Source organism: Quercus robur, chromosome 9, assembly GCF_932294415.1.
Source record: "Quercus robur chromosome 9, dhQueRobu3.1, whole genome shotgun sequence".
NCBI classification, from domain to species: Eukaryota; Viridiplantae; Streptophyta; class Magnoliopsida; order Fagales; family Fagaceae; genus Quercus; species Quercus robur.
Window position 1 is genome coordinate 44557259 of NC_065542.1, and position 72089 is coordinate 44629347.

The 72089-nt window shown below is 37.1% G+C and overlaps 3 protein-coding genes and 1 long non-coding RNA gene across 7 annotated transcripts; 1 reads left to right on the forward strand and 3 right to left on the reverse strand.

Moving 5' to 3' along the window:
* The first annotated feature begins 2699 nt into the window (after window positions 1-2699).
* Window positions 2700-4424, forward strand: LOC126701084 (uncharacterized). The gene is made up of 3 exons (XM_050399223.1): window positions 2700-3152; window positions 3264-4112; window positions 4221-4424. Exons 1-3 carry the CDS (start codon window positions 2700-2702, stop codon window positions 4422-4424), a joined length of 1506 nt encoding a protein of 501 aa, XP_050255180.1.
* Window positions 4425-11744: 7320 nt separating this feature from the next.
* Window positions 11745-30557, reverse strand: LOC126698599 (uncharacterized). 2 transcript variants are annotated; one of them, XR_007646512.1, is made up of 8 exons: window positions 30070-30557; window positions 28514-28601; window positions 28279-28386; window positions 25913-26121; window positions 23175-23387; window positions 15448-15821; window positions 14523-14814; window positions 11745-11844 (listed from the first exon to the last, which is right to left on the reverse strand). It is a non-coding gene; the product is annotated as an uncharacterized LOC126698599 (long non-coding RNA). The 2 variants fall into 2 exon arrangements; XR_007646511.1 differs by lacking the exons at window positions 11745-11844; window positions 14523-14814; window positions 15448-15821 and having other exon boundaries at window positions 23012-23387; window positions 30070-30518.
* A 3868-nt stretch (window positions 30558-34425) lies between these two features.
* Window positions 34426-37414, reverse strand: LOC126698600 (serine/threonine-protein phosphatase 7 long form homolog). Its single transcript, XM_050395944.1, has 6 exons — window positions 37304-37414; window positions 36418-37180; window positions 36231-36321; window positions 35661-36059; window positions 34638-35392; window positions 34426-34536 (listed from the first exon to the last, which is right to left on the reverse strand). The coding sequence occupies exons 2-5, from the start codon at window positions 36687-36689 to the stop codon at window positions 35327-35329; spliced, it is 828 nt and encodes a 275-aa protein (XP_050251901.1). The 5' UTR covers window positions 36690-37180; window positions 37304-37414; the 3' UTR covers window positions 34426-34536; window positions 34638-35326.
* A 10978-nt stretch (window positions 37415-48392) lies between these two features.
* LOC126698601 (ABC transporter C family member 5) lies at window positions 48393-58756 on the reverse strand. 3 transcript variants are annotated; one of them, XM_050395945.1, is made up of 12 exons: window positions 58201-58753; window positions 55659-57935; window positions 55211-55531; window positions 55006-55092; window positions 53175-53867; window positions 52853-53017; window positions 52007-52301; window positions 51202-51416; window positions 50731-51036; window positions 50173-50236; window positions 49830-50069; window positions 48393-48961 (listed from the first exon to the last, which is right to left on the reverse strand). In XM_050395945.1, the coding sequence occupies exons 2-12, from the start codon at window positions 57786-57788 to the stop codon at window positions 48849-48851; spliced, it is 4629 nt and encodes a 1542-aa protein (XP_050251902.1). In that variant the 5' UTR covers window positions 57789-57935; window positions 58201-58753; the 3' UTR covers window positions 48393-48848. The 3 variants fall into 3 exon arrangements, 1 of the variants encoding a protein (XP_050251902.1); XR_007646513.1 differs by lacking the exon at window positions 48393-48961 and adding an exon at window positions 50359-50533 and having other exon boundaries at window positions 49990-50069; window positions 58201-58756; XR_007646514.1 differs by lacking the exon at window positions 48393-48961 and adding an exon at window positions 50359-50538 and having other exon boundaries at window positions 49990-50069; window positions 58201-58756.
* Window positions 58757-72089: the final 13333 nt, after the last annotated feature.

A 72089-nucleotide genomic window follows, 5' to 3' on the forward strand; every position in this document is an offset into this window, starting at 1 on the left:
AAATGAACAAAAGCAATAAAACAGAATTGGAAAACAATCTAAGCCAAATTAAAATCACAACCCACAACAGATAATAAAAGGCAAAGATAAAAGGGAAGGAAGATGCAAACACAAGGACAACACGCGATGTGTTATCGAAGAGGAAACCGAAGCCCTCGGCGTAAAACCTCTCCGCCGCCCTCTAAGCGGTAAGTAATCCATTAGAAAATGTAGTTGGGATACATGGACAGCAATAGATCCTCCAAGCCTAATCTACCCAGTGCACCTAAGCCCTCCAAGCTTCTTGCTCCAACGAGATTGCGCCGAACCTATTTCTTTTCTAGCTTCCCGGATTCTGCTACTTGACCATAGCATCAACCAATGTAAATTAGTTCCTTCCTAACTGCTTCCCAGAACACCAAACAGCCCTCTCACAGTAATGGATATGGTGAGAAAAAGTTTTGGTAAAATGCCTCTCAAGGGTTTAACGATAGAGAGGAAGAGAGTTGAGGAATTTGAAGAGACTCTTATGTAAAGATTGTAGATGAATCAATCTTGTTTTACTCTAGGGTTTCTCTCTCAAAATTCTCTCTGGAAGCTCTACTTCTTTTGTGGGTATAAGGGGTATTTATACTGGGGTGAGAAAAGAATGTGAAACGTCAGGTTTTTCAAAACAGGGGTGGCTCGCGGCTTGACTAAGTCACGAGATCCAACCGCGTGATAACAAAACGGCCAGTTGTCCTATTTTGTCCTGTAGTGCTCCAGCTAGCATGACGCTTCAACTTCTGGCATGCTTGGCACATGTGCTGCTTCTGGCGGCTTGCAGCCATGAGTCACCCGCAAGATCAAGCTGCGAGACTCTGTTTTCTTGCACACTCTTGAGCATTCAACCACTCTATCTCACTCACTACCCTTACAACAAACCTACCTAAATATAGGGTTACTAATTGCTGAAATACAAGCAAATTTGGCACGGAATAAAGCCAACAAGATGGTTGAATAAACTCAACCTTACACACACTTAGCCTCACTAACCTCTCACCCAAAAACAGAGCATCCTCAACTCTCACCCATACACTTAGCCTCACTAACTCTCACACCTCTCACTCTCACTCACCACATTGCCTCTCTCACTGCTCTTCCCTCTCAACAATTTCATATTTCAGGTAAAGGTTTTTTGATTTGATTGTTATTGTAGTTGGGTATTAGTTGTCTATGGGTTTTGTCACTAAGAGAACTTTCCAATGGTTCTTAGTGTCTTTAAATCTTTTTATTGACTTCTTATCACAATTCATGTTCCCATTCTGTGCTGCCAAACGCTGCGTTAGTTTATTTGTTTTGAGTTTTGTTATCTAATTTATTATGAGTAGTAACAAAATTTATTTATTCTAAGGATTTTGGGCTTTTGACTTACCAACATATGTAAGATATAAGCACATATTACACTTGGTGTAACTTTTTTCAATGTTGCACTATTAAATTAATAACTTTCATTGGATTTCCATGCTTGCAAAATTCGCAGATGATTAGATATATATGTAAATTTCAAGGGTTTTTTTTTTTTTGGTGCTTTAAAAATGTTCGCAAAAATATGAGTTTATGGATTAGAATTAAATAATGTTTGAGTAAAGTGTTTGATTAAATTGAGAAAACTTTCCAATGGTTCTTAGTGTCTTTCGGTCCATGGGTATTAGTTGTAGTTTTCTACCAGATGGTTCTTTGTATTTGATTAATGGGTTAAACATGCTGCCAGCCTTAGCATATTGGAAATTCCTCTTAAGATCAACTTTAACCTACTTTCAAGCATGTAAGAAGTAAATATTTGTCCAATAGCAAGGTTAGAAATTTAAGGTAATCAAGGTTCTAGTATATTCCGTTTTGTTCAATAATAAGCTCTCTACTTCTTTTTGATAAAAGGTTAGAAAATACGCTATCTACTTCTAGTACAGGTTAATATAGATGTGTACGTGTGAAAAAAATATTATGGACTTTAATCTTGTAATGACTTTTCACGGAATCATTACCAAAGTGCTCTGTACAGAATAGCAGAGGTTCTCTTATTCTTTTTCGAAGGGGCTTTTGTTGAGAACAGTCACAATTTTGAAGCAGATTTAATTTGTAATGAGTGTGTATTATGTGTTTATTAGGCTAAAAGGTCCACTCTGATGTGGTTATTAAAGGTAGTCTTGGAATCTAATAAAATGGTTGACTGAGATTTCAGTTGATACTAATGTCTTAAGCATGAAATATGTTGGAAATACTAAAAAGGTCTCAATTCTTTTTTTTTGGGGGGGGGGGGGGGTTGTATGTATTACAAAAAAATTTGGCTGTGTTTGTGTTACAAAATTATATGATATATCTTTTACAATTATTTAGTCCCCCATTATCTTTTGCAATTTTGTATGTGTTACAAAAAATTGCGTTTGCAATTATCTTTTGCTTTACATGTGTTTGCCTCTCATACCATCCTGCTGTAATTAGCCTCTTGTATATAGGAAGGACAGATGGATTTGTATATGTCCAATTGTTAAATATAGTCATACTACAGCCAAAATTTTAGGAAAAAATGTTCAGTTTGTATCATGAAAAGCAAATTAAAAAAATTTCTCGGCCGCTTCTTTTTATTAGAAAGTTAAAGACCTGCTTCAAGTTTCTTTTAGATCAGGGAACTTGAAAATGTTTGTTAACTAGCATAGTAACTTGACTTTAACAGGTTCACAATGCCTGAAATTGATATAATCATATACCACGGTGGTCCGTTGAAGAATGCCAATGCGAACAAGGGATTGCCATTTGAAGGGCCGGGTATAAAGACCTATTATACCCAAATTGATCGTAGGTTAAAGACCCTTGACGAATTGAAGATGATGGTTATGGAAGAGTTGTGTGAGAATCCTGCTGTGCATAACATACAAATTACTTATCGTATGCCAAGTGAAATCCTGAAGCACCGGATTAATTACAAGTATATGGTGATAGAAGCAGACAAACATGTGAAGATCATGTTTGACAAGTTGGAGAGAATACTTGAAGTAATTAACATTGAGTTGTACATACAGTTGGAGCCACGTGCAGAAGTTGGTATCGAGGAAATCCAACAAACACAAACAAGTTTACAAGTTACAGTTCCGAATGCTCAATATGAGTATTTTCCACATGTAGAGCATGATGATGTTCATGCTGATGATGATGAGGATGAGAATGAGGATGAGGATGATGATGATTATGACGATGAGGATGAGGATGAGGATGATGATGATTATGATGATGAGGATGAGGATGAGGATGATGATGATGACGACGACTATGTTGATGAGAGTATTGCCATTGACGGTGAAGATTTTGGTGATAGAGATGAGATTGAAGACAAGATTGAACAAGGGGACTTTAGGGACTTTGAGAGGGACATTGATGACAATGAGACATTGGTCGGTAGTGAACCTAATGCAGACAATGTTCTTAGTGTCCAAAACATTACAAACACAATCCCTGCCTACTCACCACCTGCCTTGTCATTTTCTGAAAATACTTGGGAAAATATGGTTGATTCTTCACATATTGAGACACCATTTGTGTCTACTTGGAGAGAGGGGATGAATTTGTGCAAAGGCTTGACTTTTGCCAATAAAGTGGAGGTGCAGCGCGTATTAACAAAGTGTGCCCTTAAGGAAAACAAACACTTTATGATCAGTAGGTCGATCACGACAAAACATTGTGCGAAATGCGTGGATGAGTCATGTAAGTGGTATGTCTGCGCAGTCATGAAACCCAAGTTCCACAGACTATGGATGGTCATCGTGTACAAGGGTCCTCACACGTGTATACGGATTGGGGTGCGAAATGATGGTAGAATGATGAGTTGTAATTTTATTGCAGATGTCATCCTTAAGAAGTTATGTGAGGATCACACTACCCCAATTAAGCATCTCAAATCTGTGATAGAGTTGAAATATGAGGGACAGAAGCCTTCTTACTACAAGGTATGGGATGCGAAACAAAAGGCAATTGGGAAGATGTTTGGGAATTGGGAAGAGTCTTACCAAAGGTTGCAAAAGTTGCTAATGACATATATTGATCAGGATCCGACTATCCAGGTGTTCAATCGTACCACATCCACCGGTGAAGATGACACAGTATTTTTGAATTAAGTGTTTTGGTCTTTCGGTCCAAGCATTGATGGATTCAAATATTGTAAGCCGATTATCAGTATAGATGGGACCCATCTGTATGGTAAATATTAGGGAAAGTTGTTGGTTGCAATGGCAACCGACGCTAACAACAAGGTATTCCCTTTTGCCTTTGCTATTGTGGATTCTGAGTCAAGGTCCAGTTGGAGGTGGTTTTTACAATGCCTCAGAGATGCGATTGGCCACGTGATACCTAACGAAGGCATTTGCATAATTTCTAACCGACATCTCGGTATCAAAAACACCATTGCAAACTAGCCTAGAAGGGATGATGGAAGACCACTGGTATTTCATAGATATTGCCTTCGACATGTTGCTAGCAACTTCAACACACATTTTCAAAACTCAACTCTAAAGTCAGCGGCATTGAAAGTGGGATATGCTAGTCAGGTAGTGAAATTTTATACCATAATGGAGACCATTAAGCAGGTGGAAATTGAGACCATTAGAAATAAGAAGAAGGTGACGGGGAAGGATGGCAAGGAAAAGAATCAAGATTATCTTCCATACACATACCTAATGGGCGAGTCTGTGGATATGTGGACCCAGTCACATGATGGTGGGAGACGTTTTGGAGCAATGACAACCAATATATCAGAGTACTTCAATGGTGTACTGAAAGGTGCACGGGGCCTTTCTATTGCCGCGTTGGTTGAGTTCACTTGGAACAAACTTGTTCAATATTTCCACGACCGTCACAAAGAATACCATTTTGAGTTCTCAGAGGGTAAGAAATGGAGTGAATATGCCTTCTCCATGTGGGATGGAAATAAGTGTAAATCTGAGAAACACTATCTTAAGCCATTTAGCAATGAAGAGCTGATATTTCAAGTAGTTACCCAACTCAACACGTGTAGCGCAGGAGGGGGAAACCACAGTTATGAAGTTCTGTTACAGGAAAGAACATGTAGTTGTGGGAAATGGCAAAACATAGGGATCCCATGTTCACATGCAATTAGAGTATGTGACTATTTACATATTGATTCGATCACATATATTCACCCATGTTATGGTTTGAACAATGCCATTAACACTTATGAGCATGCATTTGTGGTTCCTAAGTCGCAGTCATTGTGGAGGGATCCCATAGGGCCAAAGTGGTTGTCTAATCCAGAATTGTTGCGGGCTAAAGGCCGACCAGTGAAGTCAAGAATAAGGAATGAGATGGATGGAGTAAGGAATAAGGACCGAGGACCGGGATGGCAGAGGGAGGACGCAGATTTGATAGAGAGTCAACCCAAGTAGACATGTGCACTGTGTCATGCTTCCGGGCATAATCGCAAAAAATGTCCGTAGTCCCGTGGTGCTTCCACAAGCGGTCATGTTCCACACTAGGTAGGTAGGCAGATGGCAAATACTTATGCATCGGTTAAATATTTGTTGTTCATTCCATGTTTACCTAATGTTTACTATCTTCTCTCCTAACGTGATTACTCTACGTTTTTCAGGCATGCTTCCATGGACGATGTTTTTATCGTGCGGACCACCGATCTTAGGAAAAGTGACTATGTTGTATTGGCTCTATGTGAACTTTTTGGATTTTGTTGAAAGTACTTGTAATTCTCTATTCAATGTACCTCTATGAAGATTGTGATTTGAGTAGTATGGTTAGAACTGCAAATTAAGCGTGGTTGGGCATGTTTAGAATGTTGATATTGAGAATGCCTTTTGCTGCGATGTAAGTGCAATTGTATTGTAAAACCATGTTTATGCAGAGAGCGTAAAAGTTTCTATAGTTTCGTGCGTACTGAGAACGCGTTTTGATGTAATTTAAGTGCATTTACATTCTCAGCTTCTCTGCCTCTCAATGAGTGTTTATGGATTACATTCTCAGTTTCTTTATCTCTGTTTCTCAACAAGTGCATGCACACGTTTCAGTTTCTGGTTTGTCTGCGTGACCAGGAAAAAAATAAATAAAGAAATTCCTAGTGAATGATTTCAGGAATGAGCAGAGGAAAACAAAAATAAAAACAAAAAAATTCCCAGTGGAACTCAAGTTTCAGGAATGAACAGAGGAAACAGAGCAACCTCTCAGACTAAACAGAGCATTGATGCTCTTTTGTTCTCGAGAATTAAATACTCGAGTTCCACTGGGAATCTCGAGTTTTAAACACTCGAGTTATTTTATTTTATTTTTTTTTTTTAAAGCTCACAGTTTTTGTTCTTTTCTACAAATGAGCTTTTTAGAACTTTTTAAGGGAAAAAGTTGTGTTTATGTTTTTGTAATTTTTTTTTTTTTTTAACTACTTGGCCTCCTTTTATGTGGGGTAGATGTGAACATTGGGTTTTTTTTTTTTTTTTTTTTTTTTTTTTTTTAACTTTAATTGATTGAGCTCTTGTGTTACCCCAATGCCAATACTAAAACCTATACTATTAGCTCTAAATTATAATAAATACATGTTCATAAATGGTCCTCCTCATGGAAGTAGCTTTTGCCGCATTCAGTCTTAAATTAATTGGAATCACCAGCTCCTATATTGTTATGCCTTCTAGCTAGCATTATTGCTAAGTTATATAAATGACATGCATATGAATGATCATTTTAAATTCACATATACACTATTTTCGAATATGAAATTTTAAAATTTTTATGCTCATTGTAATTCATAGAAATTGACTCTCGCCTCACATTTACCCTTGTTTTTTCTTTGTTGGCAATAATAGGGAGAGGGATTGGATTACCTCAAGATTTTCACCTGTGACTATTTTTAGGAAAACTATAAGCAACATAAACATGTTAAGCAAAAAGAAAAAAAAAAAAAAAATCACAACAATAACTCAAGAAGAAAGCAAAGCATCAGTTAATGCGATTACTCACATCTATCCCAAGGATTTTATTGACACCATACATGTGATGCTACATCCATTTCAAAATTCCTATAAACTTTACATTCAGAACAGCAACGTAACCTATAGATGCATTGCATTCAATAAATTATTCCTCTCCATAACACCAAATGAGTGCTTTTGACAATATAGTGAAATGATCTTAACTCCAAATAATATGAGACACATAAGCTTTTGATATAAAAAAATATGTCAAGTACCATTCTTTTCTGGGAGTCACCTAACAAAACATAAAATTTCTGCCAATCAAGGCTTAAATATCCACAGCTCAATACATAGTTCTCTCTATTAAAAATTTGCAATCACACTAAGAAATGGCACGGAAAAGAAAGTTATCCACCCTTTTAAGACGGTAACCAAAGCAAGATATGTGGCAATGACAGTGTTGGTCTCAAATATTTCATTCAACTTCCAACTGTCAGGCATTGGAGATGGCTTTACCCGGTCCTTTGAAATCGTCATGATGGTCCCTAATACAAATCACAAACAGAATTTGATCACATTTCCCATATAATGCAAAAAACAAAAATCTATCATTCAAATCTTTATCAAACTAATTTATTATATATTTTTTACAAACTCTTTAGTTTCTTTAGAAAGAAAGCGAGGCCAAGAATACCAGCTAAGTAATAGAAAAAAGAAAGAAATATTTGCAAGAGGCTCTTTGAAATAATACCATCATTCAGTATTACGATTATCAGAAGCATGAAAGGTGGGAAGTTATATTCCCATATCAAAGCTAGAAGCACGAAACCAAGCTGCAAAAAGGTTGCATTAACGAATTATACGAAAGTTGAAACAAAAAAGCAAGAATTAAACCTTTAGCACTTAAGCTAGTGAAAATGAACTAAACAAAAAGTACTTAAATGCAAAATACTCCTAGCTTACCAATGTCCTTATGGTTATGGAGACAGCATATATCTGTATATTCATGCAAGCTAATTAGTTTTACCATTAAAACAAAAATATATAGAAACAAAACTAAGAAGAAAACACATGACAAGTTATGTGTAACAATCATGTTTGGTACTACAAAAGTTTCTGATATATTTTGCATGCTTATTGCGTAGACATAAAAATGACAAGTAGCAACTTCAAGTCTAGGATTCAACCTTCCAGGGTGATGTTAAGAAGCAAGTTCTTGTTAGAGATTATGAAATGGGAAAAGCAGTTGCTTTTCAGCAAAGGATCCTGAATTTGAAGGAGGTTCACACTTTAGATGGATATCAAATGTAAGTCCAACTTACATTATTTATCTCTTTATCAATTTTTCCCTGGTCGATGCATCTTCTGGCTCTCATGCATATGGTGTTGAAGCAAATGCATCTTCTGCATCGAATGTTGACGAGCTTCATCAAGAAATCTCAGTTTGCTTACTAATAGTCATAATTCCATTGATTATTGTGTGGACACACACACATATTCCTTGGAGTATTTTCTAGAAAATCCATAGAGGAGGTACAAGAGAAGAAGATGTTGTTGGAAAAGCTACAAGTCAGAATGAATGAAGCAGAAGCAAAGGCCAACAAGCTTAAAGTGTCATTCGAGAATCTATGTGGTATACTAACAAGGTTTTTACATTTCATATTTTGTTTTTATTATAAATAATTCTGTAAGGTTGAATTTAATCAACCATCTTATTGGCTTTATTCCGTGCCAAATTTGCTTGTATTTCAGCATTTAGTAACCTTGTATTTAGGTGGGTTTGTTGTAAGGGTAGTGAGTGAGATAAAGTGTTGAATGCTCAAGAGTGTGCAAGAAAACAGAGACTCGCGGCTTGATCTCACGGGTGACTCGCGGCTGCAAGCCGCCAGATGTAGCACACGTGCCAAGCATGCCAGAAGGTGAACAGTCATGCTAGCTGGAGCACTACAGGACAAAATAGGACAACTGGCCATACAGTTATCTCGTGACTGGATCTCGCGACTTACTCAAGTCGCGAGGCCAAGCCGCGAGCCACCCCTGTTTTGTAAAACCTGACGTTTCACATTCTCTTCTCACCCCAGTATAAATACCCCTCATACCCACAAATGAAAGAGAGGTTCCAGAGAGAATTTTGAGAGAGAAACCTTAGAGTAAAACAAGATTGATTCATCTACAATCTTTACATAAGAGTCTCTTCAAATTCCTCAACTCTCTTCCTCTCCATTGTCAAACCCTTGAGAGGCATTTTACCAAAACCTTGTTCTCACCATATTCATTACTGTGAGAGGGCTGTTTGGTGTTCTGGGAAGCAGTTAGGAAGGAATCAATTTACATTGGTTGATGCTATGGTCAAGTAGCGAAATCCGGGAAGCTAGAAAAGAAAAAGGTTCGGCGTAACCTCGTTGGAGCAAGAAGCTTGGAGGGCTTAGGTGCACTGGGTAGATTAGGCTTAGAGGGTCTATTGATGTCCATGTATCCCAACTACATTTTCTAGTGGATTGTTTACCGCTTGGAGGGCGGCGGAGAGGTTTTACACCAAGGGCTTCGATTTCCTCTTCAGTAACACATCGCGTGTTATCTTTGTGTTTGCATCTTCCTTCCCTCTTATCTTCGTCTTTTATTATCTGCTGTGGGTTGTGATTTTAATTTGGCTTAGATTGTTTTCCAATTCTGTTTTATAGCTTTTGTTCATTTTCCGCACACTAGTTGTTTGACATAAAGCTTGAATTGGTTAATTTGTAAATTGGGGGTCTAATCGTTCAAGGGTATTTTTACACTATTTGAACTATCAAATTCCAATTATACATTATTTTTTCTTCCATAATAATATGTTAGAGCTCAATCACACAATGGGAAATTGAAAGTAGGAAAAAGCAGAAAATGAGCTGATAAAGCTTGAACAAGCCCTGCATGATGAAGAAGCGGTCTACCTTCTTTTCCTGGAATCTTCACCTTCCAATGCTTCAAGAGGTTTGATATAACAATGATATCTATGTGTCTACAAATAGAGCAATAATTATAATCAAAACCCAATGCAATTGAAAATTTGAAAATGTATCTGATAATAACTTTTTTTTTTCAAAACATTGAATCTAATACTTGCCTAAAACGAGTATGTTTCTCAATGAAGGAATACAACTGGCTGCAAGGTCGTAGTACTAAGTGCACAAAACTTTCACTATTTGTGGGGTTTCGGAGTGGTTAAGGTTGAACCCACAACAACTTTTGGTGAAAGGCACTTGTCATTGCAACAAGGCTTGACCACTAGTGCAACTGCTAATTCTGACCACTAGTGCAAGGCTTGATTGAAGGCACAATTTATATGTGCAACTGCTAATTCTCACTCTTAACATTTTCAAAACTCATTATTAAAATAAATTAATTTTAAAAGTCAATCGACCATACCATAACCCTTTTCAAAAGATCTTTTGCATTATTGTCATTCTTGAAGTGTTCTCTTACACGCTACAAACAGATAGAACAAAGAAGTTAGACCACAGAATTAACGAATTTGATGTTTTATAGGCTCCCTTGAGCATACTTTGCAATAGCCCCACCCTTCCAAAAAATTCACCCTATGTTTGGATGGGGCAGTTCCAAACATACCCTAAAGGATGTGGGCCAATCAAATTAAGGTCCTAGCAATTTAATCATAGCTTCAACATGGTAATGGGTTGCAAAAGTCCAACATCATTTATCCAAAATGTGTAAAGTAGTGGCATCACTCCCCAAAGTGATGGGGAATCAATCTACCTAAGAAGCATTAATTAGAGCTAAATGGATAAATGGAAACAACATACCTCTAGTATCTTATTGAAAGCCTTTGCCAAGGCTGGTTTAAGATCAGCTCGATGTAGCTTTCCACTTTCATAGTAAGCAACCAATTCTTCAAAGCTTTCGAAGCTCTTGGATTGTAGAGAAAACTTACATTGGAAGAAAACAATTTGAGTTACTATTCCCAATGAAAAATGATTTTGGAAAAATAGCTCAAGCAACTATAGAAATTACTTAAGGAGCACGCACTTTGAACAAGATGCAAGGGTTGACCATCATGTGAAAAGGTAGATGTCGTAGCATTAACTAAATAAAATAAGTAAAGCTTTCATAATAAAATCCTTATGATTTACTTATCACCACCATTCTCTGCACTGCGCTCTATTACAAACTTTTTAAACCAAGATAAAATGAGGTACTTCACATACTCCAAGCATGGATTCCCTTCCACAATATCTGGAGGACAGTATGCTCTCTTTATCTTCAAATTTACTTTGGCCTACAACATGGAGGCAGACTAAATCTAAGGTTAACCTCGTTTTATAATCCACTATCCTTATGCTATGCGCAACTAATAAAGAAAACACAATGTAACCCCTAAATGGCAATTTGATACCCCTATACATGCACCCTACCTCGTCATCTTCCATAAAAATTGAAGATAGTGGATCACTTTTTGACATCTTCTCCTGACCTTGTTGTAAACTGGGTAAAATGTTTGTAAATTACCAGTAAGTAAAACAAATAAAGACCACACAACTATACACAAAATGTTACAGGATACAAAAATAATTAGACAAATAGTCAGTATAAAGAATTAGGAACATATGGTGTGACAAAATAATAGGCTTGTTTTTCCTCTTCATGTCAGCAGAGTACTCTCTTGCAAGTACATTCACCTTTCGATGATCCATTCCCAGTTGGCAAATGTCGGCCTATTTATTTTATAAAAAATTCAGACAGTTGAAAAAAAAATTGTTTTTCCACAAAATCAAATGGTTCATTCACAAACTAGAAGTGAAGAAGGAAGCACCTTCAAGAAAAAAACACATAAGCACATTGCATGCATGGGTAGAAAATTTGTGCTGCAGTGAACTCTTCCTCATCACTTCGACCCATAATGTGACCACACCTACAGCAAAATATAATAGAAGTAAAAATAACGACCACATCACCAACATATCAATATATTACTAAAAGTTGAAACGTAGTATTTAATGTTGCTACGCTTCCATTGAGCCACGTCAGCAGTTATGTCATTATCAATTTTTTTTCAATTTTTTTATTATTAAATTTTCAATTCCATTTTAACTTTTTATATCCCCACTACTCTTTACCTTAACTTTCTTCAACCTTTCTCATTCCATTTCCACTTTTCATATCCCCACTACTCTCAATATTAATATTATTCTATCTTTTTATCTTCCTTTATTTTTTACTCTTCTTATTCTTATCCTCATGCTATAAAATTGTCATTCTCCCTCTTATTCCATGCATAATTTCTATTTTTCCACACACAAAAGCCCCCCCCCCCTCTCTCTCTCTCTCTCTATAAATATATATATATATATATATATATATATATTCCTTCAATTTTTGGTATATATATATATATATATATATTTTTTTAATTTTAGTGTAACAGGTTGACCATCAAAACATACTGATGTAGTATTGAAAGCTCCACCAAATGCATCGCAGAAATCAGTTTTAGACTACTAGAAGTCAGTTAGTTTGCTAAAATTGGAATTGACAGGTAATCCAGCTTGATACGATTTAGTTTTATATTTTATGTTGTTATCTTTTTTATTCACATTGATTGTTAAATGTTATATTATTGCATTATAAAGATAGTATATAAAAATATAATATTATTTTATTACATAGCATAACTAAAATAATATGGTGTTTATTGCTATACATTTCATTTTTATTATTTTTTTTCTCATCTTATTTTACTCAACATTTAAATTTAGCAACATCCTCCATATCATAATTATTTATATTTTCTCTCATTTTTTTAAAAATTAAACGTATAATATTTTATTCAATAAATAAAAATTGGTCTTATAAAGTCTTCCCATGAAATGTTACAATGCATCAATGGAAAAATGAAATACAAAACAAATATCAATTTAGAAACACTCAATTTTATAATATAAATAAAAAAATAAATAAACAATTTTCTTATAAAGTATTCCCATAAAAAGTTACAATGCATTAATAGAAAAAGAGAATACAAAAAACATGCTATTTTAGAAACACTAAATTTATAATAATAATAATATCAAACCAAACATATCATAAAATAATAAACTAATAGTTATGGATGTACTAACTTAATGGTAGCAAAAGGGAGTAAAATAAAAATAAAAATAAACGTTACAATATGCATATTCAGTACATTAGAATTATCATCAAATTTGGGAAAACGATAGGATGTTAACAAAGAGGGAGAGAAAGAGATTAGTAAAAGAAATCAAATGTCAATTAAATAAATTAATTAGTAACCGTTAATTGGAAAACAAAGAGACCGACGGCTAAAGGAGTAAAAATTAATTAAAGATGACCCTATGAATGTTATTATAAACTTTACAATGCAAATAAATAAATCATTAAATTCACTTAATTAAATCATATAATCAACAATTAAATAAAATCATACAAAATTTAAACTTAAAACTAATCAAACTCTAATCTAGAAAATCATATTTATTATCAAAACTAAAAGGAAAACGTTCTTCAGTAATAATAGAAATATATAAGAAATAAAGATGAAAATTTTCAAAATCTTTTTTTTGACATTTTATTTAACATTATTTATAAATAATAAAATATATAAAAAAGTCCTTAAATGCTTATATTCTTCACACACCATGACTTTTAAAATCTAATGAAAGGTTTGAAGAATTTAACTCTCATTTAATGCCTCTATTATGAAAATCAACAGCCAGTAAAATATGATAATAGTAAGAAACATTATAAATGAGAACATGAAAAAACTAATTAGCCACTATTATTATGGAATAGATGTCTTTTTTTTATGCATCTAAGAAAATGAACTATATAGGGTTTACTTATTAAGGTATATATAAAGATTCACGTTAAAAAAATATGTAAAGGTTTTTTGAAAAAAAAAAAGTAGATGTAAGGTTTTTATTAACTTAAAAGACAATGAAAAACCAATTTTTAATTACTACCACCGTCGCTACTCTAGATCTATAAATCACACACAACACTATATTAAATATCCTAAATAATATAATTAGGCCCTTTTGGATATACACCACCATATTCAACTTATAAATTACAACCCAAATCAATCATACAATTACACAATCAAAGCATGAACATGTAACATGTATTACCTTCTGAATTATTGCTTGGAATTTTCACAATTATTTAAAGAGAATCTCCAAATTTAATTTTTAGAAAACATCAAGACAAGGTGAATTTTATTCTTTTTAACTTCCATAGAAAAAATATATATTACGCACATTATTTCAACCCTTATGGAAAAGAAGGTTTACATGTAGTATGCAAAACGTGTTTAATTGACTTAGAGATGTAAAAATTAGTCAACCAACTATGGTAGAATTAAGGTTTCAAATTTTAAATAAAACAATTCTAAAATAATAAAAAATTATTTTGTGATAAATATGATTATGAAATGCATTACTTTTCATTAAATTAGTTCAAATTACAAAATAATAATAATAATAATGAGATCACCATAAAAAATAATCACGCGCAACGTGCGGGTCTGTGACTAGTTAAAGTAATAATAATAATCATCATACAATAATTCACCTTTTTATCCTTGAAACCGTATTCCTTTGTGCTATATCCACCACAAGAGGCTAGTACTCATGAGCTTGATTCAGTTTATCTCCTTCGAGGACCATAGAAACTCCACCTTCCCTCCATCAATATCCATCCCAACGGCCTTCCAAATCTCAATGAGGTAGCGGCCAACAACATCAATTTTCTTCAACTCACCTCCCATCTTATTGGTTAGCTGGGCAAACCAATCTACAATCCATATTTTCACTCTACACCCAGCAGATGTCATCTTGTTCACATTTATTGCCTTCATAACTCCCTGCAGAACAAAAAAAAAAAAAAAAAAAAAAAAAAAAAAAAAAAAAAACCGTCTCCAACCTCAGAACATAAATCATACCAAAACCCAATAAAGCAACACAATTCTAAAGCCAGTATGACAGTATCAACAAATACACAAATATAACGTCTACGGACTCTAATCGAGTGTTATCCCAAATACACAAACGTGTCCCATTATTATGGATTGCAAGTTCTTTGAGTTAACTTTACGATAAACGCCGCTTGCTATAATGTCCAGCATAATCAGATTTAATAGTTTTATCCATGAGAAATTATCATAGTATTTTGAGTTCAAATCATGCAGCCACTATCACGGGTAATGATTAAATTGAACATTAAACCTTTAATACAAGTGCTGATTTTATGACTAAACCATTAGAGCATACTTATCAAGACTGCTCAATATTTGAGCATTTACAATTTCAGTTCAATTCCTGCTTTATCAATTTTAACATACCAATTTACAATCCACCAAATATCAAAACTTCTATTATTTTACCATTTCATTTAAATATTCTTTTTTTATTCGTTCTTTATGTTTTCTTTATTCTTTCTTTTTATGTTTTCAAATAACTACCATTAAACAGATATTAAGTTTTTTCAAATAATAAACCTCGGGTTTCTTTTTGAGAAGATTCTCGAATGACATTATAAGCTTCTTGGCCTTTGCTTCTGATTCATTCATTCTGACTTGTAGCTTTTCCAGCAACATCTTCTTCTCTTGTACCTCCTCTTTGGATTTTCTTGAAAATACTCCAACGAATATGTGTGTGTGTCCACACAATAATCAATGGAATTATGACTATTAGTGAACGAACTGAGATTTCTTGATGAAGCTTGTCAACATTTGATGTAGAAGATGCATTTGCTTCAGCACCGTATGCATGAGAGCCAGAAGATGCATCGACCAGGAAAAAATTGATAAAATTTAAAGGACCTGCATATTCCAGCCCATAAAAGACCTGCATATTCTAGCCCATAAAAGACCTGCATTTGGGAAGTTAAACAAATAAATTTTAAAACAAATTTATGCAATAGGTCTTCCATAAAATAAGAAAAATCAAAATAATTTAGTTATTACATAATAATGCAATAAGTATGGGATAAAAATTATGTTACCAAGAAAGTAATAAGCAATAGCCACTCTAGCACATACACAAATTATGTTAGTGATCTTGTACAAATATCAAGATTACAAAATTAAAAACATCCTCTAATCTAATCAATTGACAAGTCGCTCATCTAGGAAGTTGTACTGCACATAAGCCCCATAGAGAGGAATATCCATTTACAATATTCTCTACGCAGAGATGAAAGGGGATAAAAAGATTCTAACTTAAATAAGAGTACAGCATAAATTTTAAAACTTCAATAATTTATTTTAGAAATTTTTTTTAAATTCAGTAAGAAGAAGATAAATTTTATTTTTCTCATAAAAGATTACATTATAGATGTTGCATGCTATCAGTGATTTTACATTCTTAACAAAATGAAATTAATCACCACTAATGAACTGTGATATAATTAAAACTAGCCTCTGAGCACGCGCGTGAGCTCTTCTATTTTTTTGGGTAAAAGTTAATAATATGCATAAACTATAATTTGTCTTTAATATATTTTCCAATCAAGAAAAAAAACCTAAGGGTGTGATGAAAAAATTATTTTACCACAAACACTTAACACTCATCACACCCCTAGGTTTTTTTTGTGATTCAGAAATACATTAATCCCAAATTATAATTTATGCATATTATTAATGTAAGGACTCAATTTGTAACGACCACAAAATGATATTGGGTTCGCACGTAAAAGAGGCCCAAACAATATAATTTGTAGAGCATGGGTTTGAAAGGCTAGGCCTTGGTCACCGAATGGTGGTTAGACATGGTGTTCATACAAACTTAAACCGTGTTCGCTCGAGGAGTCTTTCTTCTCGATACGGTCTGGGAGGCTCTGGTTCTTGGCCTTTTTTCCCAGCCCCTGATCTCTGGGATCTCTACTCTTATTTATACTACATATTTTCTTTCATCTCTACCCTACACGTGGATAATTGATGGTTTATGCTGATACTTGTCCCATCAACCCCCTTTAGAAGTCTTCTGGGGTGGTTGTAGGGCTGCATTAATACTGTGCAGAGGTCACTTCCTCATTAATGCGGCGAGGGAGTTAGCTGGGGTGCATTCAATGCGGTGACAGTAGCTTTTCCCAAGATATTTTGGGATTCTTCTCTGTCTCTTATTCTTGCAAGGCTTATCCATATTTCCAGAACTTCATGGATCGCACCCCTAGATGGCAGGCATCCTTTACGGACCTCAGCCTTGGCTAGCCGAGGACAAATTCATCCTCGACACAAACTCCTAGGCCATTATGTTCAATATTGTCTTCCTTATCCACTAGTATGGGTTTCCTTGGCTATACTTACCCATCCTCGGACAACCCCTTATCCTTGGCTTAGGCCTTAAGCCCAAAACCCAATTGTATGATCTGGGCCCATGACCCCACAATAGCCCCTCAAAACTCCGGTTTTTCCTCTCATCTGAGGAAAAAGGTGGGGTTTTGAATTCTTAAGAGTTAATTCTGCTTTGATCCTTTGATTTACACCCGGGGGAGTGCCGTTTCACGCGCCCCATATTTGTACTGTAAATTGCTCCTTTCAAAGCTACCAATCTGAGGAGTTGGTTATAATTTTGGGTCTGTCTTGAAACTTATACAAAGATGTTATGTGTGTTAATTTTCCCAAAGCCTGTGGTCCGAGGACTCATGCATGGCTAAGGTTCTGTTTAGCGTAGGTTTTGTTTAGCGTAGGTTTGAATCCGAGGACCATATAATATCTTGATTCTGTCCAAAACTTAGATATTTTCATTAAGTAGTTGGTTTCCCCATAAGTTTGAGTCCGAGGACCATACAATACCTTGGTTCTGTCCAAAACTTATATATTTCTTTAAGTAGTTCGTTTCCCCATAGGTTTGAGTCCGAGGACCATGCAATACCTTGGTTCTGTCCAAAACTTAGATATTTCTTTAAGTAGTTGGTTTCCCCATAGATTTGAGTCCGAGAACCATGCAATACCTTGGTTCTGTCCAAAACTTGGATATTTCTTTAAGTAGTTGGTTTCCCCATATGTTTGAGTCCGAAGACCATGCAATACCTTGGTTCTGTCCAAAACTTAGCTTTTAAGTAGTTGGTTTCCCCATAGGTTTGAGTCCGAGGACCATGCAATATCTTAGTTCTGTCCAAAACTTAGCTTTTAAGCAGTTGGTTTCCCCATAGGTTTGAGTCCGAGGACCATGCAATACCTTGGTTCTGTCCAAAACTTAGCTTTTAAGTAGTTGGTTTCCCCATAGGCTTGAGTCCGAGGACCATACAATACCTTGATTCTGTCCAAAACTTAGTTTTTAAGTAGTTGGTTTCCCCATAGGTTTGAGTCCGAGGACCATGTAATACCTTGGTTCTGTCCAAAACTTAGCTTTTAAGTAGTTGGTTTCCCCATAGGCTTGAGTCCGAGGACTATACAATACCTTGGTTCTGTCCAAAACTTAGATATTTTCATTAAGTGGGGGAAGGGGGGGGGGGGGAATTAGCCCCTCGGCCAAGCCATGGGACATTGGTTTGGAAAGATTAACCCCTCGGCCAAGCCCCTAGAACCATCCGCGTTACTGACGCTTCGAAGTATAGCCCCTAATGAAAAAGCGTAGCCCCTAATGGGACTTTACTTTAGAGCACTACAACGAGCTGTTGGAGGTGATAGGGGGACTTTCTCGACCCACCGCCTGTGCCAACACACAAGCCTTCCCACAGACAGCGCCAATTGTAAGGACTCAATTTGTAACGACCACAAAATGATATTGGGTTCGCACGTAAAAGAGGCCCAAACAATATAATTTGTAGAGCGTGGATTTGAAAGGCTAGGCCTTGGTCACCGAACGGTGGTTAGACATGGTGTTCATACAAACTTAAACCGTGTTCGCTCGAGGAGTCTTTCTCCTTGATACGGTCTGGGAGGCTCTGGTTCTTGGCATTTTTTCCCAGCCCCTGATCTCTGAGGTCTCTACTCTTATTTATACTACATATTTTCTTTCATCTCTACCCTACACGTGGATAATTGATGGTTTATGCTGATACTTGTCCCATCAACCCCCTCTAGAAGTCTTCTGGGGTGGTTGTAGGGTTGCATTAATACAGTGCAGAGGTCACTTCCTCATTAATGCGGCCAGGGAGTTAGCTGAGGTGCATTCAATGCGGTGACAGTAGCTTTTCCCAAGATATTTTGGGATTCTTCTCTGTCTTTTGTTCTTGCAAGGCTTATCCATATTTCCAGAACTTCATGGATCGCACCCTTAGATGGCAGGCATCCTTTACGGACCTCAGCCTTGGCTAGCAGAGGACAAATTCATCCTCGACACAAACTCCTAGGCCATTATGTTCAATATTGTCTTCCTTATCCACTAGTATGGGTTTCCTTGGCTATACTTACCCATCCTCGGACAACCCCTTATCCTCAGCTTAGGCCTTAAGCCCAAAACCCAATTGTATGATCTGGGCCCATGACCCCACAATAGCCCCTCAAAACTCCGGTTTTTTCCTCTCTTCCGAGGAAAAAGGTGGGGTTTCGAATTCTTAAGAGTTAATTCTGCTTTGATCCTTTGATTTACACCGGGGGGAGTGCCGTTTCACGCGCCCCATATTTGTACTGTAAATTGCTCCTTTCAAAGCTACCAATCTGAGGAGTTGGTTATAATTTTGGGTCTGTCTTGAAACTTATACAAAGATGTTATGTGTGTTAATTTTCCCAAAGCCTGTGGTCCGAGGACTCATGCATGGCTAAGGTTCTGTTTAGCGTAGGTTTTGTTTAGCGTAGGTTTGAATCCGAGGACCATATAATATCTTGATTCTGTCCAAAACTTAGATATTTTCATTAAGTAGTTGGTTTCCCCATAAGTTTGAATCCGAGGACCATACAATACCTTGGTTCTGTCCAAAACTTATATATTTCTTTAAGTAGTTCGTTTCCCCATAGGTTTGAGTCCGAGGACCATGCAATACCTTGGTTCTGTCCAAAACTTAGATATTTCTTTAAGTAGTTGGTTTCCCCATAAGTTTGAGTCCGAGGACCATGCAATACCTTGGTTCTGTCCAAAACTTAGATATTTCTTTAAGTAGTTGGTTTCCCCATATGTTTGAGTCCGAAGACCATGCAATACCTTGGTTCTGTCCAAAACTTAGCTTTTAAGTAGTTGGTTTCCCTATAGGTTTGAGTCCGAGGACCATGCAATACCTTAGTTCTGTCTAAAACTTAGCTTTTAAGCAGGTGGTTTCCCCATAGGTTTGAGTCCGAGGACCATGCAATACCTTGGTTCTGTCCAAAACTTAGCTTTTAAGTAGTTGGTTTCCCCATAGGCTTGAGTCCGAGGACCATACAGTACCTTGGTTCTGTCCAAAACTTAGTTTTTAAGTAGTTGGTTTCCCCATAGGTTTGAGTCCGAGGACCATGTAATACCTTGGTTCTGTCCAAAACTTAGCTTTTAAGTAGTTGGTTTCCCCATAGGCTTGAGTCCGAGGACTATACAATACCTTGGTTCTGTCCAAAACTTAGATATTTTCATTAAGTGGAGGGGGGGGGGGAATTAGCCCCTCGGCCAAGCCGTGGGACATTGGTTTAGGAAGATTAACCCCTTGGCCAAGCCCCTAGAACCATCCGCGTTACTGACGCTTCGAAGTATAGCCCCTAATGAAAAAGCGTAGCCCCTAATGGAACTTTACTTTAGAGCACTACAACGGGCTGTTGGAGGTGATAGGGGGACTTTCTCGACCCACTGCCTGTGCCAACACACAAGCCTTCCCACAGACAGCGCCAATTGTAAGGACTCAATTTGTAACGACCACAAAATGATATTGGGTTCGCACGTAAAAGAGGCCCAAACAATATAATTTGTAGAGCATGGATCTGAAAGGCTAGGCCTTGGTCACCGAACGGTGGTTAGACATGGTGTTCATACAAACTTAAACCGTGTTCGCTCGAGGAGTCTTTCTCCTTGATACGGTCTGGGAGGCTCTGGTTCTTGGCATTTTTTCCCAGCCCCTGATCTCTGGGGTCTCTACTCTTATTTATACTACATATTTTCTTTCATCTCTACCCTACACGTGGATAATTGATGGTTTATGCTGATACTTGTCCCATCAACCCACTCTAGAAGTCTTCTGGGGTGGTTGTAGGGTTGCATTAATACTGTGCAGAGGTCATTTCCTCATTAATGCGGCCAGGGAGTTGGCTAGGGTGCATTCAATGCGGTGACAGTAGCTTTTCCCAAGATATTTTGGGATTCTTCTCTATCTTTTGTTCTTGCAAGGCTTATCCATATTTTCAGAACTTCATGGATCGCACCCCTAGATGGCAGGCATCCTTTACGGACCTCGGTCTTGGCTAGCCGAGGACAAATTCATCCTCGGCACAAACTCCTAGGCCATTATGTTCAATATTGTCTTCCTTATCCACTAGTATGGGTTTCCTTGGCTATACTTACCCATCCTTGGACAACCCCTTATCCTTGGCTTGGTCCTTAAGCCCAAAACCCAATTGTATGATCTGGGCCCATGACCCCACAATTAACTTTTACCGAAAAAAATAGAAGAGCCTCTGACGCGCATGCTCAGAGGCTAGTATTTTTTATTTAAGTAACCACATGACTAAATTTTAAGAAAATAACTTAAGGAATAACACCTAAGGTACTATACTTAAGACTAAAATTTTGTAGTATTTTTTTTTTTTTTTTTTACAATTCAAGTCCAAAAAAAAAAAAAAAAATCCTAAATTTTAGGATTTCAGATTCTCTACTAATGGCCTACTAACCAGCACAGTTTCCCATTATAAAAAATTTTTAAAAAAAATCATGTTTTAGGATTTTAGAATCCTAAATTATCTTTTTGTTTTACATTTTATTTTTTTTACTTTCCTTATTATGTTTGACGGTTGAGATTCAGGATTTTGGATTGTGCAATATTGTTAAGGATAAATTGCTATGTTTAAGGATAACAATATCCAATAGAGTTTTGGTGAAAAATAAATCCATTACTTTTATTGTTTCAGTTAATAAATTGTGATCCTTGAACGTTGCTTTGATAATTTTTTTTACAATTTCAAGCAAAAAAATAAAATTTTAAAAACCCATGTTTAGGTATTTTTATTCCTAAAAGTTTGCCTATTATTTAGAAGCCATTTTTTCTATGATTTTATAATTATATCTTTAAAGAAAAGAGGAAAAAAAAAAACGTTTTTAGGTTTTTACCCGGTATTTTTATTCCTAAAATTTTGCCTGTTATTTAGAAGCAATTTTCTCCATGATTTTACAATTTTATCTTTAAAGAAAAAATAAATAAATAAATAAAACCGCCACATTTTAGGTTTTTACCCGTAAAAGTTAGTCTATTATTTAGTAATAATTGTTCCATTTTTCTCAGTCTATGGCATTTTATTTTTATTTATTTATTTTTTTTACAAATATATTAGTAATATGTATATAATGGTCAATCACTCTCCTTTGCCTATATATTTTATGCTTCGAAATAGAGGTAAGTGCAATATAATTAATTAATACGTGATACTTATCCAAATTGCACAATTTGTATTTCTTTTATACAATTTGATACTTATCCAAATTGCACAATTTGTATTTCTTTTATACAATTTGATACTCATCCAAATTCCACAGTTGTTGTATTATAATATTGTAATCAAAGAAATTCACAGTAATATTGCAATAAAAAAGAAGAAGAAAAGCAATGACTAAGCTTTAACCTACAAATGCATAGAAAAAAGAAAAATAGAAAAGAAGAAAGAGGATAATCATAAGGAAATAAGAAATTAAAGAAAGAGCCAGAGTAAAAATAATTAGACTGCCATTAATTTCTTTATAAAAACAAAATAGAAAAGTGCAATGTACATTGACATACCTACAGAATCGAAACAATTAGAATTGAACTTTTGTTTTTGTAAGTAAATTTTTTATTTCTTTTTTGGATTTTGAATTTAGGAAAAATGATTATTAACAATACCACAATCAAACAAACCATTAACCAACATAAGTAACCATTTACAGTAATTATTTATTCAATATATATTGCCTGAGATAGTGAACGTCGAAGTTGATGAATTTGATTTTCTAATTATCATTGCAAAACACAAATAGAATCACGAAGGATCAAATAAGTTCAGATCTAAGATGTAATGCTTAACATATATAGAAGATCAGAATAAGAACGAGAAATTACAAAATACGAACAGAGACAGTAAAATCGGAATCAAACAAATAGTTTGAATTTATAGCGAAAATAAAGAGGAAGTACTTGATTTGGAGGGAACAATACAGCCTTACACCTTGGCCCAGGCTCTTCCTCACAAAATTCTTCACGAAATTCCCTAAACAACTTGTCTTGAATTCTTTCCAGCTTTCACACTTGGAACCATCACCCATCATGCGGTAGTCGATGAATTTTGACTGCGCAACTGGTAAATACGTGGTAGAATTCGTCCAGATTGGGTTTCTCCATTCTCGTGTTCTGTGCAAGAGAAAACCATTAGCCAAGAAAAGTTAACTACCTTAAAATGTCAAATGCTTATAAACATAACTAACACAAACTTATTAGCACATTCTACAAAATTGCATGATACGGCTAATTAGATGTCTAAAACACATAAGGTAAGAAAAGTTAACAATTGTTTTTTCTTTCCCAAATCATAACTGCTTTCAATTTTTGTTTGCCGGAAAAGCACAAGTATATTCATCTGAGTCAAACTGTTAGTTCTGAGCTTAAAGAAAAACCAAAAAAAGAAAAAATAAATAAATAAATAATAAATAAATAAAAAATAAAAAACCCAAATTTGTAAATATAAATTTACTCACTTTTTTTACACAACAAAATACATACAATCAGTCGATCACGGTGTTACTCTTATCCCTAGACCACTAATCCCTTTCGCGAAGCAAAATCAAACATATACAAACAATGTTCAAAAAAAAGATAGAAAAAGATCCATAGATACCTAGAATGAAAAAACAAGTTCTTGCACAAAAATTAAACAATCATACTGCAACCAAGGTTTTGAAACCCGGACCGTTCAATGAAACCTAAAAGAGAGAGGTTCAAGGTTTTGAAGGTTGAACCGAGGTCGAACCGGGATCGAACCGTGATGACGTCATAATTAATTTAATAATTATTTAAATATAAATAATTATATTAAATTAGTATAAATATAAAAATTAACTAAAATAATTTAATTAAATATAAAAATCTATCTTTCAAATATATTTTTTATATCATAACTTTCCCAAAACAAATAAGAAATACTAAATACTAAGTAAAGGTAGATATGGTATTCTTTATTTATTTATATGTTGATTAGTTAAACTTGTGATAGCAATAATAATATACTAATTAGAAGGACACTTATATTATATTAAATAAAATAAAATTTTTAAATTATTTAATAGTCTTAAATTAAAATAATTTTAGAATCACACAATTTTATATTTTTTTGGGCACAATTGTAAATTTGAATACCTATCAAATATATATAAACCCATTATTTTTCCTCTACTACCTACTCTCTATCCCATCAGAATTACAACCAAAAAAAATAGCTAACAACCAAAAAAAGCTAAGACAAATTTCGGTATTAGATTTTTTCTTTAAAAAAAAAATTGTAAATATTAATTAAAAGTACTTAACAATTAAGAGAGTTGTCACATCATGTTGGGAAGGTGAAAAAAATGGATGGCTGAAACTCTTCTTACCTTTCCAATGTAATCACGTGGAGGGCTTTGGAAAAACACAAATAAAAAAAATAATACAAAAACTAATGAGTGGAGTTAAAAGAGAGAAAGTGCAGACGGACAAAAGAAAGAGAAGGAGAAAAAGAAGAAAGAAGAAGAAGAAGAAGAAGAAGGAGGAGAAACAGCACCAGAGGATGAAGCGTTCACTAGCACTACCTCGTCTGCCACTCCACCGCCGTTCGTCCTCCTCCCCACCACCAGATTGGGTCAGATTGGCATGTTCTTTTTTTTTTTTTTTTCTTGTTCTAATTCAACTTCATTGTAAGAATTGGATTTTGTTTTGTGTTTTGTGTTTTGTGTTTGGATTATTTGAGATGTTTTTTGAGATTGAAGCAAAGTTAGATAGGCTTGTTCTTCCTAGCAATTGTGTTTCTTTTTCTTTTGTTTTTTTGTGTTTTTTTTTTTTTTTTTAAGGTTCAGATTCAAAGAGAACCGTGAGAAGCGGTCTGATCACGATTCTTAGAACTGTGCGGTTGAACCGCGGATCGAACGGTTCCCTGCTTTTTTGACATAGACAGGTTTTTAAGCTTAAAGAACCGTGATGGTGGGAGGTTCACGGTTTTTCCGGTCGGACCGTATGGTCCGGTCCGGATTTCAAAACCATGACTGCAACTAGCAAAAGTGCTATTTAATGCTTGCAATCCTGATAAAATATACCTAATTGAAACACAAATTAAGAACTGCTATTACCTCAATAAATAAATAAAAAAGAAAAATGTAATGACTGACTATCTCAAAAAAAATCTAAGGCCACAACAACTATTAAAACCAATACAACCATGATATATGATATCTTTTATATATATAAGACATTTTATGGTGACCCAATTAATCATTGACATTATTTATAAATGTGAAATACAACCATGTACAAGAAGAGAGAATGGTCATGAACTAATGAACTAACAACTGACAAATCCTTAGAAAATATTATCATTTGTTAGGGGGACTTTTTAAATAAAACTTGTATTAGGCTTGCACCATTTGCACTTTTTCAATGAAATTATCAGTTTAAAAAAAAAAATGAAAGAGATAGACCATATGCGCAATGAAACATGTGCATCAAAAACTGTTCTTGTTCGTTAAATAATCTTAGATTTGGCGAATACAAAGATGCAATCCATCACAATACAAATATTTTTCATATTCTTAGAAAATGAGATTAGGAATAAATAATAGATAATTATAAAGTACAAGTAGAATAAAAAATGGCTTTGGATTGGATTGGATTGGATGGAAAGGGAAGCTGACCTGAACGATCCAAAGAGCAGTGGTGGTGGCGGCGACACCCCACAAGGCAGCAGACTGAACATCGATAGGCTGAAGTCTAGGCCAAAGAAATTTCATGAGTCCTCCCGATCTAGATGCGATCCCAGCAGACATTTTCAGATATATTCGTCTCAAATCCGAATATGTTAAGAGTAAAAGCAAATATAATGAACAAACAGGTACATATGACCCTGCAACCAATACACATCCAAGGAAATTAGACCAAAAAAAATACAGAAAGTTAAGCATTAAAGCCTACAATGAAGAAGTTAAAATGGATGCGTAAAAAAAGAATTGGTAGCAGATAACCAATGTGCCACTACTACTACAACAACAACAACAAAGCCTTAGTCCCAAAAGACTACAGAAACAAATCTTGACAATTTGTTCCCTTGCATTAATAGACATTCCTGTGTCATTTGGTGTTTTTTTAATTTATATTTCTTTGAAATGATAACATTTCAGAATTTATGTGAAAAAAATACAACCAGTTACAAAAGTAGCTATGCCCTGTAGTAGGGGATTCTACACAAGCAAGGAACAAAACGCTAATAGAGTAAACACAACCAAAATGAGGATGCCAGTGAATAAGATAGGGGGAAAAGAAAAATATGAATTGAAGAAAAATTCATGTCGGCCAATGGCCTTTGGGCTTGATGGCACTTCCATGTTGGGTGGTGGGTAAGATCATAGGTTGATGTCCTATTGGGTGCATTAATAAAAAATAAATAAAAAATAAAAAAATATGGGAGAGACTAGAGCAGCAATGCCTTCTAAAGAGGAGGAGGTGAGAGTGCAGAGAATAAAAGCAATGGAGCTTATCTATAGGTTGTAGAATTTTTTTTGCAGCAAGCAAAACTTCACAAAACAATCAAACCTGTAAAGAAATTTATAGGACTCAATTTTCCTAATATAGAAAGAGTCCAAATAACTAATTGAATTCAAAGAAGGAAGCAAGAAAAAAATATGAACCAATAATGATAGGAAGTCCAACATAATAGAAACATCTTAACAGGAAGAAAAACAGCACCGTTTATAGGCATGTTAGAAAAGAAATAGAATCTTCTTACCATAGAAACTCTCAAGTAATACTTCATAAATGTGTGAATCCACTAATTTCCTAGAATACACCTAGGCTAATATAATAATAATAATAATAATAATAACTATTCGCTAACCCGTGCGATGCACGGGATAGTTGGTTAAATAACAATTACAAATAATCACACAAAGGGCGCAAAATATGTTCTTTGATTATAAATTTAGGGTGTTTCACATAACACATAAAGATCACACCTTGGTTTCTCTATGTCGATGAAAAAATTATAGCCAACATTCCAATAGCTCATACACAAATTTGGGCATAATATGAATTCACATAATGCTCAATTGCAAATCAATTTATAGTCTACCACCAATATAAATCATATAAAAAAATTTATTGATAAAATGAATATTTAAATGTATAAATAATCTCATGACAACATTAGCAAGACCATGCATTTGTTGCCAGGGAATAATATGCCACATAAACACATGGGGCCCTATCCCACTATCTCTTATAAGAAGCAACTCATAAACACAATATTCAAAACTTTGAAAAGAAACAGCTAACAAATAGTCTAAGTATCTTTGCTTATCTACTCTTTATGACCCCCAATTTTGATTATGCTGGCTTCTTGGAAACTGTTGAGGAGATCATTTGCAGCAACATATATTTGTGTCAGATGCATCTAATTTCCTTTAGATACATCTTAAGTACATGCAAATGCCTATATATTTGAAAGAGTGTCTATTTGAAAGGAATCAAACGAAATGCCTATATATTTCAGTTTCAACTCTCTATAAACAATTAAAACCAAATTTCATAAACTCTTTGGATACATCTTAAGTAAGACATACAATCAATTTCAAAAACACCAAATGTTGGGTTGAAAGTAATACACAATTATTTGAAGTAGTGCTATTAGGCTCAACCAAGCCACTCTCTATGGAAAAAATTCAAAATATTGCATTTAAATAGAGACAATGCAATAATGTATTAATAGCTATTTCTATGAGCAAGAAAATAAAAAATATTTGAAGCAATTGCTTGAAATCATTTAAGTACATGCCATCAATGAAGTTGCTTGAAATCATTTTAAGTACATACCATCAATGAAGCTACAACATTAACATTGTTCATAACATTATTTTATTATTTGTAGCACACAATGTGGGCATGTAAGATATACATTGGTGCATGGAAATCTACAAAATCACCCACACAAAAACAAAAAAGGAGAGAGTTAAATCAATGATTGTGTAATAATCATAGTGCAGTTTAGGTAATAATCAAAGATACTTACCCAAGAGAATGAACTTTTGATACCTCCTACTGTGTGAAGGAATTCTCCACTATGGTTGAAGATAAGTTTCCCATCTTGAACCACAACTTCATAAGCCTTCCTTTTTGCCTACAATGCATGATGATTGAACTTCAAATTAAGTATGGTGTTTGTTCCATGATGCATGATTGCTTTTTATCAAAATACAAATTCTACTTCCTAGTTAGGGAGCATAAAGCAGGGACATGAGACTCACTGGACCAAGATATCTGATGCATTGCAGCTGAAGCTTCGATCTAGAACATCTCTCATGATTGACCTTTTTTCCTTCTCCTACATCAATCCTGTTATTTTTCGAAGTTCAGATGTTAAGCAAATTAAAAGTCAAAATTGTTGTAATTCTGTCAAATTTATCATTGCTCCCCATATGCAGAATCCCATTGAGACCTAGCATCAAACACCTCACAGGCACTATTATAGAGACTCTTTTTATCATTTTGTCGAATAAAAGCAACCACCATTCAAAATTTGAGAGATAAGTAGGATAATTAATCGATATAGATAATTAAACTGTCTATTTACTAATATATCTTGTAGGCATTCTATCAAACACCTGTTAGGAATCTCAAACAGCTATAGTAACCAACCCCAACCTCCAAAACAAAAATAACGACTTCTATAGAATAGAAAGTGAAACAGAGATGACATTCAAGTTGATCAAATAAATGTCAAGAGGTATTTGGATGTGCAGAGTGATAAGAGAACTAATTCTCACATTTATGGCTTTTGCAAGGTTTTTTATTTTTGGTGGTAATGTAGGAAGGGGATAAGTGGAGTGGCTTGAAGATTTGGAATTGCTACTGTGAAGTAACATAAAAAAAAGTCATGCTATGCTTTTCAATAGCTAAGATTTAGTGTTTTTGCCTTAACCCACCCAGCTGTCAGTGAAACAAAAAGAGTGTCTATTCAACACAATGTTTATTTGCAAGTAAAACCATTTCTAATTTTTGTTTCATAGAGCGTAAACATAGGAGATGGTAACAATTTCAACTGTAGCCACATGCTGCCACTATATATTTGTTGTCTCCCTTAAAAGAATAATTTCCCCCTCAATTCTCAACACAGCTTAAAAATAACTTCATCTATAATATATTTGTTCTTCATAATTAAACAATCACTCTATAGGGACATATACACAAAAAACCTCTGCTAGAAGATATGACTCGAGAGTTTAATACCACATTGCACATGGAGAAATACTGTCATTCATAGACAGAATAAGATTTGTTATTTACTCTAAAAGGAAAAACCTAAAGGGATACAGTGTGGACATTTCCAACTAAGTTTATATGTCGAAAATAGGCTGGTTCTGAAAGGTAAAAGTACAAAGCAAAAAACAGTCACCATTAAAACATTAGCCATACAAGCCAAGTAATTTGTATACAGCATGAATAAAAGAAGCCTCTTTAATGACCAATAAATTATGCATTACATATAAGTGAGTTAATTCAATCCATTTAGTAACAAAACAGAAAAACCAAATTTTCATGAGATATTTTTATTTATTAAATTAAATAACAATGATATATGTGCACCAAACGAAAATAGAAATAAAAAATAAAGACAAACCCAAAACAAATATTTCAGTCATATAGCAATATTCAACAATACCCACAAAAAGAAATTTTGATTTTTTGGGTTATACCATCCTCCTTTCCTCTCATCCTAATAATTCCAATTCTCCAACACTACCAATCATGAACGGTTAAATAAATTTTAAAAAAAATAATAATCTCAAGAAAATTCCAAAACCTGCTTCAGAGGCTGCGTTAGATTGCTCATAGCTTCCTCGATGACATCGGCGACATCTGAGTTTTGGGTTTTTGGGTTTTGATTTTGGGGAAGGAGAGGGTTTTTGCTCATAGCTTCCTTGATGACACCGGCGGCATCTGAGTTTTGGGTTTTTGGGTTTTGATTTTGGGGAAGGAGAGGGTTTTGATTTTCGGGGAAGGAGAGGCTTGCATGACAGAATCTGGGCAGTCGGGTGTTTTCATTTTTTTTTTTTTTTTGTTTTATTATTGGTTATGGTTTTCTTTTTTTTTTGAGGCAGAGAATCGGGCTAAGGAAAAGGCAGAGAAGAGGAAGGTCTGGTGGGAGGAAGGTCCGGTATTCGTGAGAGGGAAAGGTATTCGTGAAAGGGAAAGAGAAGGCAGTCGGGTAGTGAAAGAGAAGGCAGGGTGTTTTCGTTTTTTTCTTTTGTTTTATCATTGGTTATGGTTTTCATTTTTTCTTTTGTTTTATTATTTGTTATTATTATTATTTTTTTTTTTTTTTAATGATGTGCTGACGTGGAAAATTGTGGAAGTTTCAAAAGTTTCGGTTTTATATATATATATATATATATATATATATAGATTTGTTATTATTATTATTATTATTATTATTTTAATGATGTGCTGACGTGGAAAATTGTGAAAGCTTCAAAATTTTCGGTTTTATATATATATATATATATATATAATCAAATCAAATCAAATCAAATAAAAAAACAGCTCTAACAAGTAACAACTACAATAAAGGGAAAATTACGAAATTCCCAAACAAAGTTTCTAAGATGCAACCCCACATCAGAATTTTCACATCAAACATCATAAACTACGGACACCTTAGCATCCACAACCGGTTTTGCTATCCCATCTTATTTTACCATTCCAAAAAGCTACTTTATTAATTATGCCATACCATTTTACAATACTCCCAACATCCCAAAACTCTATTTTCCTCTTCTACTCATTAAAATAATATATCTTTGTAATAAAATATATTTTTTCCTTTTTTGTTTTTTCTCAATTTTCTCCCCCGCGTCCCTTCCAGAATCCTCCATTACTTTACTTTTCACCTTCTTCCAGCCTCCTCCTCCAATCCATCATCCATATCAACCCAACTCCTTCACACAACTCCTCCATCATCCATATCAACCCAGATCGACGAAACAGAAAAGGAAAAAAAAAAAAAAACCATCACGCCTATAACAACGCCACAGCCACCACAACGCTGATCACATATACCAGCAAACCCAGAAAAAAAAAAAAAAAAACAAAACAAAAAACCATTAACACCCACGCCGATCACAACGCCACAGCCACCACAACGCCATAGCCACCACAGCTCCACCGATCTCGCCACCCACCAATCTCTGCCACGCCACAGCCACCACAATGCCGATCACATACCAGCAAACCCAGAAAAAAAAAAAAAAAAAAAAAAAAAAAAAAAAAAAAAAAAAAAAAAAAAAAGCCCATTAACACCCACGCCGATCACGCCACAGCCACCACAACGCCATAGCCACCACAGCTCCACCGATCTCGCCACCCACCAATCTCCGCCATGCCACAACCACCACAACGTCGATCACATATACTAGCAAACCCAGAAGAAAAAAAAAAAAAAAAAAAAAAAAAAAAAAAAAAAAAAAAAAAACCATTAACACCCACGCCCACTGAACCACCGTCATCAAAACCCACGATCTCCACCGTTGTCAAAACCCACACCTCCAAAGAAACCCACCAGCCTAGCCTCGTCGAAATCACTATCGGAGCCATAGGAGCTCCAATTCAAACCCATCGGAGCCACGCCGACCCATCCGATTTCACCATTGAGGAAGCCACGGGGTCTTGGGTCTGAAGAGAGCAGAGAGTAGATGAGAAAGAGAGAAGGAAGAGAGAGAAAAGAATAGAAATAATGAGAGAGGAGAGAGAAATTCCCGGTTAAAAATAAGGAGAGAGGATTAAAAAATTAATTTTTTTTATACCATTCAGCTACAGTACCATCTTACATTTAAGATGGTACTGTAGCTGTATGCCAAAAAAAATTTAACATTTCCCATATGGCTTTCCAATTGCTGAGCACATTTTGGGTTTAAATGCCAAATGTACCTTACATTTGGCATTTGGCCCTCCAGCTGCGGATGCTCTACAAGCTAAAGAGAATATCACCTACAAAACACTGAAAGAGTCCATATATATATATATATATATATATATATATATATTGCAAGAATCTAAACTCCAAATAGATATTACAAAACCCTTAAGTCACTCACTTCATCTGGTGGAAGCGGAAACAACTGATGATACTCTTCACTCTTCAATGACGTTGGAGACTGTAATAGAAAAGTAGAAGAGCTAAATAATGTTAGAAAATAACATTCAAAACATATCTCCTTATCAACAAAACTGAACTGTGTCCCTCATTTGTTACATATTTCATATTCCCATCTATGAGCTATGTTCTGTATCTGTGACATGTTAAGCATTGCAAAGTGTGTTTGGGTTAATCAATTTACCCTAACACATGCTTCGCATTTATACTAACAACTTTAGTACATTATTACACATTTACCTCTTAACCTAAGAAGCATGGACACAAACACAGCACAAGACATAGTGACATAACAATTCTGAAAAAAATAGCACAAGACACAACAGTAACATAGCAATTAATTAATTAATATTTTGTGTATTTTACATTTTTAAACAAGTTTAATGTTAGGCTTTTGTTAATGAGTGTTGTAAGAGCAAAACCTTTTTTTTTAGGAAGGGCTTGAAACTTCGACGTTGTGGTTAATAGCCACATACTCTAAGCTCTAAGAGCAAAAGTTAAGGTGCATTCAGCTTGTTTTACTACAAAAAGCCTTATTCCCAAATTTTGGGATTGGCTAAAAATCCTCAACAGATTAGTTAGCATCAGCCACATGTATTTTTTTTGTTCACAGCTTGTTTGACAGAGAGAAAATTTGATAAGCCCGGTCTTCAAAAAGAAAATAATTCAAAGCCTCTTCCGGAAGCCACTGACTCTCAAACCATCCAAAGCAACCAAAAAGAAAATGAAAGAAGAAGAAGAAGGCAGAACATATGAAGGCAACTAATGGCAAGAATGCTGATGCGATGAGAGCAGCAGTGAAGGTCTAAGACCACTGCCAATGGGCTGAGACCAGTGCTGGCCACGTCAAAAATCCCACTCTCTTTTCCTTTTTCTTTTTCTTTTTTAAAAAATTGATTTCATCTCTGTGTTGCAATTATGTCTGAAACATGTCTTGATTGTGTCCAAAAAGAATCTTTGGACACCACATCAACACATAAGCAACCGTCTCTAAGGCATGTCTATATCAAACATGGACACGCTAAGCTTTTTAAATTGTTCGTGCTTCCTTACTCTTAACATGTAAATACTACTCATAACACAATCACTCAAACTAGGACATACATATCATATAATCCCAGCTGGCCATATAGTAAATCCAATCAAATCTTGCATAAGGGTTTAGTAAACGTATCTGCATATTGAGCTCCTATAGAAACATATGGCATGACAATCACTCTATTTTCCACTTTTTCCTAACAACATGGATTGTTTTGTAATTTACAAATATAAAGCAACACCAAAACAGCAGTATAACAAGTTATAAAAAGTCACCTTTTTATCGTTGAAGAAGTTGGCATCAAATAACTCAAATGTACATCTAAGGGATGCAACGTCATTACTTTTTTCCGGACACTCACCATTCTTCTTACTGTCCTGATCAAACAACACAAGATTAATCTATAACAGAATGTGGTAGACAAGCAGCTTACCTGTACTTTGCCTTATAGTTTAATAGGCGTTTCTTGAATGTGAAACTATCCAAATGTACCTCAACTTTCTGATGGAACATTTTCCAGATTTTTTTTATAGGTTCTCACCTCTTTTATTTAAGTTAGGGTGCAAAAACAAATGGAGTTTAGCACCACAGTAAGTACTTAAAGCATTGGTGATTTCCAGTTTAGCATAGACTGACATAGAGTGACTACAAAGCATTGACATAGAGTGACACCACTAAACAAGATAGTTAACAAACCTCTTTTTCAAGGTTCACGAATTTTGCGATTTTTAACCCTCGTGTAATGTTTGGGCGGGGGAGGAGGCTGCGGTGCACCATCCTTAGGCTCATCATCGTGTTGCAAAAAGGATGAATTTATAAAAGAGCCACTACTAAAGGATGAATTTATAAAAGAGCCATTACTGAAGCATAAAGATTGATTAATCTCTAATCTTACAAAGGGCAGCTCCATCCATCAATTAAAAGAATGCAGTAATGCATATTGAGAAGTCGATATTATGGTCCAATTCCATGACTTTAGCACTTACTCAAGGTTCACCAATTTTGTGTTTTTTAGCCCTCGTGTAATGTTTGCGCGAGGGAGGAGGCTGCGGGGCATTATCCTTGGGCTCATCATCGTGCTGCTAATTCCATTAGATACATGCAATCAATATTCGGTATAATGATAAGAATAAAGTGAACTAGAAAATATATTATTACGTTCTAATTAATGTTATCATACCATAGAGCTGCCTCGGTGTCTTATTTTGTGTCCACCTGTCCCACAAGTGGGTGCTCTTCTAGTGCGTTGCGGTCTACCTCGTGGGGGTGAGGGCTGATGGGGGGATGCTCGTCCGGTACATCAATATGTGGCTGTAGAGTGTCAATCCCAACCGGAGGTCCTAGAGGGTCAGATAAGGATGCAGTAGGTGGGTAATGATGCTCTATGTAGAGGCCAGGAGTGGGTGCAGTAGAGCTGGTGGGTGGGTATGAGGGTGTCTTGGGGAGTATAGGAGGGGTCAAATTTTGATCAATACTGACATCAAAATTGGGCTGCAAAGGTGGGCTGGGTGAAGGGACCTCGGGTTAAGGAGATGCATCTGGGATGGGTGGAGGGACCTCAGGCTGAGGAGATGCGTGTGGGATGGGTGGAGGCATCTCAGGACTAGTTATAACCCAAGGGGTTGTTGCACGCCGACCACGGCCCCTGACTACACTTGTGCTTGGGCTTGCTGTAGCAGGCCGACCACGACCCCTAGCTGCGCTTCTGCTTGGGCTTGCAGTAGCACGCTGACTACGGGTCGGTGTACTTACGGGTGCTGCGCTTGTGCTTGGGGTTGCAGTAGCTGCTAGTTCAATCTCATGCCTATTGTTTGCCTGCCCATTTGCTGCAGGACCACCACCAAGGCCAGCCACAATATTTAGGACACGTCAGACATGGTTGTGAGCTTGGCTGCCTTTAGGAAGCATCTCCAACAGCACTAAATGGCTTTGAATCTGAAACGGAGAAAGAACCAGTACAATCAGATTTGAGACATTTATGTATCAATTAATGAATGGATAATATAATACTTATTAATCTACTCAAATACTCAACTCAAAACTAACAGTTCTATTAGAATACTATATGTATCAGAAACTCTTAAATTAGATGTCAGTCAAATCAAACCAGATTTGCTGAAAAATTCATAGAAATTGATTCTACGTTCATACATGTACTCAAGTAAAATGAAGTAGGCAATAAAATGTAATTAGAACACATTACCATTATATCTAATTTAGCGCTTTTGCGGTCGACATACTTTCGAGTGACCGGACGGTACCATAGGTAATAAGCATGATTACGGGGCATCTCACCAATCTGAGGAGGTGCATGACAAACTTGTTGTCGTCTCATTTCCCATGAAATGATATACGGTCCATGCTCCTCCCTCCAATTCTTTTCCACCTTCCCATGTAAGTCTATTTTATGCAATCTATCATCGTAGACAACATCGTCAGGCCGCTCTTGCGCCCAGCCAAACTGTCGAAGGACACGGTCCGGGTGGTGTCTCTCTACTATGCAAAAACACACAAGTGGCACCCTTGCTGTCCACGTATCCCTCCCTGCAACGCAGAACTCAGGAAGGTGGCCGAAGTCTGCCTCGTATGGCTGCCACACAATCTACAATAGAAACAAAAAACAATTATCATAACATCTTAAAATGTGAAACAAGGGAGAATACATAGATAAAGGGAAAAACAAAAATTATAACAAAAGATATGTTAAAGGATGAAGCAATCATATTCTTAAGGAAAATTATCATAACCAAACAAAAATTTTGAATATTATTACTTGGTCTGGTTGCATTGTAACTAATTGCTCACGATAATGGATCAAGGCCGTGTTGGATGGCCTACTCTTCGAGCTTGGCACCCGCACCCATCTACAATTACGAGCGAATAACATAAGAACGATTATACAATTTAGTTACTAAGAAGAGTACATTGCATAACACACTAAATATTAGGAAAAGACTTACTTAAATGCAAGTGGAGCATATGGCCATGGGCCATAATCACATCCAGGTGGGGGCTCTATCCTCAGGCACAAGAATGGCAACCTTGCCCTTGCCCAATATTGGACCAAGGTGCACGCCCCACCAATCTGTGATGCCCCTTTCTCGCTTGCCCGACACAACTCTCTGTACAACCAGGCCAGGCAACCACTACCCCAACTATACTGTGGCGTATCACAAAGGTTGCGCATGAAGTCCAAGAACATTAGATGCACCCGATCTCCTGACTTGTCCATGAAAAGTTTATCCCCTACTAGCGCAAAATATAGCACCGGGCATACTGGTGTATCTACATCTCCATTGCGTCATGAGGCAGTGGTGCTGCAATGGCCTCAACAAGTCAGCTGATGAGAATTCTTTGCCCCACCAAAGTTTTATTGTCATTCGGCGGAGTAAAACCAAGCAAGTCCCTACACAGTTGACTCCAATCCCCATCCACCACAACAGTCGGCCCAACCAAAACCTCACCGTCTATAGGAAGTCCGAAAATTACCACCACATCTTGTAGGGTGATTGACATCTCACCATGTGGAAGATGAAACGTATGAGTCTCCGGCCGCCATCGCTCAACTAGGGCCGATATTAGGCAATGATCTATCTCTCTAGAAGGGGCTCTAAACAATCCTTCCATCCTTAGCAATTTGATAATGTCAATCACTCGATCATCTTGCATCTGAACGTTTGCCATCTCCTTAGTGTGACCACGACACGTAAGTGGGCCCGAGTCCTACAAAATTGATAAAAATTATAGCGGTTGTTAGAACTAGAAATACAACTTTGAAAGAACTTGCTAACTAAAAGTCAAAGACAACGTAAAAATTAAAGCGGTTGTTAGAACTAGAAATTTCACCTCGCCATTCCAAATGGCCTCTGATCGATGATATGGTTGTCGCATCAACAATGACCTCTGAAGCGGACCGAGGTGTAAGATCTCTAGCTCCTCATCGATCCGAGGCTCCATACTACAAAGAGTGCTACTGTGAGATATTAATAGTGTAGGGGCAAAGGAGTGCTATTCTACATGCAAGGAAAATCTATACTGAAGAGTAGCTTATTGGCATTATTTAAAAAAGGATGCTAAAACAATGATGAGTTAATAAGACAACTTTGTTTACAGAAAACTCAAAAACAATGATGAGTAATTATGTAAAAATGCTTGAGAAGCATTAATAAACACAATGTGCTTCTTCATATAGTAGTTCATTTTGTTGTTCTAAAAACACATGGAAAGATTGTCAAATTAAGTAGAATGTAATAGAAGGTTTAACTTCTTCACTATAAAGATCACTACTAGAAACACCTGTCCATAGAATCTTCAGCCATAATGTTGAGTGGGATTAGCTACAGTAGAGATGTTTTCTAGTAATGGCGGAAGAATTGAGCACATTTGACAAATCAAACTGCTTCAGACTAGTAAAAACTGTTAAAGGATCCTTTAATTTTTCTAGTTTCATAGGATGGCAGAGGATAGCACCAAAATGCAGTACCAAATTGATAGAAAGAATGAGTTTACGACTTGGAAAGATGGGCAAGGCTAAGTCTCTTAGAGCAGGCTGGGGTTGTTTCAACTCTTCAAGAGACAAAATCTTGGAAAATGCCTCTTAGTTATGCTTTCTTGTTGATTATAAAAGATGACTATACTATTTTATTGATAAGTAATTATAACAGATGACTACAATATGCACTACCTTGTCTATTTATAGTTACACAAGGATGCATGCCATTGGCTAACTGCAATGCTTTAAATAAATATATATATATATATATATAAGTAATAAAGATTTATGTACTGTATGTGGGACCTACACAATGTGAGTGTGATAGTGAATGGTCTTACTAGAGTACCAATGTAGAACAAGGCAATTGATTCTTCAATTTTTCATTTTATTTAATTAAACACAAGCTTGACCAAGTTGAGATTTAATTGGTTTGGTCAAAGTAAACCTGGAGTGGGAATATGGATTATATTTTAGTAGTAGGAGGCTACTGGTTAATAAGGGCTAAGGAATGGCATCATTAATATTGCAGTGATATCGTACTGATAATTGCTATTTGATAAAACCTATATCACTACGTTTTAATACTAATTAGTTGCTAACAAATACTATTAGATTTTCTTTTGAGTAATCTCATTAATTCATTGGATATTTTATATTTCACATATCAAATGATTCATCCAGTCAAACAAATGTGGTTTCAGTCAATGTGCCCATTAATTTAAAATAAAAAGCAAGTCCACCTTTTAAGGATTCAATTCATACATAAATGACCTGCTACTGTAAAATAGAATTTTCTTCAAAAAATGTAAGCTTGCAACCTACCCCAATTAAGCAAACTACTATAGCTTCTATTTCTAGAAGTTATCACGGTATGTTTTATTCCTAATCATTGTTAGTACTATTAAAAGAAAATTACTATTTGAGAGAGGTTTGTGTTCTTATATTGAATTATTTTTAGTAATAAATTATAAATTAGGACAATATTTATCTAATCACCCATGTAAAACCCTTTTTTTTTTTTTTCATATTTGCTTCCCATGTTGGGAAGATTAAAAGTATGAACCCAGATGGAAAATAATAATTTGACCACTTTTTTTTTTTTCTTAATTTCAACTACTCCATTCTACCAAACATGGGGAAAAAATCAATCTTTCATTTTTTGTTTACTGAGCTTGAGCCATCTCATTGGAGACCATTTGTCAACATTTGAGACTTCATAGCAGAACTATCATCATATGATTCCAGAATTACTATTTTATTAGCACCAAGTAGGGTTAAGTGGTTAACCAGATTTAGTTTGTTGCAAGTCTTTTTGTTCTTGGTTCTTAGCCCCCATAAAAAAGAGTGGGGTTATAAGTGCTTAACCAGCATAGCTATAGTGAGTTGAAAATCTCTTTGTGTGAATTATGATAAGAAAGACATAATTGTTAATCTATGCCAAACTATAAGAAACTCAAAGCGTAAAAGCTAAAGCGAGACACAAGAACAAAGTCATCCCCACAAAATCAAAAGGTTAGTGGAAGATTCATAGTCCACCCCCAAAAGCTTTAGTATTCTTCAATCTTTAATCTTCACACCATTCACTACCTAGTTTATTTATTAAATAAACTATAGTGAGATAATTGTAATAAAATAATTATATATATATATTTGGATGGATGATTGGATCAGATGGTTTCAAAAAACTATTAACCTCAAACTCAACGCAACCCAAAATTTTTTTTTTTTTTTTTTTCAAACCCAATCTATCAATCTATGGAAACCAAACAATGACTCATTCCTTATTCCCATGGCTGAACCAAATGTGGCACAACCCCAAAACCATGTCCACACTCAAATACAGATGTTCTGGTGTAAGTTTTCATTTTTTTCAAATGAATATTCTCTCAATTATTACTTCACAACTCATACACTGTTCATAGAAGCATTTCATCAAACCCATAATTTGAATTACAAACCCACAAACGAAAATACATACAGAAAATTAAAACAAACCCAAAACAAATCAGTGAAAATACCATGAAACAAGATACACAAACAAATCAAACAAAACCCACAAACAAATCAAATGAAACCCAAACAAACTAGATTAAATATCAATGTAATCCAGATATTAACAATTTTTACACTATCCAACAATTCGAATGCTCAATTAGTTAAAAAAAATTAATTTTCCAAACAACCAAACAGAATAATATACATGCATTCACTGAAATGACATGAACCACCAAAACCCAGAAAGATCCGAAATTGAAAAACGAAATAGGTAACATCATGAAATTCCAAAACCTAAGATTGGAGTTGGAGAAAGAGAGAGTACCTTCGGCGGATGGTGGGTCAATGGGAGCAGTACTGAGTTTGAGTGGCTGACTGTCAATGGGAGCAGCACTGAGTTTGAGTGGCTAAGTGTCAATGGGAGCAACACCTTCGGCACGGTGAGTTTGAGAGAGCGAAGTGTCTGAGAGTGAGTTGATTTTGAAATTTTCACAGTAAGGGGATGAGTTTGAGAGAGCGGAGTGTCTGAGATTGAGAGATGTTGAAAGGGTCTGAGAATATAGATTGTTTTAAGTGGTAACTGAAACTCGGTTTTAGAAGAAAAAAACGTTAAACAGAAACCGAGTTTATAAAACTCGATTTTGGAAAGCGAGTTTTATAAACTCGCTATCCAAGTGGAAAACTTTGGCCACGTCATCATATGAAAAACCACAAAAACGAGTCTTAAAAGCTCGATTTTTAATTGGATCTCGAGTTTTAGAAACTCGAGATGCTAGTATTATATATTCTTTCGTAACCGGGCAACTAACGAAATTCTTAGCATATTACAGTTATTTAGAAAGGGTGTTCTTGAATAAGGTGGCCAATATGCTCCCCGTAGCTTTATCATTAACTGTTTGAATAACTACCAGAGCATCAGATTCAACAATAATCCGAGGCAGCTGAAGCTCTTGAGCAAAAAGGACACCTTGCTCCAAAGCAAAAACTTCTGAAAGCTCTACAGAAAAATAAGACTGAAGCAGCAAGCACAGAGCAGCCACTACTTGACCATTGAAGTCTCTAATAACAACACCCACACAAGAAGAACCTTCTTGTTCTGAAAAAGCACCATCAACATTTACTTTAAAAACTCCAGGAGGGGGTGGGCTCCATCTAGAAGAGGTAGGCCTTACTAAGCCAAAATCCCAACTAGTAGAGCATGTAAATTCTTCCACAGCATTTCTTGCTCTATGCCAAACTTGGAGAGGAGAAAGACCACCCTCCTTATGCACTATACTATTTCTGTTAGACCATATGGCCCAAGCCGTGGCAAAGAAGAGCTCCAAATCTTGAAGAGTTAAGTGAGAGAGGATAGATAGAGTCGAGTCTAGGAAGGAATTTTTAAATCCTTGGGTGTGAAGAGGATTTTCAAGCCAAAAGTCCCAAACCAAGGATGAGAAATCACATGTAAAAAGAGCATGATCAACAAATTCAGCATCATTTCCACAAACAGGGCAGGCCATATTTTGAGAAATCCCTCTTCTAAAAATGGCTTCCATCGTAGGGAGACCATTGACACAAGCTCTCCAAGCAAACACCATTTTTGTTGGCAAGTGGAGATGCCAAAGCCGCTTCCACAAGGGCTTACAAGGATCCCCATTAGAACTTTCACCATGATCATTTGCCCTTACCATGATCATTTGCCCCCATTAGACCGTGAGCTACATGATAGGCATTTTTTACTGAGAATTCTCCATGCTTATTTCCAATCTAGATTATTTTGTCTTCTGGAAGGGTGCAGCTTAGAGGAATCTTCAAGATTGTTTTTGCTTCGAATGGGAGAAAGGTTGCCCTAACCAAATCCACATTCTACCATTTTGTCATTGGGTTTATGAGAGATGAGACCATTGGGAATTGGGGAATAACATTTGGGGGGGAGGGGGGGGGGGGAAATGACCTTGTAGGTGGACGGGGTTGGCAGCCATTTGTCATCCCATATGTGAATTAGTTTCCCGTTGCCCACTCTCCAACGAGTTCTCTCTCTAATAATGTCAAGGCTGCTATGTATGCTTCTCTAGGAGTATGATGGGGAGTTACCAAGCTTAGCATTTAAAATATCTCCAGAAGGGAAATATCTTGATTTAAGAATCCTAGCCACAAGAGAGCTTGGGTTTTGCAGAATTCGCCATAACTACTTAGCAAGCATTGCTTTGTTAAAAGCTTGTAGATTCTTGAACCCCATTCCACCGCTTACTTTCTGTTTACACATTGTTTTCCAGCTCACCCAACACATCTTTGCTTCTTGTTGCCTTTGGCCCCGTCAGAAACTTCTCATCATACTCTCAATTTCTTCACATAGGCTTTGGGGAAGAAGGAAGCACCCCATAGTGTATGTGGGAATTGCTTGAGCAACTGCTTTTATAAGGATTTCTTTACCCCCCATAGAGAGAAGTTTATCCTTCCACCTGGCTAACTTTTGTCCAATCCTCTCTTTGAGAATAGAGAAGATTTGTTTCTTCGATCTACCAATGAAGGATGGGAGGCCTAAGTATCTCGTGTGTCTAGAATCCTGCATAGGGCCAAGAGTAGCAAAATTCTCATCCTTGACTTCTTGAGATGTATTGGGGCTAAAGAAAATGGAGGATTTCTCGATATTAATTTTCTGACCCGAGGCTTCCTCATAGTTCTGGAGGATTTGCTTCAATACTCGACATTCCTCAGCACTAGCTTTGCAGAAGAGAATGCTATCATCCGCAAATAACGAGTGACTCTTGGGCAGCCCCTACATATAGAAATGCCTGTCCAACTATGGTTTCGGGCTGCCTCGTGATAAGAGCAGAAAGCCCTTTAGTACAAATAAGGAAGAGAGTTGGGGAGAGAGGATCCCCTTGCCTAAGCCCACGGGAAGGAGTAATGTTCCCACAAGTAGCACCATTTATTAAAACAGAAAAAGATACCGAGGTGATACACCTCATAACAAGATCCACCCACTTGGAACTGAAGCCTAATTTCTCCATAACTGCCTTAATAAAGCACCACTCAACTCTGTCAAACGCCTTACTCATATCAAGTTTGGCGGCCATGTAGCCTTCCTTGCCTGCATTTTTGTGGTTTAGAAAGTGCATTAACTCAAACGCCACAAGCACATTGTCAGTAATAAGCCTGTCAGAGGTGAAAGCATTTTGATTTTCAAAAATAATATGAGGAAGTAGGGCCTTAAATCTATTTGCAATGGTTTTTGATATGAGCTTGTAAACAACATTGCACAAGCTTATGGGCCGAAAATCAGCCATCTTTTTGGGATTATTAATCTTTGGGATGAGAGCAATATTGGTTCTATTAAGGCTAGCCATAGACATATTACCATTAAGAACATTCAAAACCATATTAGTAATGCTACAACCCACTATATTCCAGTATTTTTGATAAAAGATGGCAGACATACCGTCCAGGCCAGGTGCTTTTGTGGGATGCATCTGTTTGAGGACAGTGGCAACCTCTTCCCTGGTGAAGTTCTTGTTTAGACTTTCATTCATCTCTTCAGTCACCCTTGTAAAGTCTTAACTCCGTTTGATAGAATTGTTAAATAATTTAGGCGTAAATGTTCTTTTCATCTCTATATTTTGGGGTCATTTTTATTTTGGTCCTTACATTTTTATTTTATCACTTTTAGTTCCTAAATCAATTAGCGCATGTCATATCAGTTCTTGCCATCAGCCAACTAACAGAAAAAGCTGACGTAGCTGACGGCACTATTAAAATAATAATGAAAAAAATTATTTTGGCATTAAAAAATGCCACATCAGCATTTAAGTTAAAAATTAATTTTAACTAAATTAAAAAAAATTAAAAACAGAATTAAAAACAAAAAATAACATGAATTGAGATTTAAGAGTGCCTTGAACAAGAACAATAAGAACACAAATCCAGATTTAAGAACAATAAGAAAATTTTCCTTTATTTGACTTTTTTTTTTCCTTAGAAAACAAACACAAGATTAAGAAAGAACAAATTTAGATCTAAGAACACAAACCCATAAATTAAAATCCAAAAATTAAAAAATCTCAAAATTACCATTTTCTCAAACCTAGCAAAATCATCAAATCCCAAAGCACCAAAGTACCAAATCAATCCAAAAAATACAACACAACCAAACAAAAAAATCTCAAACTCAGGAAAACCCATCTCTGAACCCAACAAACCCACCTCACTCTCAAAAACCCAAACTAAAAACAACAAAAACAAAACATAAAAATCAAAATCAAAACGCTGACTCTAAAACACTATGAAGATTTTTCTGATTCTCTCATTAGCTTCAATCTTCTACTTTTCTCTAAGCAATTCCATTGAAGACGATGTGATGTGCTTGCAAGGCGTGAAGAACTCTCTCTCTGACCCGGCCAACAAATTGAGTTCATGGACCTTCACGAACTCGTCTGTCGCTTCAATCTACAAGCTCCAAGGAGTTATGTGCTGGAACGAGAAGAACCAGCTCATCAGCCTTCAGCTTCCAACGATGCAACTTTCCGGCGAGGTTCCGAAGAGTCTGAAGTATTGCCGAAGCCTTCAAACCCTATATCTGTCCAACAACTCCATCTCTGGTCCAATCCCTTCTCAAATCTGTAACTGGTTGCCATAGTCCAATCCCTTCGTGATCCCCTAGATCTAGGATTTGTTGACCCATTTTTGCTCTTTGATTTTCTGTAGTTCAGTTTCATAGATCTGGGGTTTGTGGACTCATTTTTGCTATTTGATTTTCTATAGGTTTGGATTGTGGTTTCTGTACTTTGGGTTTTTGATTTTCTCTAAGTTGACTTCTCGTTTTTGCTATGTTCTTCTCGGGTTTGTGTCAATCTTCATTTTCCTATGTTTGCTTTTGTTCATGCTCTTTGATTTGGTGATGTTCATGTTTTTTTTTTTTTCTCCTGTAGGTTTGATGTTCATGTTCTTTGATGTTCATGTTCTTTTATTCTGAGTTTGTTCTTTGATTCTGGATTTGATGTCATTGCTGGGTTTATTTCTTGATTTAAGAAGAACATTGAAGAACAAGTTCTTATGTTCTCATGTTCTTAGATCTCACTTCATGTAATTTTTTGTTTTTAATTTTTTTATTTAATTAAAATTAATTTAAATGTTGATGTGGTATTTTTTTATGCCAAAATAATTTTTCTTATTATTATTTTAATAGTGCCATCAGCTACGTCAGTTTTTTCTGTTAGTTAGCTGACGGCAAGGACTGATATGACACGTGTTAATTGGTTTAGGGACTAAAAGTGGTAAAATGAAAATGTAGGGACCAAAATAGAAATGACCCCAAAATGTAGGGACGAAAAGAGCATTTACGCCAATAATTTATTTTTAATTTTTAAATAATATTACATAAAAATGATAAAAATTTACACCAAATAACAACTTTATATATATATATATATATAGGTGTGTGTGTTAAACAAGAAGCATGGCCTCTTTCTCTTTCTCTAGAAATATCTAAAGTATATCTCAATTTCTCTCTCTCTCTCGAATTCTCTAGAGCTCAGTTTAAGTTCAGCCACACTTTTTCAAATTGTCTGGAAGATTTGAGAAAGTCATTATTTTATTGTCAATAAAAGAAAGAAGCTAAAAGCTAGTATAAATAGATGTAGTGATGGTTGAAGTGAAAAAAAAAAAAGTAATGTAGCAGGTGTGAGAGACTTGTGAAGTGAGTGTGTGTCATAGAAACATCAAGTGAGACGTTTGAAGTAGCGTGGGCAAAAATTGCCAAATAGTCTATTTCTGAGAAAAAATTAGGCGCGTGGCATGCGTTCAAAGTTATTTAGTAAGTTGGACTCTTTTTGAAAGTCGAGTTTGGCAAACTCGACTTTGAGCTGGAAAACGAACACTATAGTGGCATTTTTTTAGTGCCTATAGCAGCGTTTATATAAAATGCCACTATAGGGAACCTCTAGCGGCGTTTTTGACAAACGCCACTAAAAAAAATGTCACTATAGTGTTTGTTTTCTAGTCCAAAGTCAAGTTTGTCAAACTCGACTTTCAAAAAGAGTCCAACTTACTAAATAACTTTGAACGCATGTCACGCGCCTAATTTTTTCCCAAAAATAGCCATCAACCCCTTACTTTCTTTGCTTGCATTACTTCGGGCTTGTTGTGACCCATTCTCACTTTTCTACCTCACATACTGCTCATGGGTTTGCTACTTCTCTCTCTCTCTGGGCTCATTTAGGCCCGTTTGCTTCCTCAAGACCCATTTGTTTATTTTATGGGCCTATGATCCATTACTTATTCCTGCCACTTGGGCTTAATAGTTTTTTCTATCCACTTACTAACTCTTTTCTACCCATGTTGCTGGGCTTCTTCCTTCTACTAGGCTTCCCGAAATGAGCATCAACAATTCTTGACTATTCTTTTAAGATCTTAGCCAAAAAAAAAAAAAAAAAAGAGACTATTCTTTAAGAAATTATATCCAATCATAAAATTTTGGAATTAAAATTATGTTTGATTTGACTGAAATTAATTTCTGAAAAATATTTTTAGCGTTTACGAGTGTTTGGGGGCAATTGAAATTGTATAATTTCTAGTTGATTGTAAAACAAAGCCATTTCTAGTAGAAAATGATTCACACTTTCATTTATCGTAAAACATTTTTCGTCTCATCAAAAATTCAAAAATTCATCAACCAAACCTCCTTCCTCCACTAATGTCCCGTCTCTATTCGCAAACCACCTCAGCTGGCAGCCAATCATGCTTTTTTTTCTTTTTTTCTTTTTTTTTTTAAATCTAAAATTCTCCTTTTATATATATATATATATATAGGAGATGAGAAAATGCTGGAAAATAGTAGAAAAAATGTTTTCCATAGCTTTTTTAGAAACACAACTAAACACTTAAAAATATTTTTTGGCAGTATTTTTTGGAATGAAACTAAACACAAACCAAGTTTAATTGTTGTTATATTATATATACATGAGTTGTCGACTGCCGATTGTGCTGATACCAGTAGCGACGGTGGTTTGTGTTCAGAAAATTACCGACAACTTTCACATATTAAGCCAACATGAAAGTGAATGTATATCAATTAAAATTTGGATTAGAGAAAGAAACGTGTTTATTTTTTCCTGTCTCTCTCTCTCTCTTAAACGTCATGAGTTTGAAGAAGACAATGACTTTTCGGTCATGAAATATTTGGAGGGTAGGTTGGATATGTGTGTGCCAATCGTTGCTATCCATATTTCTTGTTAGTAAGAAGAGTAGGCTCCGCTCTACAAATGGCATAGTCTTGTCCATCCCAACCCAAAACATTCGTCTCCCATTCCCCATATTTTGAATTTTAAACCAAGTACGGTTTGAATGAAAGGTAAAACAACCAAGTTATTAATCAGATATGCATGCATCTCCATCCAAACAAGCTTCCTTATCAGCCACTATTTTTTTTTTTTTTCCAATTTCATATCCAAAGAAAAGTAGACGTTGAAAATTGAAATTCTAGTACCAGGCCCTTATAAGATGGTAGTGGTAGATACAACTAGAACCTCTCCCTCTCTCTCAATGTGAATGTAAAAAAAGATTTGCTAGTGTGGTCATTGTTCTCGCACCACTTATAATTGTGTTATGACATAGGCTGTGGGGTACCTGGGCATGCTTGTCACTGCTCAAATCTACAACTCGCTGATTTTTACAACTAGAACCTCAAGTTCTTCTATGCATTTATAGTAATTGTCCCCAAAAAACATCAAGCTGGAAAATATTCGCTTCATAGCTCACACATATGTACCCATAAACTGGGCCTTTTGGGTGTGTGTGCGCGTGTGAGTTGGAAAATATACATATTCCAAATGCAAATTTAAAATTTTTACATACTTTCCATATTATGAGAAAAGAAAAAGATAAGAAAGAAACCAGGAAAATATAAATAAGATTAAACAAAAAAAAAAAAAAAAATTTGAAAAAAGAGGGGCATCCGGAGGTACAATCCTTTATTAAAAGGAAGCTGCAAACGCTTTTGGGAATCAGTTCAGCAATGAGATTCAAAGATAGCACGTAAACATTGTTCAAAGCTGTTCCTTGTGGGATGGGATTGGAAGTTAGAAGGAACATCCAAGAAAAATAGTCAACCTATTGCAGATGCATATTTAAAAATATTCTCTATTTTTCCATACATTTGAGAAAATATAAAGAGAATACAAGAAGTAATGGGGAAGAGTTAGAGTATGCTCCACCACAAGAACAATAAAGGGATCACTCTATTTAACGTAAACACAATGAATATCATCCCTCTCGTACTATGAAGGCAATTCGTAGTTGGATTAAGGGGGATTCAGTGTAACCAAGTTATTACATTTTCTTTTTTTCTTTTCTGCGAAAAAAAAAAAAAAAAAAAAAAAAAGGCTTCTACATTTACTGGACTTGGAAATGAAAACAAGAGACAATGAACATGATAGAAAAAATGAATTGAATTCTGAGTCTAACATCTTGATCTAAATTGCATTTTCACTAGAAATTGTGGGATTGACATTGACTAGTTCAGCTCTACAAATTCCGTAACTAAATAACAACCTCCTGCTTCAGTCTAAACACTACATTATTGAACACTAATTTCTTGCCCATTTTCTCTTCCGTGTAATTATTATTACCTCTACCAACCCCACTTATTTTTTGTGTTACAAAGCATGCCAACCATGCATGAATTCCCCAGTTATGCTTAAGGGGATGAATTAACTCAAAATCACTTTGAACTAATAACTTATTTTTTTCCTTTGGGGTCCTGGTGGTTTGATAACACACAACACGCACCTTCGTTCCACATGTTTGTGTATCAATGTGCTGGATGGAGCAGCAATAAGTGGAGCAGACTCAGCTGGTTCAGTTTTGGGTAGTCCTCTGTCCTTGCTGCTTTGACTTGGTTCTCAGGTATGCATGGCATCCATTTTAAAAATCTGGTATGCCACTTGACCGTGATGAATACTCAGTTACCAATTTGAAAAACATTGATGATTTATCCTCTAATAGTCGCATTGGAGTATCAAACTCTGCAACTCGGCCTGCAAAATTATCAAAACAAGTTTCATGAGCAAAGAACATGTGTGCATTCCCCCCAACCTTAAATCCCAACCAGAAACAGAAAACAGAAGCCACAAAAAAATCAGGTAGTGGAAATTAATATTAAGATAATTCAGAATCATGCCCTGTCAGACCCAATTCCAAAGAGTTTCAAGGAGTTCAGATTTACTTTTAGTTTCCTGTGTCAATTTGGGAAATAAACAATAGATCATGAATCTACAGTAATAGGAGCAATAATAGCTGCATCCAGTGCAAAAAAGGAGAGTCAAATCATTGAAAGGCCATAAGCACATGGACAACTTTCTGAAATTAATCTACCATCAAAACTCATATTATTGAAGTTACTTTCAGTTATCTGAATAAAATCTCACATACATGGATTATGATTGAATAAAGTGAACCAGACCACCAATAAGGCTATCACAATCTGGGCGTGGTGGACTTGGTGGGGGCATAATCTACAGCAATATGCCTAAAATTTGCTTTACATTCATATGTATGGATAGTTCAAAAAAATTTCTTTAGGAAAACCCTCTTACAACCAAATTGGAAGATCGTAGAATAAAATGAAGCAAATGTAATGGATACAGTTTTTAATGATCTTGAAACACTTCCAAGTATGCTCCCTTTTCCAGCCACATTTTCCATATAACATTCTTAACCCTTCCTTAACAGATACATCCACCAATTGAATGTATAAAAAGCATGATGAAAACTGAACATTTAGATATATAACCTAACCTATATGAAATACCACTTGAGTTCATTAGTACTAATCACAAATGTCACACTGAGGCCAGACCTATATGTCGCAATGAAATAATGAGTTCAGAGTTAAACTTTACATACCATCACTGAGTACCAGAACTAGATCGCTGTCGATAACAGTTGGAATACGATGTGCAATTGTGCATACAGTACAATTCTTAAACTCAGTTCGAAGAATCTTCTGGATGAGATTGTCAGTGGCTGAATCAACTGATGCTGTTGCTTCATCAAGCACCAGTATCCTTGCCTGCTTAAGCAAAGCCCGACCCAAGGACACAAGTTGCCGCTGACCCACGCTCCAGTTATCTCCATTTTCAAGCACTGCAAAACAAAGTACAGCTGATCAATCACACATAACTCCAAAGGCTTAGTGAAAGAGAGAAATTTACAACATAATTATAGTAGGTGATATCTTGCCACATACCCGGTGCATCAAGCTTTTGCTCCTTAGCCCGGATTATCTCTCCAAGTTGAGACTTATCAAGTGCCTGTGCCAAATCAAAATAAACCAATTAGTCAGGGGCATATTATCACACATAATCACTATTTATTTTAAACTATTTTATAATCTATTATAATTTTTGGTTTTCTTATATAAACTTGGTCTTACGCGATGTGCATTCACGGGTTTGAGTCCAGGAATCAGCCTCTCCCAAAATAAAATTGGGGGTAAGGCTGCTTATCAATCACCTCTCCCAGACCCTGCAAAAATGGGAGCTTTGTGCACTGGATACGACCTTTATATTGAAATATTTTCTTTTGTTTACATATGATTCTTGATTAAGCTGTGCTTCACAGATGAATGAAACAATAAAAACTTCAACAACAACAACAACAACCAAAAAAAAAAAAAAAAAAAAAAAACACAATTGAATTTTCTTGATTACCAAACTTCTTAGAACCTTTCTGAAATTCAGAGGGTGAAAAAAAAAAAAAAAGAAGAAGAAGAAAAAAAGGAATGTGAATTAAAGTTGATACTAACCTGCCAAATTTCATGATCTGAATGCTCTTCAAGGGGATCAAGATTGTTCCTAATGGTACCTTCAAATAAGGTAGGATCCTGAGGTATGATACTCAGACGGCTACGAAGATCATGAAGGCCAATTTTTGAAATATCAATGTTGTCTATAATGATCCTCCCACCTTCTGGTTCAATTAATCGAAACAAAGCCTGGATCAAAGTAGATTTACCACTTCCAGTACGCCCAACAATTCCAATCTTCTTTCCACCTGGAAATTTACAGGTTACGTCACGAAGAACCACAGGCAGATTCTCCTTATAACGAACCTACATAGGGAAAAGGGGGTGGGGGGGAGAGAGGGAGAGAGAGAAAGAGAGAGAGGAAAGAATAGAAAAGGGAAAAATGTCAGCAACAAAGTTCAAATGCCAAGAAACCTTTATCGTCAATTTTAAAAAAGCACAAGCATGTCAAGGTCAAACTGAACTGCATACCTTTAAGTCATTCATTTCAATTGTTCCATTCTCAGGCCATGAGGATGGAGGTCGAGAGTCCTCAATAATCGCTGGGGCTTCTCCTGGAATTTGGCTGTACTGATAAATCCTTTCTATGGAAATAATTTTGTTTTCAAGCTTGCAAAAGCTAAGTATCCATCGCGATAGGCGTGCATTCAAATTAAGGCCATATGTCACAGCAAGGCCTGCCATGCCTACAGAGAAGAAGCAACCGTGCTTAGCAAAAGTATATTATCAAAAATTAAGGCATTTGATCAGGTGCCTACTTTGGAACTTCCAACTCACATTTTACTCTTCCATTATTATTTTCAAAATCAAGTAATTTTTCATCACTTGCCTCCCCAAGACCAAAGTTAAATATGACAAACACAAATCAGTAATCTTAAGATACCATACATGTGCACAAAGAACATTTTGTGACTTAAAAAGTGTTGAAGTGGCATGCCGAAAACACAAGTCAACACAAACTGAATAAATTAGAAAAGGAAAAGGAAAAGGAAATATCATGTGCAAAGTTAGTTTTTGACAATTGAGGGCTCTCAATAGGTTGGCAGTGTAAAGTCCGAATGGTAAAAAATAGCACATCGCAGAAATTAATAGTCCCATTACACCAACTACCAAGCAGGTTTTTTCTGTCTGGAGTGTATGCTTTAAATGCAGGAAATGGCACATCAAAACATTTTCACCTTATTATTTCACTGGACATGTCACTCCACACTCATACAGAATTTTTCTCATAAGAATAGGCAGAGAAATTTGAGGATGGGAGAGGCAATATACTTACTTGGATCAATACTCCCATGTGGAAAGCTCACAAGTAAAACCATGCAGAAAGCAAATACAAAAGTTGAGAGTAACTCCATCCGTAGGCAAAGCCATTCAATAGCTGAGAGACTGCAGAAGAATGGGCGAGCAAAACTATCAAGAAGGAAGAGGTTCCTCTTCATGAACCTTTTTTCTTGTCCAAAGCCTCTTATTGTTGCTGCTCCAGCAATAGATTCACCAAAAAGATTGATAATTGGAGATTTCTGGATACTGACAATGCGAACCAATTCCCTTGATGAAGCCATGTAGTATTTCTGCCATGCCAGAGATATACGAATATAAGTTACATAGTCCTTTTGGTAAATGGCATTAAATAAGATTCAGAATTTTCAAATCACCACTTCCAAGTCCGAAGTAATTAGTGAGAGGGTTCATATTTGCTTCAAATTAAATCAAAGAAGTGCTTCCCTAATAATTAAGTGGAATATTAACTTTCACAAGATTGACGGAATGGACCATTAACACAGTAAGTATTGTGTATACAAGCAGAAAAAGGAAAAGGAGAAAAAAGAAGAAATAAGGTGTAAGGTGAATTGATTAAAAGATGCATAATATTTGAGAATTGAGATTTCTTAATAGCATAAGATGTTCAATGCACATTGATGCAGACCATCTTTGGACATAAATTATGTGTTTAAAAATTTGAAAGCTGAACTATATACACACCGGTTATTGGAAATAACGAGAATGGAAAAGTGCCTGAGAAGGAAGCTAAAAATTTAGCAATTTCTTTCCCTTTCATTTGAAACAAAAAGAAAAATGAGCCTGATATTACAAAAATGGGAGCAAAAAGAGAAAAATTCACCTGCATCCACAAGCAGGCAATGGCCATAGGAACAACAAGAAGCAAAATTTGCCAGGTAACCGTTGTCATAACACCAACAATGCCAATAAGCTGAATTGTCGTTGAAGCAAACCCACCAAGTCTAAAAGGAATATCAAGATCCACGACACTTTGATCAACTGACACCTGCAATGTCATGAATAATCTGTGACATCAGATAATGTGAACAAAGGGAAGATCAAAGAAAAATAGAAATAAATATTACATAGAGAGATAGACAGATACATAAGAGAAAATAAATTTCAAGTTGCATATGTTTTTCCAGTGAAATCAAGCAACTTACACGATTCAAGATCCGTCCAGCTGGAGTAGAGTCAAAGAAAGACATTGGTGCTCGAAACACACTTCTAAGCATATTCAGAAACAATTTCTGTGCAGCCGCCAGACCAAACGTAGCTACCAGAACAGCTCTAACAAATACAAACCAAGAGCTTCCAAAAGCAAAGGCCATATAAACAACTAATAGGACCATAGGACTAACTTTAGGTTGATCTCCTTCTGTTTGGGGATTAGCCCAAGCCATCCACCAATTACTAGCAATTTGAAGGAACTGAAACAGTGCTTGTGCAACAATTATGAGTGGAATCAATAAGCCCTTATATGCTGCAGCCATATATGAGAAGTACACACTCATGTTGACCCTTCCCCTTACCCGCTCCTCTTCCTGAACAAGCTGCTTTTTCCTTAAGCGTTTTGCTTTCTTTTTCTCTTTTATTGCTATCTGGTCCAAGGGCGACACAACTTCTTGCACTTCCTTCGACAAACTGTCAATACCATTTTCAGCTGTAACACATGTTTTACCAAGTACAAGGGACCCAGACAGAGATGGGCTTTCATCTGAATCTTCTGAGTGACAAGGAATATCCATCGCTTCGATTGCTTCATGGTGAGCTGAGACCAAAGTATTAAAATCAGTTCCAGCTTGTAAAAGTTCATCATATTTTCCTGCTTGTATAATGCGGCCTGCTTTAAGAACCTACAAATATAGAGAATTGTTTGTTAGCTTTTTTCAGGACCGTACCATCATATCACAGTCTCTGGTGGATATTTAAGCTAAAGCATACAAAACCTCATTCGTGTTAATTTATAAACCCACAATAGAAAAATATAAAAAATTAAAAAAAAAACTTTCAGTAATAAAGTCAAGCAACCACAAAGGCTTAGTGACTCAAAAGATAAAATGCCAATAATTATTTAACTCTTGGATTTTGACCATGCTCTAATATTTTTACCAAAATACTAAAATATCAAAAGTTATTTGAGGGCTAGAGCTTTTAGTCAAAGAATCAAAATAAGCTGAGAACACCTGAATTTCTATTGAATAATTGTTGGAATAGCCATTTTTTTTAACATGATAAACTAACTTCCGTTTTAGTAAAATCATTATAAAAAAAAAAAAAAAAAAAAAAAAAAAAAATCGCACTAATAGAATTATATGCTCATTCACATAATCATTCAACTCCAACTTCACATTGGATCAATACATAAGCAGAAACAGTCCCATTTTTATTAAAAAAAATAATGTTAAAAACAATATATAGATGCAAGTTTATCACATATATCTAGTCAGTCATCTTCTGGCAACTTTGTGCCAGCTTTGCAATATGGTCCTGTCATTATTTTCTTCTATACTTTAGTTCAAAGTGTATTATTATTCTCTGCCAAGTCTCCTTCACTTGACCTTTCTTTGAACAATAATATATTTGATCAGACAACCAATAACATCAGCTAAAGAAAACTTGAGCTAATTACTTTAATGAATTTCTTAGGTTTTTTTTTTTTTTTTTTTTTAATAAACTATAGGTTAAAAATTAAATAAATCTCATAAACCTCAAAACATAGGGTTTTGCAAAATAGAAACAAGAAAACTAAAACAAGGGGGAAGAGATTAAATAAACTGAGGATTTTGCAATTAGCAACAGAAGCTACATGGACATGCAGCCTCAAAACTAACAAATTGATGTACTACCAGTCTGGGTAGACACTCATGAGGAGCTTCCAAGATTAATTTCACAAGATGCCACCTCGCATGCTTGGACACAAAACAGATGCCAGCACAGAACTCTATATGCATAAGGAACATATAAAAATGAAGTGTGAAGACAATTTCATACCAGTATAAGATCTGCTGCAGGTAGAAATTCAACTTGATGGGTCACAAAAATCACAGTTTTAGTTGCTAGAGCTGTCAATATGTATTCCTGCAGTTCCATATCATATATTTAGCCACAGTTCAATTATTATTATTATTTTTATTCTAGGCATTGTTCATTCATATGAACTGCAATACTAATGACAATGACAAAATTTATGTCTAACCTTAAATAATTCAGAACCAGTATGTGCATCAACCGCACTAAAAGGATCATCAAGTAAATAAATGTCAGCATCTTGATACAGTGCTCTAGCAAGCTGCACTCGTTGCTTCTGGCCACCACTTAAATTTATACCTCTATCACCAATAATGGTCTGATCTCCATGTGAAAAAAGTTCCAAATCCTTTTTCAGTGAACAAGCATGTAAAACACGCTTGTACTTTGCTTTATCCATTGGGCTTCCAAAAAGAATGTTTTCTTCTATATTTCCAGACTGTATCCATGCTGACTGGGATACATAGGCAGCAGTACCACATACTCTTACCTGAAAAGAACATCAAAGTAACAAGTAATATGAATATTCAACTGCTATTAATAACAGGATTTACAAAACAGCAGCCAAGAAAAACTGAGACAGAAAACAGAATTAGAAATTTGATAAACAAACGTACTTCACCAGAGATTTTTGGTATCTCCCCAAGGATGCAAGAGAGAAAGCTTGATTTCCCAGAACCAACCATACCACAAACAGCAACTCGCATTCCTCTCTCAACTTTCATTTGTATTCCTGATAATGTTGAGGTAGGAGATGAAGGGTCCCAGCAGAACACACCATCTTTAATTTCTATGGACACATTAGTACTGCCTCGCGGCATGACGATGGTGGCGTCTTCCTGCAACTCTTCCTCCAGCAGGAAACTGGAAATTCGATCAAGAGAAACTTTTGTCTGAGCCATCATAGACACCAAATCAGGAAAATTCCTGAGTGGTTCTTGGAGGATCCTGAAAGTGGCCAGAGCAGAAAGAACACTACCTGCAGTAAGCTGACCACCCAACAATATGCAAGTACCAAAAGTGACAGCTGAAACAAATATGGGGGAGCTCCAGAAAATAAATGTAATAAAAGCTTGAGAATATAGGGCTTTCCGTAGCCACTTGAACTCTACATCCCGCATTTCCTCCAACATAACCCGATACCTGTCCTCCCAAGCTTGCAACTTCAGAATCCTCATGTTCCTTAGACACTCAGAGGTTTTCCTCATTCTTTCATCCTTAGCAGTCATTAACTTTTCTTGATAATCCTCCTGTATCTTTGCCACAGGAACAGTAACAACAATGGAGATGATGGTGGCAATCAATGTTGCGACAGAAGCAATTCCAACATTCTTATACAAAATTGCAAGGGCAAGAATGATCTGCAAAGGAAGCATCCATATATCATGGAGATACCAAGAGTAGTCCCCCACTCTCTGGACATCAACTGCCATGTAGTTTACAATTTCTCCACTGGTGTGACTTTGTTTTGCCAAGCTTGAGAGCCTGAGCCCCTTTCGATACACCATCGCTGTTAAAGCTGATCTCACATGCATACCCAAAATGTCTACCCCAAGGTACCACTGCCGGGTTGTTAACGTCTCCACAAGCTTTGCTGAAAAGAATATTCCGGCAAGAATATACCCCTCATGGGGGAAGGTATTTTTCCCCCCTAAGTAATCAACAAAGTAGCTAATCAAGTACGGCCCCACATATGAAACGAGAGTATTTAGACCGGCAAAAACAGCATTACAAGCCGCCTCTTTCCAAAATGACTTGAGAATTGCCCAAGCCAAAGAAGGCTGCTTGGAAGAGTTTTCAGCCTTCAATTTCTCCCAATTTGACTTCAAAATCTTATAATTGGTCTTGGATCTATCTTTTGGTGCAAGAAGGGGAATGTCCTTAAGCTCAAGCGGTCTCTTTGCACCAATTGAAAGAAGTGGGTTCAACCAAGAAAGTGTGGCCAAGGAAAAAATTCCGGCATCAGTATAAGGGGTAACCTTAAGACACCCCTGTTCTTCTTCAAGAAGCAAAGGTTCTTGAAGATCAGAGTTCCTAGAAACTTGAATACCAGTAACACCCCTAATTGCAACAACACAAAGGAAAGCAAGAACTGGAGTCACAGCAAAATTTGCCACAACATGAGAACACAGGTGCTTTGAACCTTCTACTGAGAATTGTCTTCCATCAATATATAGAGTGCACAGACAAATCAAAAAGGAAAGAAACCACCACACCCTCAACAACAATGGGAATTTCTCAGACGCCTTGAATTTACAATGCAGAGCTGAAAAGCTCAACACAAACCAAGCTAAGCTTTGTGCAGCTGGCAACAACAGACCAAACCAATTCACAACCTTCCCATTAACACTCTCTCTTACTAAAGCAACCCCATCAAACCCCAAAACGAAAACTTGAACCAACAACACGTAGAAACAACAAAGCACTGTAGCTTTAAACCCAGTACCAATACTAACATCGCGGATTTCTCCGTCTACACTGCGCCTAATTGGGCTGGCATTTGCAGCAGCCGAATCATCCTTAACAAATTGAATCCTACCGACACACACAAATATCTGCCTAGCGGAGACAATGAAGAGGAACACAAGAAAGAGCGTCAAATTGATACATATTGAAGAAAGTTCCAATAGTGGAACACCTTGAAAATCACTCAAAAGGGCATTCGGTGATTGTGCTTCTGGTGATGAATAAGATAGAGCTGGGATTTTATCAAGCAAAAGAGAGATACCCATTATTGAAAATGGCATATAGGTGAAGGAGGCGATTGAGAACAGTGAGTCGGTGTTGCTTTTGTGGTTGAGCTAAGCGAGAGAGATCAAATCCTATTGTGAAGAAGGGCATTTCACCATCTGGGCTGTGAGAGACAGCAGCAAACGCGTATTTGGAGACAGAATCTGCGGACACATTGCACATCAAAACAAACAGATTTTTATTTTTTACCAGCACGGAAAACAAAGTAAGAGAAAATGAGAAATGCTTCAACTTTGCTTCTCTCTCTCTCTCTCTGTGTCTCTCTGTGAACGTGTGTGTGTGTGTGTGTGTGTGTGTTTTGTGTGTATTATATGATATCTGGAGGTGAATAGAAATGGACAAAGACAAGAAGGAGAAATCAAAATCTAAACGAAACCCATTAGAGGAAATAACAAAAAAAGGACTAACCTTGTTGCGTCTTGTATATTCGTTTGGTGAGCCGGTGCAGATTGCCGAGGCAAGTCTGTGAATGTTGTTGTTGTCAAACAGAGAGAGAGAGAGAACAAGTTTTACACAGCAAGCTCCTCTGACTCTTTTCAAGAGAGAGTTAAGCAATCCCAAAAAAACGATAACGATGAATGAAGTAAGCTATATAAACGTCGAGAAATTGAGAGAGAGAGAGAGTGTGTGCGTGTCCTCTTTCACCTCTTCTTTCTCTAAAATATTAAAAGGGTTTTTCTCTGTTTCTTTTTTTGGTTTTTGTATAAACTATATATCTCTATCTATCTGCTGCTACCTTTGTAATTGTTGTTTGCTGTCAACGCGCACTGGGACTGCCGTGTGAGAGAGGAAGAGGAAGAGAAAGAGAAAGAGAAAGGAGTGTTGAATGCTGATGACAAAGCAAAAACCCAAAAAAAAATAAAAAAAAACAAACAAAAGGGGTTAGATTTTGAGAAGGGAAGGTAAAAACAAACACTGAATGGGAGGTGGTGTCCTTTTGTGGCTTTTAATATATTTCCCCAGATTTTGGTCTTTGTTTTGATCAATTGCTTCATTTACTATTATATATAGACAACTGTATAAGAGAGAGACAAAGGAATGTGTACGTTTTTTTTTTAATTTTTTTTTAGAAGAATATGAATATTAGTATTTTAAAGATAGAATATTATTCAGTCAAAAAAAAGAAAAAAAAAAAAAAAAAGATAGAATATTATTTACATGGTGTGCCTATTGATGAGACCATGATGATAGGGATCTCAGAATGTTTTTTTTATAAAGAAATATCTGATTATGAATGAACTTTCCATTATTCATGTTTTGAGAGAGAGAGAGAGAGAGAGAGAGAGAGATGGGATTTTGTTTTTTTACACTTTACAGTGTGTAAACAAAGTAATGGGGGGTGGCGGTGGAGTTGAAATGAAAGTATGAGTGAGATGCCATAATAATAAGCTTTTTGGGGTTGAATATTATAGTAGCTGATGATTCATGATTTGAGCACTCACTTGTAAAATTGCACCAACCATAGGTTAAACAAGAATGTGTGGAAAAAATAAAACCCAGTACTGCCCATTTTTTTGATACAGAAAAGAGAAAACTGGCAGTATATAGTGTTACTGTCATCTGTTCAAACAAACTAATAGGGACCCAAGCCGTAAAAAGTCATGGACTGCCTATGTCATTTGAATTTGTTGTTTAGTTGAGAATGTATCAGCTAACCCACTTATCAAACTCGTTTTTGGCTGCTACCGAAAAAGTAAAAATGATGACCAAATCACCTAACTTTACAGCGTATGGAGGACCGATGGTGATCCAAATAGAATAATTTTAAGACCCTACTCTTTTCCACACCAAATTTTTTTTATAACTATCATACGATAGATAGGGGCAGCAACTTGATGCATTTGAGGATTTTAGGTGAAAACTGATTTAAGACTTTTTATATATTTAAATATAACTTTTTTGAGAAATAAAAAAATTTTATTTTACTTGAATTCTATTAATTTGTTTTAGATGAAAACTTACTAATTAACGACGTATAATATTTTTTTTTTTTTAGAAAATCTATAGATAAAAAAAAAAAAAATTTGACAAAACTTTTCGCAGTTGTTTATGTGACAAATCAGTAGTAGTAAGTAAAAATATAATGTTAGTGGTAGACCTAGATGAAAATTAGTAAAAGTTTATCAACTCAACTGTTATGAAATTCTTTGTGCATTGCTTTCTTTCTTTTTTTTGTGAAAAGTGATATATTCACAATATTTTCACAACAATTCATAAGTATTAAGTTGTTACTGGTTTTAATTTAAACCCACCACTAAAATTACTTTTTCTCCCACCAATAATAGTTAGTACCAACGTACCACTTAGGAATTATTGTGAAAAATATTGTGGACACAAAATTTTTCTCTTTTTTGTCTTGTTTGTCATTTGATAAAAATATATTATTTTATTTATTGGCTAATACTTGGGCTTAATGAATACTTCTATAATAAAAAAAATCACTCTATTGGATAAAATTTTGGGGCATTTTTCTACTTGGGGGCCTTAGGTGAGAGCCTTACTTGCTTTTATACTAGAGCCAGCCCAAGTGGCAAATTATGATTAATTACCTAACAATTCCACATAGGCTCACCCATTTTTCTCTGCCACTCATTAGTTTGCCACATCCAATGGCAGCTCAACCATTAAGTATTTAGGTTATTCCAATGGCCTAAAGCCTCTAAAATATAATATATTATATCTATTTGTCTAATAATATTATATAAAATAATTATTAAAAAAGTAATGACTCCCACCAAGAAAGAAAAAAAGAAAAAAGTCATCTTCTATTGGTCCATAGAATGTCTTATCTATTTCTCTTACGATATAAAATAAATTAATTAAAGCCCAAAAATTTAATAAAAAATTATTTTTTAAATATTATACTTTTTTCGAATGTTCAACATTTTATTAATATGTTTTACTATGTTTGTAGTAGTTTAAGATTGTAAAAATTTTACTCTTCCTTTCTCTCTCTATCAAAATTAAAATTAGAATTAATAGTTTTTTATACAAATTCATTATTTAATAGCTGAAATTCAACGTTGCCAAGGGAGATAGTGACAATCTAAAAATTGATCTTTGTTTGTTTCTAAAAAAATGATATTTATTCTGATACTAATTGTTTCAATATTTTTAGAATTTCAAAATTTTAAAAATATTTTCTAAATTAATGTATTAAATTATATAAAAATGTTATATTATTTTTTTTCTAATTCATGTATAACTTATAAAATATACATTTTACATTTACGTTTGACCCTAAAATGTGTTGAGTCAACTCTAAACTAGGTCTTATTTTTGTGAATCATGAATTTGAGTGACGTTTGACAAGAATGTATTTGAAACTTGTTGAGGTCTAAAAAATCACAGCAAAAAAATAAGCCCAAGAAAGAATAAGCTAAGCCCAAGAAAGAGTGAGTTAAGCCCAGAAGAAAAAAAGACCAAGTCCAAAGGTATTATACAAAAGGCCCTGAGGATCCCGAAGCCCAGAAAAGGAAAAGCAACCAAAAAAGAAAAAGAAAGAACATCACAGCAAAGTATAAGGCGCAAGGATCCTCGGGCACCATCAATGAGCGCGAAGAAAAAAGAAGACCAGGACAGATCGATAGAAAGAAAAACAAGAAAAAAACAAAAGGACGCAAGCGACCCTTCATGGCACAGACAGAAAAGGCGTCGGGGAACCAAAACAAGGAAGAAGAATGTTAACAAAACGATTTCAAAAGAGCAGAACAGGATTCCGCCCAAATAGGAAAGAAACGGAGAAGTAAAAGACACCAGAAGTAAGGATGCCGAGAAGGGCATACCTCAGCACACCCCAAAGAGGATGGCCAACCAGAAACTTTCGAAGGAATCAGAACCAAGAAAAGGAAAGAATGAGAGAAAACGGAAAAGGGGACTTACCGAGATGATGAGGACAGAACATACTCTGTTCACGAAAGACCAAAACAGGGGAACCAACGGTTCCCCAAGACGCCCAGAAAACTCCACTATAAAAGGAGAGGATGGGTTGTGAAGAAAAGGGGCGAGAAAAAAAGAAAGGAACAATAGAAAGAAGAGATTCACTAGAAAAATCATCAGAAAGTTTAGGCAGAAAGAAAATACTAAAGGGAAAGACAAATACTGCTTCCCGATATCCTGTAAAAGCAACTATGGCACATACTCGGATCCAACAAGAATCAAACTTCGCAAGTTTTGAAGGCTGAAATAGCCATTTAAGGCTGCAATTTTTGAGCTTGATTGGACCTTGTATCACGTCCTAGTAAGCTTGCTGTAATCAAACAGATAATGCTTTAATGAAATATTGTCCCCAGGATCCCCACAGTATTTACTTCTTTTTTATTGTCTTGCTAATCTTGCTTAATTTTTCCTTCTGAACTTGCGTTGTTAATTCTGGCACTCCTCGATATCCTTGTTTGTCATCCTTTTGTATGATGTCAGGAACATTCTCTGCATTCACTTGATTCTTAAACAGCCATTTAGCTGCGGTGAGTCAAGGCCCAGTCCACCAAATCCCCTTTTTCTTTTTCACTCAGGCTCGGGATCCTTGGGCCTGAGTATCCCGAAAAAGACACTCTCACATTTTGGCGACTCCACTGGGGACTGGGCAAAGAAGAAGGAAGAAACAATCCCTTCACAGAGAATGCCTCCAAGACAAAGAAACAGCAAAGGAACCAATGTGCCACCTACGGCCTCTGAATCTGTAGGAGAAAACGAGGAAGTCTCCAGGCAAGGAGGTGGGATACCCTTGGTGGAACAGGAGGTTGTGTCGGAACAAAGACACGCAAGACAGGAACCAGACCTAATGGCCAGGATGACAGCAATGTTAAAGGATTTGGAGCAAGAAGTTCGTCTTCTCAAAGAAGGCAGGACACAGGAAGTCAGAGACAACATTCCCCCTACTGGCCACCAAGATGGGACCCAGCCAGAAGGAGGGTCAGCAGTAGGAGGAAGAGCCAACCCTCAGTATTTGACACTGGCAGACGTCAATGCCCTCTTGGAGCAAGAAAGGGAAAAACTCTCAGGGATCCCCAAGCAATTCTCTCGGGATCCCCCGTTCCCTCCAGAACTCCTTGGCAAACCATATCCTAAAGGATACGAACCCCCAAAGTTCCATCCTTTTGATGGGAGGAATGGAAGTGCCGTGGAACATGTGAGCAGGTTTGTCCACACTATGGGCCCTTATGCAGGAGATAAAGAATTATGTCTAAGGGAATTTGCCAAATCTTTGGTAGATAGGGCATACACCTGGTACACCACGCTGAGACCCGGGTCCATCAAGACCTGGGATGAGATGATGGAAAAATTCTGCGCCAAATATTACCCTGGTGAAGACAAAATCACTTTCCAGAACCTGCAGATGGTGAGGCAGAGACCTGGAGAAGATCCTGTTCAGTTTATTAAAAGATTCGAAGATGTGTCTCTAGACTGCTATGGAGACCATGAAGAAAAGGAGCTCGTGGAAACCTGCATAGCCAACATGCTTTTTGACTACAGGCTCAACCTTGAAAATTTATGTATCACACAGTTTGCTGATCTGCTGCAAAGAACCAGAAGGACGGCGCAAACCATGAGAACCAAAAGGCTGCCCGCATCCCAAGCTATGACAGCATCAACAGGAGAAAAAAGGAAAAGACCAGACGGAAAGGTGTTTGAAGAACCACCAGTGATCCCATGCACAGCTGAGGAGTTAAGCCATGTCCTAGACAAATGGATTGGAGATGGGGTTGTTAGGCCATTCACTGTGTCCAGGCCACCAACCGAAGAAGAAAGAAAGAATCCTTTATTTTGCAGAATCCATAACTATGTGAAGCACTCCACCAAGGACTGCTGGACCCTTCGCAGATTATTCCACAAAAAGTTGAGAGAAGGAACCCTGGAGCTCACCCAGAAGGAACCAGAAGTGCAGAGGAACCCTTTACCTAACCACAAAGGAAAAGGGGTGGTAGCAGTAGTAATACATGGGAACCCAGCAGAGGCAGGAGAATCTGAAGGATCCTTCCACCCGAGTACAGTCAAGACCCTCCAAAAGAATCCTAAGTTCAGGTCACTATTCAATCAATTAGGATTCGGACCAGAAGCAAGAAGAGTGGCCACAGAGTCTCTCATGAGTATAGCAGCAGATTCAGGGATGGAATGTTTTACAGCTGAGTCACATGCTAGTCGAGCTTTCCTGGAGACAACCAATGCAATAACTTTCACTGATGAGGACATGGAGATTGAGCACCCAGACCACCGTAGACCCCTTTATTTAATGGCCACCATAAACGGCGTTCAAGTCAGAAGAGCACTGGTGGATACAGGGGCATCACTCAACCTCATAGCCTTGAGTACCTTGGAAGCTGTTGGCTTAGCTGACAGAAGGATCCTGGGGGCCCCCATGGAGATAACAGGATTTGGAGGATCGGTGGAAGCAACAGAAGGATACGTACAGCTAGCCTTAAGGGTAGGGCCAATAGTAGCTTTGACAAGGTTTCATGTGATTAATGCAGAAGTTTCTTATCACGTACTGCTGGGACGCCCGTGGCTTCACAAACATCGTCTTATTCCATCCACGTTCCATCAATGCATTAAAGGGAGACTGAATGGGAGGCCCATAAGGATCCCTGCCAATCATAATCCTTTCAGCCAGGGAGAAGTGAACTTTGCAGAAACAATGTTTTATGATGAGTTGGAGCCAGATGATGAGAACCCCACCCCAGGGACCCCGGGGGCACCTATCCTAGAAGAAGAAGAAGGAGGAAGGAGCACCCGTGACCTGAGAAACCTTTTAGAAAGAAAAAGACAAAAGAGGGAGCCCAGCTCTTCAGGATCCCGAGAATGTGTGGTGGTGCGGGAACCTGGGGGAAGGCTAATTTATCGTTTGTGAAGGTGCGTGGGGCCCGAATGCATTGTGCAGGAAGGTCCCGGACCACCAAGTTGCATGATGGCCCAAGAAGAAATCCCAGAAGAACCAGTTAAGGAGGCCCAGTTTCAGCCCGAGGAAGAACTGAAGGAAGTAGACCTGGGAACAGAACCAGGATCCCGGAAACCTGTTTTCATTAGCAGTCAATTGGTGGCTTAAGAAAGAGAACAACTGGTAGCCTTACTTCAAAAATACAGAGATGTGTTTGCATGGACTTATGATGAGATGCCTGGTCTAGACCCGGAGTTAGTAGTCCATTCTCTTAATGTGGAACCAGGGGTGAGGCCAGTAGTCCAACCAGCCAGGGTCTTCCACACTGAGGTAGAAGCTCAAATAGTCCAAGAAGTCAAGAAATTACTAACAGCTGGTTTTATCAAACCCATCCAACACCCAAAATGGCTTTCCAACATTGTACCTGTGAAGAAGAAGAATGGTCAAATCCGCTGCTGTGTAGACTTTCGCAACTTGAACAAGGCATGTCCTAAAGATGAGTTCCCCTTGCCCAATATCGATCTCCTTGTAGATTCAGCTGCAGGAAACTCAATGTTCTCGTTTATGGACGGGTACAGTGGATACAATCAAATTCGCATGGCAGCCAAAGATGCAGAGAAGACGGCATTCAGAACTCCGATTGGGAACTTTTACTACACTGTAATGCCCTTTGGCCTCAAAAATGCGGGGGCTACGTATCAACGAACCATGACAGCCATTTTCCATGACATGATGCATGAGGAGATGGAAGATTATGTAGACGATATTGTGGTCAAGTCAAAAACCAGAACAGGACATTTCCAAGTACTTGAGCAGGTCTTTGAAAGATGCAGGAAATACAAGTTACGTATGAACCCCATGAAGTGCGCCTTTGGAGTGTCTGCTGGAAAGTTCCTTGGGTTCCTGGTACATCACAAAGGCATAAGCGTGGATCCAGCCAAGGCCACAGCTATTGCCACGATGAGAAGACCAAATACTGTTAGAGAACTCAAAAGCTTCCTGGGAAGAGTCTCATATATCAGGAGGTTTGTGCCTGGTTTAGCCTCAGCCACGGCGGGCTTATCAAAACTACTGAAAAAGGGAAATGAATTCGCCTGGGGAACAGAGCAGCAGGAAGCTTTTCAAAGAATTCAGAGCATTATGAACCATCTGCCCACCCTCCAGGCACCAGTACGTGGGCGACCTCTGTTGCTATACTTAGCATCAAACTCTCAGGCAATAGGAGCTTTGCTGGCGCAAGAAGATGACCAAGGAAATGAGCAGCCTATATATTATGTAAGCAGAACACTCAAGGATACCGAGACCAGGTACCCCAGAATAGAGAAAGCCTGCCTAGTAATTGTTTATGCCTCCCAAAGGTTGAAGAGGTACTTCTCAGCTCACCAAATCCTCTTGGTAACCAAGTCCCACCCCATAAAAGCACTCCTGCACCAGCCCCTCCTCACGGGAAGGATGGCACAATGGCTGGTATTGCTCTCACAATATGATATAGGCACAAGAACTCCCAAGGCTGTAAAGAGCCAGGCCATAGCAGATTTGCTAGCTCAATTCCCAGGGAAGGAAGAAGGCCCGCTGAGCGAAGAAATCCCTGGTGAGGTAGCAGTGATGGAGATCCCAGGGAAGAAATGGACTATGAGGTTTGACGGGTCAGCTACAGCAACTTCAAATGGGGTAGGAATTGTGCTAAGCTGTGAAAATGGGGATGTCATGCCCCTGTCTTTCAAGCTTGGTTTCTCATGCTCTAATAATGCAGCTGAGTATGAGGCATACTTGACTGGGTTGACTATAGCACTCAGCATAGGAGTGAAACACATGAGAGTGCTGGGAGATTCTAATCTTGTAGTCTCCCAAGTAAAAGGTGACTTTGCATTACGGGAACAAAGTTTAGTAGCCTACAGGACTTGGGCACAAAGACTGGAAATGGAGTTTCAAACCTTCAGCATAGAATACACTCAAAGAAGCGAAAACAGGTTCGCAGATGCTCTCGCCACCCTGGGATCCCAAATACCATTTGATGGGAGAGATACACTGATAAAAATAGGAAGGCAGGAACATTCTATTGTGAGAATCCTCCAAGGAATGTACCCAGGGGAATCCAAACAGTGGGACTGGAGGGACGAAGTCAAAGAAAGGATGAAAGAAGTAAATCCTAGGGGGAACATCAAAGAACTAATGGATTACACTCAGATAGAAGGAGAATTGTACAGAAGACTGCCAGGAGGAATACTGTCCAGATGTATCACCGAGAAGGAAGGAAAGTTGAAATTAGAAGAATTACACGCCCAAACATGTGGAGTTGCAGAAAAAGTCAGCCTATATAGGAGGATGCAACGCATGGGGTACTACTGGCCAGACATGGACAAGGAAGCAGCAGTCATACAGGGGAAATGTAAGGAATGTCGTTTGGCAATCGATAAAGAAGAAAGCTACGCTGTGTTTGTTACAGAAGATTGGCGGGTTCCTTTCATAGGATACCTGGCTCAGGGTATCCTGCCAACCGACAAGGAGCTGGCCCATAAGCTCAAGAAACTGGCGTGCAGGTATTTCTTGCAGAATGATATTTTGTTCAAAAAAGGATACCACGGGGATCCCCTCAGATGCCTGGGACCGAAGGAAGCTAGAGAAGTAATCAGAGAGGTGCACTCTGGAGATTGCGGAAGTCACCCAGGGAAGAGAAGGCTGCATAAGCAGTTACTGTTGTTGGGGTATTACTGGCCAACGATGAAAAGAGACTCTGAGGAGCTGGTCAAAACATGTCATGCTTGCCAAGTCCTAGGGGATGCGATTCACACTCACCCAAATGTCCTACAGGATATGACAACACCATGGCCTTTTCATACTTGGGGGCTCGATCTCATAGGGCCCATAAACCCTCCATCCAATGGTTATATATGGATCCTGGCAGCCACGGAGTACTTTACAAAATGGGTAGAGGCCATCCCCTTGAAAAAAGCTACTGGAGCAGCTGTAGCAAATTTCATTCGAGACCACATCATTACAAGATTCGGGATCCCCAGAAGATTGATCAGCGACAATGGAACCCCATTCATAAACAAAGATGTGAAGGGATTAACTGAAGCATACCACATCAAGCAGGGAAGATCTACCCCATACTACCCACAAGGAAACGGCCAAGCTGAAGCTACTAACAGGGTAATATTAAAAATCCTTAAAAAAATGAAGCATGAGTATGGAGGAAAATGAAGTGACCATTTGGCAGATGTGCTTTGGGCATGTAGGAGCTCTGTAAAGACAGCCACAGGATTCTCCCCATTCTCCCTGGTTTATGGAACAGAGGCCATCAGCCCTGTGGAGTTAATCATTCCTACACCAAGGGTAGTTCTTGAGGAAAATCAGGGAGAAAGTGAAGACGCAAGCAATGAAAAGAGATTAGTAGATCTGGAAGGAGTAGAAGAAGAAAGGGAACTGGCCAAGAAAAGGAGCCAAAGATACCAGCAAAGAATGACCAGAGCATATGCACAAGCAGTACGCCCAAGAGTGTTCACCAAAGGGCAACTAGTGCTAAGGATGGCGGAGCACGTGAGGAGGAACCTGCCAGGGCCTTCCAAGTTCACCCCAAAATGGGAAGGACCCTACATCATCAATACAGCTTATGAAAGTGGATATTATTACCTTACCAAAGAAGACGGGACAGTCCTGACAGAACCCATAAACGGGAAGTGGCTGAAGCAATATTATGCATGAGGACAACGGGATCCCCAGTACCTCAGGGTCCTTTCACCGACTTCACTATCTGCTAAGTTCTTTTTATTTTGTCTTTTTATTTTTTAGCCTTTATCAAAAATTCTAGCCTAAGATAATTTTGTTCAGGAACATGTGATAGATTGACACTTTGTGGTCAATACTGCACCAAAAGACTTTTGCTTTTGTTCCAAAAAAAAAATGATCATGTTTTAATGGAATTCCTTTTTCTGCAACATTTAAGTTTTTTTTACTGCAAAGACCAAATATGGATAAATTCAAGGAAGGATACCTGAGTCAAAAAAAAGGGGGAGAATATGCAATACCCTTTCTACATATGGCCCAGGATCCACCTCACAAATAATTTCGGATATCCCACAAACAGTCCCAAGTGCATAGGTCTAGGATCACAGAATAAAAGAAAATATCTAGGATACCTAGCCTAGCACTTGGCAAAAGGGGAACCTGTCAAAAGTTCATGAACTGGGACCGTATCTCAAAAAATACACAGAGAAGGATACTAGTGTACCCAGTTCAGTACTTGCACAATAAGTCACCAAGTACCTGGACCAGAACTTACAGTGAAACCTGTGAAAACCATGGTCCAGGACTCAGGAAAGAAAAGAATCACAAGAAAGTAAAGACAATATATATACATCCAAGGAAAAAGGCAGATTCACATACCAAGAAATAAGAAGCAGTTTTGATGCACAAAAGAGAAAGAGCAGAGCAATGTTTTAAAAAAAAAAATTATACAACCCCAAATTGTTCATATGAATAAAAAAAAAAAGCTAAGGAATGAGGCCGGCCAACAGAGAAGCATCTGGAGAAATAGCAGGAACAGCCAAAGAAGAAAGGATCCTCTACCGCTTGACTTTCAAATCTTGTAGAACTTTGTGAGCATGAGCCAAAGCTTCCTCAGCAACAGCTATCTCAGTATCTATACTCTTGAATGATTGCCTTTGAAACAGCATATGAGCCAGCAGACGCAAGTAATCCAGCAGGAAAGACAAATTAAACTTGGCCTCTAGAAGGTCCTGCACCACACCTCTCCATTCCAGAAGCTTTTCTTCAGACAACGAATCAACAGAGGAATTCTTTAGAGAAATCAACACAGCACACAGCAACTCCATCAGAATATTGCCTAGAAAAATGCCTCCCCTGAAGCCACTGGTAAAATCCCCGTGACTCTTGAGCAGGCTCTCTAGTAGTGGCAAGCCCTCCACAGGAACAGAGAAGCGTAGGAAGCTGCCATAAGAAGACCCAAAGACATGAAAGTGGCTGGCAGGAAGACTGTTGAATTCCAAAAGATCGAAGCGAGCTAGGAAAGAGGAAAGCCTTGAATCAAGATCTGAGGCAGCCACCTTCGAGGCATCCCCCATCACCGTGTCACCACTTGCAGAAACCTGAGGACTTGCAGCCTTCTGCTCTGGATGAAGGTCAGCAACTCCAACAGGTCTCACAATTCCTTCAGGGATAACAGGCTCAGAACCTGCAAAGCCTGTATCAGTATTCAAAAAAAAGGGGGAGAAAGAAGAAAAAGAAAAAAGAAGAACAAATCTAGAAGAACAAACCGGCTCCAGTTTCTTGAGGCAGAACCTCTTCTTCCTGATCTCCTGACTCCCCCGAAGATTCTGGGAAGGAACATAAGGCAAGTTGAAGAAAAGGTGAGGGACCAATGGCAAATTGGCTAAAGGAAGGGATAGATGCAGGGGGCTTCGCCATATATAAAAAAAAAAGGGGGGAAAACACGATGGAACAGCCTGCACTCACCTTCTGAGCTCTCTGATTCTAAAGAAGAGGCAACACTATGAGCGGGTTTCTCACTGGTTTGACCTAAAAGGAAAAGAAGGAACTCAAGAGAAACTGGGAAAGAGAGTGAAACATAACGTTATTTCAAAAGAAACAAGCTTTACCTATTTGTTTGGATAAAGGAGTGTCTCCCAAAGCATCTTTATCTGACGAGGACAGAGGAAACACAGTCTTGATAGGACTAGGAGTGCGTTCAAGATGGGGACTCTGAGATGATGGGATCCTAGAAGCTTTGGGATCCTGAGAGTCCTGGGAACCTTGCATCGGCTGCCCAATTCCATCAGCAGGGTCATCAGTAGGGGGCTCCTCCCCCATAACAGGAAAAATGACAGAAAGAGCTGTGATAGTTTTCTCCCCCAGAACCTTGCCAGTCACAGGAGGGGATACCTCCACCTAAAGAAAGGAGAAGCAGAGAAGGCAATACTAAAAAAAAAAAAAAAAAAAAAAAAGAAAACAGCAGGAATGCTAGCAACACAGAAAGAACAGAAGAAAGGGGAACACACGTACCACGTCGTCTCCAGAAGATTGACTCTTACCCTTCTTATAATCAGACTTGCGCTTGGACTGCAAAGAAAATCACCACTCGTCAGCAAAGATAGAAAGTGAATGCAACAAAAAAAAAAAAGAGAGAAGAAGGAAAGAAGTCTTGCCCTTCTCTCTCTCTCTACAGATTCTCTGGAAGTCTTTTGCTTACTACGAGTACGCCCAGAGGGTCCTAAAGGAGGCTGGGATACCAAACCAGAGGATCCTAAAGAACCATGGACTGAAGCAGTCATAGGAACCTGGGGAAAAGAAGACTCTACCTTGGTCTTCTTCCGGGTCCTTGAAACTAAAGGTTCCCTGACATCCTTGCCTTCGTGAGATGCCAAGTGTACTTGAGATTTCCCCGATTTCCTTCTTTTTGCTTCAGAGCCTATCTCCACACCCCCTGCACTTTCGCCAGCATCAGCAGCTTTCATCTTCTTCAACTTAACATCCTTACCTTTAGCAATAGCAGCACTAATTGTCTCTGTTGCACCCTTTTTGATGGGTACCCCAGAAGAGGTACCAATGATAAGGCTGTCACCCAGCCAGGCTTCAGGAAAATCCTGTCCATAAGTCACCCAACCTCCCCTGGAGGAATGCCACTCTGCAAACCCAGTCTTGCTGCTTGCAGCAGCAGAAACAATCCCAGCAGTAGGAAGGGATAAACGTCTATTGGCTGTCGGAGTAGAAACAATGCTAGAGTTCGGGACTTCCCGAATTGTACCAGTGCCAACATAGTCAACAAAAGATTTTTGTACTCTTCTCCAATAACCGGTATAGCCACTGGAAGCAAAGACTCCTCTCTGGGAGTTAGGCACTACGAACTGGGGGCTCCTCCGAGACCAATAAGAAAAGACCTGCAGCCTCAAGAAAGGATCCAAGGAAGGAAGGGATGGCACCACATCCTTGAAAACTGGCGGGACATCTTGATCAAAACCAAACTGTCGAAGCACCCGATGTGCTGAATAATGAGTGTACTTTGGGCCACTTGAAGAAGGCACGGGAAGCCAGGAGGGGCTAATGCAGGCAAGATAAGCCAGGCTGCCCTCATCACCCCGGCGCAAGTCAAAGGTGTTACCTGTTGAAGATAAAAAAGAAGATAACACAGAATCACATGCAAAGCCAGGACCAAACTCACGAGGGGATCTCCAATATAAGCTCCCTGCTTGGTCAAACAACTCCACAAGATTGAGGCCACCACCCTTCAAGCTAATCCAGTGAAAAATAATGGGAAAGGCATCAGTAGAATTGCCACAAAGACCCTTCACTATGTCGGGGGATCCTTGGAACTTGTCCTTCACAAACTTCAAATTTCTACACTTAGCCAAGGTAACTGCAGAACGGTCCCACATAAAAATTTGAAGAATGGCACAATGAAGAGATG

Excerpts from the sequence above, each read along its gene's own strand:
- LOC126701084 (XM_050399223.1), top strand. The coding sequence starts at position 2,700 with ATGCCTGAAATTGATATAATCATATACCACGGTGGTCCGTTGAAGAAT. Across the intron at positions 3,153-3,263 it reads CACATGTAGAGCATGATGAT|GATGATGATGATGACGACGA; the intron begins GTTCATGCTGAT and ends GATGAGGATGAG. Across the intron at positions 4,113-4,220 it reads CCACCGGTGAAGATGACACA|GGAAAGTTGTTGGTTGCAAT; the intron begins GTATTTTTGAAT and ends GGTAAATATTAG.
- LOC126698600 (XM_050395944.1), bottom strand. The coding sequence starts at position 36,689 with ATGGACAAGTCAGGAGATCGGGTGCATCTAATGTTCTTGGACTTCATG. Across the intron at positions 36,322-36,417 it reads TATGCTCCACTTGCATTTAA|ATGGGTGCGGGTGCCAAGCT; the intron begins GTAAGTCTTTTC and ends TCGTAATTGTAG. Across the intron at positions 36,060-36,230 it reads TTACAATGCAACCAGACCAA|ATTGTGTGGCAGCCATACGA; the intron begins GTAATAATATTC and ends TTTCTATTGTAG.
- LOC126698601 (XM_050395945.1), bottom strand. The coding sequence starts at position 57,788 with ATGCCATTTTCAATAATGGGTATCTCTCTTTTGCTTGATAAAATCCCA. Across the intron at positions 55,093-55,210 it reads CTGGTTCTGAATTATTTAAG|GAATACATATTGACAGCTCT; the intron begins GTTAGACATAAA and ends ATGGAACTGCAG. Across the intron at positions 51,037-51,201 it reads TTGAAATGAATGACTTAAAG|GTTCGTTATAAGGAGAATCT; the intron begins GTATGCAGTTCA and ends TTCCCTATGTAG.